This window comes from Mchenga conophoros, linkage group LG16, assembly GCF_057382185.1.
Source record: "Mchenga conophoros isolate Kocher_MC1m ecotype Shallow Benthic linkage group LG16, M_conophoros_male_GT1.1, whole genome shotgun sequence".
Classification (NCBI taxonomy): domain Eukaryota; kingdom Metazoa; phylum Chordata; class Actinopteri; order Cichliformes; family Cichlidae; genus Mchenga; species Mchenga conophoros.
In genome coordinates, this window is record NC_140541.1 from 37,572,584 (window position 1) to 37,633,785 (window position 61,202).

The 61,202-nt window shown below is 43.4% G+C and overlaps 3 protein-coding genes across 3 annotated transcripts; 2 read left to right on the forward strand and 1 right to left on the reverse strand.

Moving 5' to 3' along the window:
• Nucleotides 1–22,237: 22,237 nt before the first annotated feature.
• LOC146557280 (fibronectin-like) lies at nucleotides 22,238–47,793 on the forward strand. The gene is made up of 49 exons (XM_085248624.1): nucleotides 22,238–22,556; nucleotides 23,221–23,346; nucleotides 23,461–23,595; nucleotides 23,843–23,974; nucleotides 24,084–24,221; nucleotides 25,073–25,231; nucleotides 25,670–25,867; nucleotides 26,013–26,195; nucleotides 26,750–26,926; nucleotides 29,012–29,167; nucleotides 29,814–29,942; nucleotides 30,208–30,351; nucleotides 32,901–33,022; nucleotides 33,144–33,312; nucleotides 33,395–33,580; nucleotides 33,708–33,836; nucleotides 33,972–34,061; nucleotides 34,146–34,340; nucleotides 35,396–35,674; nucleotides 36,226–36,489; nucleotides 36,703–36,797; nucleotides 37,122–37,290; nucleotides 37,394–37,480; nucleotides 37,571–37,762; nucleotides 38,309–38,581; nucleotides 39,112–39,226; nucleotides 39,303–39,379; nucleotides 39,472–39,561; nucleotides 39,664–39,930; nucleotides 40,025–40,141; nucleotides 40,272–40,436; nucleotides 40,520–40,675; nucleotides 40,761–40,874; nucleotides 40,972–41,241; nucleotides 41,394–41,605; nucleotides 41,986–42,073; nucleotides 42,171–42,356; nucleotides 42,432–42,521; nucleotides 42,613–42,804; nucleotides 42,892–42,981; nucleotides 43,615–43,723; nucleotides 43,846–44,062; nucleotides 44,272–44,442; nucleotides 44,534–44,672; nucleotides 44,833–44,994; nucleotides 45,693–45,818; nucleotides 45,978–46,084; nucleotides 46,194–46,313; nucleotides 46,443–47,793. Exons 1-49 carry the CDS (start codon nucleotides 22,427–22,429, stop codon nucleotides 46,509–46,511), a joined length of 7,506 nt encoding a protein of 2,501 aa, XP_085104750.1. The 5' UTR covers nucleotides 22,238–22,426; the 3' UTR covers nucleotides 46,512–47,793.
• Nucleotides 47,794–49,494: 1,701 nt separating this feature from the next.
• On the forward strand, nucleotides 49,495–54,032 carry umps (uridine monophosphate synthetase). Its single transcript, XM_085250112.1, has 10 exons — nucleotides 49,495–49,949; nucleotides 50,587–50,740; nucleotides 51,089–51,213; nucleotides 51,323–51,510; nucleotides 51,615–51,706; nucleotides 51,842–52,002; nucleotides 52,082–52,199; nucleotides 52,295–52,470; nucleotides 52,560–52,674; nucleotides 53,135–54,032. The coding sequence occupies exons 1-10, from the start codon at nucleotides 49,800–49,802 to the stop codon at nucleotides 53,311–53,313; spliced, it is 1,458 nt and encodes a 485-aa protein (XP_085106238.1). The 5' UTR covers nucleotides 49,495–49,799; the 3' UTR covers nucleotides 53,314–54,032.
• On the reverse strand, nucleotides 53,846–59,102 carry LOC146557282 (uncharacterized). The gene is made up of 4 exons (XM_085250555.1): nucleotides 59,030–59,102; nucleotides 56,176–56,339; nucleotides 55,982–56,104; nucleotides 53,846–53,965 (listed from the first exon to the last, which is right to left on the reverse strand). The coding sequence occupies exons 1-4, from the start codon at nucleotides 59,100–59,102 to the stop codon at nucleotides 53,846–53,848; spliced, it is 480 nt and encodes a 159-aa protein (XP_085106681.1).
• Between the last annotated feature and the right edge of the window lie 2,100 nt (nucleotides 59,103–61,202).

A 61,202-nucleotide genomic window follows, 5' to 3' on the forward strand; every position in this document is an offset into this window, starting at 1 on the left:
GCAGCTGTGTATATGGAGTGTATATGTGTATTAGAGCATTCACTGAAGTGGCTTTGGTGTTTTAGATAATCTCACACAGCTGGCGAGCAATTCCCTCCCCCAACCTGCCGACCGCTGTCTTCAACATGTGGAGTCATGTTCATCCTTTTGATATGTTTTCCCTCGCTCAGGCTGGTGCGTTTATTAAATGATATCACTACCTTAGATCTATCCTACACAAAACCAGTTGCGTATGGCAAACACTGAACTTTATATATGGGCTCGGTACAATGTCAGAGTCAAGCTGTTAACGACACACACACACAGACACACACACACACACAGAGATAACAGTGTCTAAGAAGCTCTTACACAGATTCTTGTCGTCGTCTTCATCTCCCCCTTTGTCATCTTTCCAGTCAGACAGTGATTCATCCCCTTCATGATCACCTGGCTGGGTTTTCTGTCATCACTCAAACTACCTGACCTGCAGACGCAACCAAAAAGCACCCACTCACGTTCACCATTTCTCTGACATGAATCAGAGGCTGGATCAGAGGTTGTACTGATGGTATATCGACAGCATCCAGACTGGCTGACAGAGAAGAGCCTCTGTATGACATAAAAGACATCTTGACTGTGAGTGATGTCATGTAATGACGGTGTGGATGGAAGAGAAGCTCTGCCTTCAGAAATACTTAAATACAAGAGGCAGAACACAGAGAATACAGTAAAGGTATACTTACTGAAAAGCATAAAAAGGTTTTCATGTTTTAAAATAAACCGTACAGTCAAGCGTTTAAGACGTCACCACTAGCAAGATGTGCAAGTTCGTATGTGTGTGTGTTTCATGCATGCACCACAGCTGGGAGGTTACAGGAACATTTCTGGAATACTAATAGAGTACTAATTCAGCTTCCATGGTCCTGTCTACCACAGTGACTTCATATTCTATGTCTGTACCTTTAGCTGAGTTTCCACCCAAGCACTGTTTCATAATTATGATGCAGTGACTCAGAATAGTTGAGTGAAGCTGAAAGAAGGAGTAAAGTACAGCAGAGTATAAACAAAGTCCTGCGTCCGTCTGTAAAATGTGCTTTTCTTTGGGCCAGCTCTCAGCAGACGTACAGATTTACTCCTCCAGTGTGTATTGACAGCACATGGATTCAAAGCAAACTTCCCCATGATGGCATGCTGCAGAAAGCTTTTTCAGGAATCTCTGGCCTGTTGTTACTGGCATTTAGTCCTTGTACAACTGCAGAGAGACCTTGGTTTGTGTTATTGTTGTTTGGAGGGTGTTGGACTACCCCAAGTTAACATCTTGGTAACGAGTGAGGGAAGAGCAGAGCATAAGTTTAAGAGATGGACCAGTACAGCATCCACAGTGATGCAGATGCTGTACTGATCTCTTGTGGTAAAGAGAAAGCTGAGCACAAAAGTGAAGGTGCCTGTCTTCCCACCCTCACCTACAGTGGGCGATCGTGGCTCAAGAGTTGGGAGTTCGCCTTGTAATCAGAAGGTTGCCGGTTCGAGCCCCGGCTTGGACAGTCTCGGTCGTTGTGTCCTTGGGCAAGACACTTCACCCGTTGCCTACTGGTGGTGGTCAGAGGGCCCGGTGGCGCCAGTGTCCGGCAGCCTCGCCTCTGTCAGTGCGCCCCAGGGTGGCTGTGGTTACAATGTAGCTTGCCATCACCAGTGTGTGAATGTGTGTGTGAATGGGTGGATGACTGGATATGTAAAGCGCTTTGGGGTCCTTAGGGACTAGTAAAAGCGCTATATAAATACAGGCCATTTACCATCTGGTAGTAAGAGAAAAAATGAGGTAGAAATGTGTTTCCTTCTAAGTTTGGTTGGGCTCTTCCAAGGGTGAGGAGCTTGGTCATTCAAGAGGGACTCGGATTAGAGCCGCTGCTCATCCACATCAAAAGGAGGCAGATGAGGAAGTTAAGGCATCTGATTAGGATGTCTCCTAGGCAAGGTGTTTCCCCGATGTCCTACAGGAAGGAGGCTCAGGGTTAAACCCAGGACTTGCAGGAGAGATAATGTCTCGGCTGGTTTGGGAATCAATCAGTGTCCCCTCGGATGCGCTGGAAGACGTGGGCAGGGAGGGGAAGTCTGGGCTTATCTGCTTAAACTGCTGCCTCTGTGACCTGAACCTGGATATGCGTCAGAAAATGGATGGATGGAATTAGTACACACAAACGTGCAAAATCAGCTTCAGCTAATGATTACACTACCATAGACCGTGAAAGATACGGAGGCAGTTTTTGGGCCTGAAGAGTGAAGCTAATGCAGACGTGCTTTATACTTCCATCCTTCCTAATAGTCAGCAGTTTCTTAACAAGCGCCAGTGTTGCCAACTCCTCAGTAAGGAAAATCGTAAATGTCTGTCCTAAAAGTCGCTAGAAGTCGCTAAATGGCGCCATAATTGGTCATGTTTATTTAATTGTAACCTAAGTTGTAGGAGAGAGAAATAACATCGTGGAAGAGACATAAAGTGAGTAAAAAACACCATAAATGCAGAATATATGTAAGAATATAAAGAATATATTTAGAACTACAAATTAAATTTCTTTTAGCAATTTTTTTTTTATGTCACAATTCCAACCCTGATCCTTTATCCCGACTTGGTACCGGCAAAAGTGACCCAAAATAGGCACTCTGGTGGAGTTTTTGTGTGTGTGTTTTTGAGTAGTTTCAAACCTTGTGATTCACAAAAAGTAAGAGTAAAAGAAGAACTGACTGTGTTACAGTCAGGGCGGGAGCAGCGGCTTCGCTCATGATTCATTTCCAGTCTGGATGCGTAGGGGTCAGAATCTCCTGCTCTGACAGCAGCTGGGGACGAATGCTGCGTGAGGACGATCCGCCGCCTGTCAGCGCTTTGGCACGGGCGAGGTGCCCACGGCATCACCCACAGCTTGTTGAGAGTAAGGGCGATACGTGCTTTCACGTCAAAAAGTGGTCATAAATCTCCCTAATAACACCAGCAAAAGTCGCCAGATTTATCACTGGTCACTTTTTTAGAAAGTCGCTAAGGGGGTCTGAAAACTTGCTAAATATAGCAACAAAGTTGCTAAGTTGGCAACACTGACAAGAGCCAAGTTGCTCAACTCCAGGCTTCAACACAGAACTGAAGGGTGGTTTAAGTCTCTAATATTTACATGTCCAAGTGGCCACCATCAGTCGACCAAAGAAACGTTTCCCCCCACCTTTTAAACTGAGTAAAACAAGCAAGCTAAAGAAGCTAAAGGATATACTCACATGAAGGAAGCTTTGCAGCATGTTTACTTAAACAGGTGGGATTGTGGTGGTGTCTGAAAAAAAAAACTAGCAAGAAACAGCTAGCTTACCTAGCAAGTGCTTGAGGAAGGCTTGCTAGCTGCTCAGACGCAGAGTATTAATGTCAAAATTACAATGCCAGGTCGTCTCAAATGAAGAGTCGTTGTTAGCGTCTCTCTACAGTTACTGTTCTGTCACTGTTCTTCTCTTTTTGCTAAGATCTAATTCTCATGACAAACATTGCCATCTTTAACTCAAACTGCAGTGTAGTAAGAATAAAGTCATGTAACGTTTGTCATGTTCATACCTGGCTGTTGGCAGTAGATTCGACTGTTAGACTGTCGACGCTCAATCACGCTATGTCGTCTTTGGTGTACCATGATGCTCATTAATGTCTGCTCAGAGCTGCCAAGCATCAGGATGATTCATCTATTGTGATAGCTGATCAAGGCTTCAACCTTTCTACTGTCTTTCCCTCAGCTCCACTCAGCATGCTACAGCTAGAAAACCCCTTCAAGCTTCTTTGTCGCTATGATTAAGCTCATGATCATTTCTCTAAATGCTGAAACTGCTTTAGTGAATGGGACAGAAGAAATTATATAAAAGGTTTATAGTTTCTCGCGACAACTACAGTGGATTTCAGCATCATAAGAGTGTATATTTTTGCAGGAAGTAACATAAAGGTTTCATCAGTGACTGAAATAAGTGTCAAACTTCCTGTGGCTGAGAGGTGCTTCCAGAGGGCTGAAAGACTCATTTCTGGCTCTAACAGAGTGGGCACATTTCCCCACAGACCAACGCTCTCGTTTACACATCATGTCAGATTTATACCTTCGAGGAGATTTGCGCCCCGCGTGTCCCTCAGTGTGTCTGTAGGTAGGAGGTGTATTCTTGCTCTGGGACATTGGAGATATGCATCTGCCTGACTCTGCATTCTCCGTTTTCTGTGACTCACCGCCCAGAAATCCACTCTGGTAGGTCTTCGCACACACATTCGCACACATATACAGACATGACAAATCCTGGGCTTCCACCGTCATGAGCTCACTGAAAAACAGCTGCCATTTGCTCACTGAGGTCAAATTAGGGAGAAACCATACTGCCTGTCTGTCTCCTTATCGGAATATATTCCTAAATATGCATCAGTATTCTGCTTTGTCCTCCCAGCTGCATTTACTTTTTCTTTCTGTTAGTCAAAGAACGAGTCTGGTTTAGCTGAACCTACATCTTCGTTTAGTAGCTGGGGTGTTAACGACAAAACCAGTGGAGCAGCAAGTTAACTGTAATCAAACCACACAGTTTTGAAATGTTGATAATATTTACTCACTGAATTTGGAAACTTGTGAACACATGGTGGATGAAAACTGAACCAGGACTCTAGTTTGTAAGCTAGTTGGTAAGGCAGAGGCTGCATTGTGTTTACAAACCAGTGCGGTTATTTAACTCTTTCTGTCAGCTCTACAGTAACGTTGGCGTGTACACACTTGATGCTAAAACCTATAATCTATCAAGAGGGGACGTTAAATTGGCCTTAAGAGGTTGGGAATGCATTATGTAAATGAATTTAATCACAAAAAAAACATGTGCATGTTTGCTCCTGTAAATGTGTGTGTTTCTGCATGTTTCTTTGCATGCATTTCATTTGGCTCAGCATCCTATCTAACTCAAAAACTTTTCTCCTCCCTTCCCTCTGGGAGAAACACATCACACACACACACACACAGAGGTGGGCCCATCAAACGGCAGGCTTTTCCCAGTGTGGTATGGTTAAATGATAGAGCATGAGCTCAGCGGCGGTTAGGCAGAGGACTGGAGGGCAAAGAGGAAAAACAGTCAGCTGCTTGGATATGAAGGCAAAGAGGGAGTGATGAATCTACACAGAGAAAGAGGAGAACAAGGGATGGATAGATGCAGAGAGGAAAGAAGGCACTGCTATGCAGTTCAGATTTGAGTTTATTTTATCCACACACGTGTTTCTATCATGCCACAACCTCATGACTGAGGGTTAGACTCCAAATCCACCGCTGAAAGCTCATATTGTGGATTTTGTGTAGACTGACGTTTTGAGGCCATTTGCATGATTACTGCTAAAGTTCTCATCCAGCAGAGGAAGTGCTTGCATGTGTGTGCTATGCTATTGACAGGAAGTAGAAAGATTTTGACACCACTGAAGAAATGTTCATAAGTTGCTGCTTTTCTTTCTTCTTTATATGATCTTTTCTGTGTGAGCACACTCTGTCCCTCCTCCTCCTCCTCCTCCTCCCTATGCTCACCTCCTTCTCTCCTCTGTGTTTGAACTCTGCTTAGTGTTGATACAAGAGCTACATATATGAACCCCCTCCTCTAATGACCCACAGTGGGGATCGCAGTGTTTAAGACAACACAGCGAGGGATCTTTGGTTTGTTATTTCTGGCTATGATTCATAAACCCTTTAGCATAAATGAACCGTGACTGACTCCAGGTCCCTCGAAAGGGTCTCACATTCTCACTGACATCATGTTGGGCTGAGAGTTCGGTGAGATTAGGTTTACATGTGTAACTGGAAGTTATAACTCTGTCACATTCATGACATCACTGAGATATCACAGCGCTGCGCTGAATCGGTTTGATCCTCAACAAGTCATTTAAGCTTTACAGCCAGTTTGACAGGTGATACTACTTTGTGTGTTTTTGTCTGTTGCCTGCACGTTGTTTGACTTTGACAGTAATTATCTTGACGATGTGCTGGGAGAGGCTGATAAGAGGTTCTCCTACAGTTTGAACCCTCCATTTACCAACAGATTTGAAAAGCATGATGCTGATTTATTCTTTCAGTATCTCTTAAGAACATAATAGTGCTCATGGGTGATGTCGGTGTTAGCCTTTGTACACACAGCCTTGAATGTGAAATGGAATATTCCTGGATTTAAGGAACGCTTACAGGCCAAACTTAACTGACTCATCTTTGTCTAAATCGCTGATGCGAAGGAGAAGCACGATGAGATGGGGGCAGGCAAAAGATAGAGATTAGAGAAGGGCTGGAGGAGGGGGAGGAGGTGAGAGTAGAGGAAGTGAGCGTGGATAAGAGAGATGTCTGAAAAAGAGAAACAGAGTGGAGGAGGAGGGAGTCTGATATACTGATTGTGGACTCAAGTTTAGTCTGGAAAACTTCCAACCCTGTGACAAAGGGGGAAAACCATGCTTGGGGTCATTCTCTTCTCTTTTCGTAAAGCCTCTGTTTGCTCAGAGAAGCTGCCAAGCTGAGCAGTGCTACACCTCTGAATCTTTACTTTCTAAAACTGGGCCTCCTTATTATCTTTGGTACAGGCATCATCAGAAAACAAGTCCTGTGGGGAGGAGGGCTTCGTGATGTTTTTAGGTCAGTGCAATTAACATGCTCATTTTGCACACCCCTTTGTGCATGGGCGTACATATGTATGCTCCTGGGTAAAAGTCTAGTTCAGTCTTTCTTTACAATGTGGTTCAGTAGTTCTGGAATTACAGAAAATGAGAAAAAAATGCTTTCGGGAGGTTTTTGTGGATTTCTGTGCTGTAAAATCAGAAAATCAAAATGTATTTCATGCATCCTTTTTGGAAATGTGAAAGGTCTGTATTCTTACACAAAGTGTTGTGGATTACGCTCTCTCGTGTACATAACATGTGAAAGAGCCCTGGTTTGATCCCAGGATGAAGCACAAATCGCTTTGGGCTCTCTCAGGAAAAGCATCTGGCATTAAAAATGTGCCAAATCAAACATGTGGAGCAGCCCCTGGCGAATAAGCTGAAAGTAGCTTTAATACTTCTGTATCAGTAAGTAAAATCAAACTGCCTTAGCGAGAGTTCAGTAATTTATGTTGTTGATTCTTAAATTGCACCCAAACAGCAAAGATTGTGCCAAAGACAACAGTTCCTTAAATGGCCGAGGCCGGCTTCAGAAGTGAGTCAGCTCTTGTTGGCTCCCATGGCAAAAGATTCAACTGTTCCCGAAGAAAGAAACGTGTTTACAGCACGGGACAAAAAATGATTGCGGTTCTTAACAGTGTTGTTGGTGGCAACTGTTGCAGTTATTATGCTTCTACCTGTTTCTCCAGCTAACTGAGAAACCTCACTCGACCTCTTATCTGTGCTTTCATTGGTTGGTAATTGATATTTTTTGATGATGTTATACGGGAAATTATAAGGCTTGGTCTGCAGTTTATTTTAGAGATTGTCCAGAAGTTTTCACTTCAGGTTTGTGATGAAAAACTGATGATTTATGTCAATTTTCACTCATTTTCAGGAAACTGTGCTGGAGTAGTGCCCAGGGTACACTTTGCTAAGTAAGCTCAGTAGCTAGCTGATAATTTGGTGCTCCAGCCTTTTGTCCAAATAAGGTAACTTCTGGCTCCCAAAAACAAAACATGGTCACAGGCCCCCTGGGACTGTGAGGATACATAAATCCAGCCATAAATGGCCATTGGAAAATATAATAAATCTATATACAGTCATGTAAAGAAGAACGTTTTCAGACGACTGTATTAGACGACTCTTTTCTGCTTAGAGGTAACATTTTCAGTTCAGTTGGAGCCCTGAGGAGATGTCACTGTGTCACTCTGTCAAATGTTAAGCAAATCCTTGAAGTTATTGCAGTTGCTCTGGCGTATTTGCAGAACGGATTACAGTGGATATGATTTACAGATTCAGTTTCAAATAGCATAAAGTCCGGGGTGCGGAAACAGCTTCTCTTTGTTTGTTTATAAAGGAGAGGATGAAGCCACTGATTGAAACCGGAGAAAGGGGGGACAGAGAGAAGGAGAGAGAAAGCTGAGGGGAGGATACAAAAAGATTAAAAGGGACAGAAGATAAAACATGACAAATTAGGGCCTCATCTGTTTGTCTTTGATCTTCAAAAATTCTCAAAGGAGAAATTTGTTTTCTGCCTAGCAACCCCAGAAGAAGGCTAATTAAGAGTTTATCTCGACTGGTAATGGCTAGCTTGAGAAGAGATGGTTTTACTGGCTGAAATTTGTGTGTATGTACGTGCGCGCACACGCACACACACGCACACAGACTTCCTTTAATCCAAGGCCAGAGCCCATCTTGCTGTTATGTTATCATGCTGTACTAATTGTAGTGACTTACAGGGCGATGGAAATATGGTAGACGCACACAAAAGCACGCACTGATTCACAAAGATCAATGCGCACACATTTACACAAATCATTTCTTTTTATAGTTACTGCGAGGCAGATTGACTGATTAAAGGTTTTAGCTGAAGGATGAATAAAAACATAAAAGCTCTCAGATCAACTCGGGTCATCCAGACTGGGAGGAGTATGAGAATGATTACAGAGGAGAAGAAGAAGAGACAATGGGCAGGAAAAGAAAGGGACAGCAGTTGTAGAAAATATAAGAGAGACCATAAGGAGCAAAAAGCAAAGAGGGAAAAACTGAAAAGAAGAGTGGGTCAAGTTTTGTGTGAGACCAACTCCCTCCTCTGCAACTCCCAAAAGTCCCTGTAATCCCCCCCGTGGCTGTTTGGATAAATGTGTTTGGCAGATGTGGTGGTCGCTATCAAATCTGATCAGCAGAAATCAAGAAGAAATTAGGGTTGACTCAAACAGACGAGGTTGTTGGTTAAAAAAACATTATACTGAAGAACGAGGAAAGAGTTTAGTGTGAGAAAATGGATGTGAGAAACCAAGTGAGCCAGAGTGGGAACCTGGCCTGGAAAAGACAGAAGAGGGCATGTGTGAAAATACCAGCCAGTCTTATATAATGAATAGCTTTTACATGTGTCTGCGCCTGCTCTTTGTTTGTTTGCACACAGTATAACCTTAGCCTGTGATATAAGATATGCTAAAACAGTGATTTTAGAGTCATTTGTAGTAAATCTGAGCAGTAAGTCAGTAGCTTGAATTTCTAATAGTTGCTTTTTATTGCCTTCAGTGTTTTCCTTCATGCACCATTATGGAAATATGTCTCTAAAGGAAACTATGGAGGGGATCTCTGGAAGTGTTTACACAGCCACTGTTGTGTTTCTGCACTCTATTTCAAGTCTGTACAATTACATATTAAGGGACACAATGCTTTGCTAATCCCATATTATTTAAGACTTTGTGAGTACACCGATGTCTGGTGTTTGTGGCTTTCTTTTTCATTGGTGGGATCATTTGGATAAACACGAGTTGGTGGGCAAAGCAAAGGGTTTGTTTTCAATGGGTGTCATTTTACGGTGGACATATGTTGTTTCAAACAACAGAACGTTAATGTTGCAACGTCTGAGGCATGCACACACACACACACACACACACACACACACACACACACACACACACACACACACACACACACACACACACACACACACCAGACCATGTCCTTCTATGGTGGTGAAAGGGTCTCAGAGTCTTGAGAACATGAAGTGGTGAATCATTGTTTTTTTCCACAGACATACAAGCAGCAAGTTCTTTTTTCTTCTTTTTGTTGTATCCTGTCTTGTGTTGGTTGTCAAACTGCTCAGCTGATGACAACAGTACACACAGTTACAAAGAAGTGAACTGAAATCAGTGCAAAGACTCTCCTTTGAATTCTTTCCTCTGTGATTTTCCCTTTAGCCGAGCCAGACAATCAAACCCAAGTCATCAGTTTTGTTGTTTCCTCTGTTTGTTAGCACTCGGGCCACATACACGTTGCAGATCTGCGTCACATATGGATTTCAAAATGCTAACCTAAACTAAAACCCAGTGAAATCATCAAAATTCAGGAAAGGTGGCGCGACAGTTTGAATGAATCAGTTCTTGTTTCTCAAGACGGGACTTTTGGAAAGTGCAAAATATTCATGACAGCATCAAAGTTTGAAAGCTGTGATTCAAAGACCCTGCAAGCAATTTGAAACAGGAGATGGTTTTATCTGTATTTTCATTAATACATTTAGAACTTGTATGCACTTATACAGTGCACACAGCATATGTGCATGTGCAGTAAGACCCAAAACAACATGTAAGGTTTCTGGTGCTTCTGCTCTTTCTCTCATTGAGCTGAGGTTGGATGAAGAAGACAGGAATTAATAATAACTAATGATTAAATGCAGAGAGGTGTATAAACACATAGTGGGTGAAGAAGAAACACCCTGCCTACACCCATTACAGTGTAACTAAAGGGTGCAGTTCTTCCTGAACAACAAGCAGAAGAAGAAGCTTCTCCTTTATTTTCCTGGTGTTCACAGGTACGAGTCTCCTCACTGGAAAAAGATCAACCTCTTTTTGAAAAGCTCAGAGATGCTGCATGAACTTATGCACACAGCTGTAAACATTATAAAAAACAGCGCTGTTGCTTTTCTGGTTAATTCTGTAAACATTTTAAAAGAGCCAGAGTCTAGAATGGGGGAAGTAGTTAATTAGTGCTGTGCTGTTGTACCCTACTTTAAACCTCATTTATCCAAATTAAAAGTCCCTGACTAAACAAGACTGGTTCTGAGTTTGTAGACTGTACAACTTGGAGCCTTTTCCCCACTTTAAAAACTCTGTTCAATGAAATATGACCAGATCTTAGAGCCAAATGTCAAATGGGGCACAAAGTAAATTGAATTTTAAACAGCTATTGAAAGTCAGAGTGAAAGAACGACTTCTGGGCTCATCATTCTTGCTTTGTGGTTTCCTTTGTGTGTCTAGACGAATATGACAATTAAATGAGGGGCTTGAAACTCACTTGTCTGTAATGAGTTTCAAATGCTGCAGAAAGTTGAAGACTGCAGAAAACGCACTTCAGTTTAATTCAACTTTATTAAGTAGTACCTGTAAAAGACGAATGGCGGACCAGACCACATTCCAACGCTTTCAGCGCACACTTTTATGTCCAGTTGTCGTACTTTTACACTTTCGGCTGCAGCTTTTCAGCCGCCAGCCGCGCACATCAACAACAACAGACAGTCAGGATCCAGCGCAGACTTTAATGCAGGGGAGGCGTGATGAGGCGTAAAGTAGTCTGAGTTTAATATGGCTTTTGTGTTGTTAACATGTTTAATGTTTTGTATTTTCTTCTATTTAATCTCAAAAAGCTCCTAAAACAGTCAGTGATCCCTGTTGACCTCCCTTGGCTTTTATTACCGCTAATCATTTATTTAAGCTCAGTTTTTAAAACCTTAGGATGTAACTACAGCCCAGCCCATGCAGCAGTATATGAATGACTAACCTCGTATTGTGGATGGATTATCTCAGTTGTTCTCCTGGCTGAAGTTTGGTCCTTTTACAGCATCCTGCCATGCGATTACATTTGTTCCTGACCACCGAGAACACTCACGTTAACTTTTATCGAGTGGAAAAAAAGTTAGCTTGTTTATATTATGCTAACATATCTGTGTCGCTAGCGGTCACGTAGCACATCATTATATACCAGCTAGCCAAACTTCAGTAACCCTACAAACGTCACTGCTGTTTAGTTTTCTGTCTTCATTTATGTTGGAAGTGATAGCAGAGCTGTACGTTTTAATTTGTTTCCAAAACCCCGCAGTCAGGACATGCTATATTGTATTTAGATAGAAGCTAGCGAGCTAACTTCCTGCTAACTTCTAAATTCCGTTTTCATGGATGCCTGGATGTTAAACTCAATTGTTACACCTGGTAGAGCAGAACGCTGATCATTTTATTAAAGATGAAAGACTTTAGACAGTTTTTCAACTCTCAGTAATGCCATAGTGATCGTTTGATATATGGACCTGCAGTTTAGGCCCAGACACGGCTATTGACGTCAGACTTTACGACCGGATTGCAAGGTAAAGACCCCACAATAATACAAAGGAATAAGTACCTGGATTAAAGTACACAAAGGTTTACTGTCACAGGCAAACAGAGTTAGCAGTGAGCGGAAATATAAAAGCAGAATGGCTAATCCTTCTATGAGGGAGTTGAAAAAAACTCTATAATGCTACGATCACAAAAGGAAAGGAGTCGTATATACAGTGTAAAACCAACGTCTGTGACTAGCGACCTGTCCACAGCCGCCCACTTGACAACCCTGAGATGGGTAAGCAGTTTGGAAAATGGATGGATGGATGCCAGCTGGACCAGGAGCTGCCAGCTGGACCAGGAGCTGGTGCCTGGTGAGAAAAAGCGTTCTTTGTTTTTTCCTTTTAACTTCTAGCTCAAACAGTACTGCAGCTGCACCTTAGCGAGCTGTAATACCTCTCAGCTGAGTTTTCTGTCATGTGGTATTTTTCCCTTCTAATTTCCACGTCTCTCTACACGCCACATTATTAGGCAGATTAATAAAGACCCAAAGGAGAGTGGGCTGCATAGGCTAACAGTCACTCTTCTGTTCTGATATGAGATTAGATATTTGGGGCAGGTCACTGCACAACATCAAAGACCTGACCTGGTATATCTGCCCCGGTTCAGTGGACAGGTAGTGTGTCCCAATAACGCCGCCCGTCTAGAGACATAAAAGGAACGTAGTCCTCCTCTCAGGCTCGTCTACCTCCTGCACACACACATATCGCTCTCTGTTTTCATGGAGCAGTAGATTTAAATCCCCCTCCTGGGGTAAGACATGATCATCTGGAGTCCGAACACAATTCAGAAGGAGACTTTCATATTTATTTGCACAAATGTTTGCCAAGTTATTACATAATTCATCCGTTCATGAATCAGCTCTCTTATTTTCATGATGTGTTGTCATTCGTTCCTTTTTTCTCACCAAACAAGGATTTTATGTTCTGTTTATGGCATATCCAGATGTCTCCAGATGTTTCCTTAAGAAGTAAAATGAGAACAAACACACCGATCTGATGTCAGCAGAAACACACACTACCTATCTCTCTTTGCATCCCATCCCTCGCTCGCTCCACCCAAAACAACTGATGTCTTTCCAATACTACTGGAGAAGTTGCATAGAGAATATGCATCTCCCAGTGTGTTTCCATTCACTGGTTTCCAGTCAGGCCAAACTGACTCATGCAGGTTATGACATAACACGCCGACTCAGAGAGAGGAGGAAAGGAAACAGAGCTGCAGTATCGTTTTATACTTCTTTCTCTCAAAAACCAAACGTATGACAGAGAGTACTGAAACAGCGCCACAATGCCTGACTGCAGGACCAAAACTCAACTCTAAGATCATTAAAAGACCAGCTCACTCATATTACACGACATACCCTGTGATACTCGCTTCTAGAGGGGTTTTCCACACAGATGATTTAAATCCAGGGTTCTCAGACTGTGGCAAGCCTTGATAACATCTTACAGAGCCTCTCTTCCATTCAAAGCGAATGAAGCTTGTAGTAGAAAGAGCTCTGAGTACGAGTCCAGTCCCTCATAATCCACTACACTTTTCCTCAGTGTGGGCAGCAAACCTCCAGAGCACGCTTAATGTTTTTAAGCAGCTTACTGAGAAGCTAGTGGAACTCATGGGTGTGGGATCAAGAGCTGGTGTCGGGTGTTTCCTTTCCTTTTTTATTAACCCTTTAACTTTAACTATTACAGGTAGCTGCCACTGTGTCTCAAACATGCAGCACTAACACTGGACCGAAACAAATCTAACAGCCACATCACTAAATGCTAAATGAAGCCGAGCGGCTATAAACTAGGGGAAAAAAATGAAAGAATGAATGAAATGAGGAAAGCCCACCATCCTCTGAACAGACACACTACAAAGATGAAGAAGCAGAGTTTGATGTGTGTGCTGGGTCTGTAAACTGGCACCCAGTCATTAAAAACACTTCCTGCTTCCAGTGAAATCCATCAGTCTGTGAGATTTCTGTTTGATGTGAGTGAAACAGAGCGAATGAACTTTTTAAATTGTGCCATTGACAGCTCTGAAAGAGGACATTTGATAGAAATTCAGCATGAATGGAAGGATCACACACACCTGTGAGACAAGCATGTCTGCAGTAATCCATACTAATGTTAATCTCAAGTACAAAGCAAAGTGACTGCGTGGGGTAATCCCTGCGTAGTTGCTGCCTTTCCAGCAGCAATTTGTAATGCAACAAGTTGCAGTGAATGTTTCTGCTCAGCTGTGGATGACAGATGGAAAAATGATGAGGTGTCTTTAGCCTCCGGCCCAAACCTTGAGGGTCCCTTGTAGACTACATTGTTGTCGTGATACTTTGCACACACACACACACACACACACACACACACACACACACACACACACACACACACACACACACACACACACGTAGGGACCTTCCAAAAACATCTCCATCTGTAGTTATGTGCCTCTAATTAGAACATGACTGTGTGTGACTCACATCAGAGAGAAGTCATCATTTCCCAGCTCTCCTGTTTCCATGCCCTCTGTGCTTAGTAACTGTTTCTCTACAGCATTGCAGTGACTCAACAAAACATATCTGGAAGCGAGGCTGTTGGAGACTTTGCCTTCTTTAATTTCATTGCTTTGTCTTTTTTTTGTTTTGTTTTGTTTTTTTACTTTTTCTTGTCCCTCGTTTCTTCATTTCTCTGGTTCCTCTTTCGGGTGCCCTGTTCTGCATTCGAGTTATGACTTAGGAATTCCTCACCAGTGTTATGGTGTAACCATGGCAACCCCAGTCTGAATATCCCATGGTAACTAGACTGATGCTTCATATAAGTCTCACAATATTAGTTATTTTTATTCCCTTTAAACGTTAAATTTGGCAAACAGCCTCCCGTGATCTGTTCTTTTTTTTCAGGTTTTATTTTAGAAAAGAAACTAAAAAGATAAATAAATTTTTATGTGAGGGAAAGGTCATTAAAGCATTGTTCAGAAACTCGTACATACACATGTAAATGTGCAGATTAAATAGGAGCAGGTCGGAGAGGGGACAGCAGGGTGAGACGGGTCACTCTGTGGGGTAATACATCTCGGTTAAGTTATCCAAAGAGCACATTGTCCATTCAGCCTCTGATAAATGCTAATATTTATCAAGTTACCAAGAAGTTAACAACTCAGATTAAACTTTCCCTTTCCACCCCAGTGACCACAAGGAGAGTAGAAATAAAAGAACCGTCATCTAGGAAATATCATGTGTTATGTGGAAAACTTGATCCGGAAAGTCCAGAAAGGTTTTATTTTTACATTCACTGGCTGCTGTCCAACTTTCAGGCTCCTGAAAATAAATGTTCCTTTTTACAGGGAAACAGTCCTTCTGAGAAATCCCTTTAAGTCCTTCTCAGCTGTTGGATAAAGCTGCTGTTTTGCAGGGGTGACCAAAAACGCCAAAACTACATGGTTAGCTTTGTACAGGTAGCTTTTTATGGTTAAATGTATTTATCTGGAAACGTTAAACATTTTCAATGTACGTGCTTAATGCACATTTATGACTGCTGAGGTCAATAACACATTATTCATGAATATTTATAGTGACTAAATATAAAGAGATACTGGAAAACAGCATAATTCCCTCCTCACTGAGAAAGATCTGCAAAAATATTTCAATCTCGAGTTTAAGTTTGAAAACCGACGCTGTAAAGAACAAGCTTTTATGGTGGTGTTAGGACACAAATCACATCTGTCTGTGAGGTTTTCCAGCTGCAACACACACACACACACACACACACACACACACACACACCAGACCCCCTTGTGACTCTTGTAACTTCCTCCCATCCAGCATCAGTTCCCTGTGGGGGTCCACGGCCCACTGGATTATGGGCTGTCACCAAGAGATAAACTGAATGCTGCAGTGGTGACATCATCTGTCTGTTTGTTTGTTGGGTTGTCACTGGGGAATTGAAGAGATGGGATAAAGGAAGGAGGAGGGATTGGAAGCCAAAGAGAAAAGTGGAGTTTTAAAAAAAGAAGGAGAAACATGGAGAAAGAGGAAGTTTAATAAAACAGCAGACATTAAAAAATTCCAGAATAAGCAGCTTTAACCCACGTTGTCTTCTGAGTTTGTTCAGCCCTCAGTAAGTGCGCTGAATAATCAAACACTCGCAGTTTGCACTTCCTCGTCGTTTGTTTTCAGAGGACAGCTGCTTAGTCTGGATGGACTTTTCAATTAACTGCAGCTCATCTGTGTATTATTCTTAGAAGTTAACAGTAACGTCCTTACCAGCAGGATTATTTGGACTCTTAAACCTCTGAAAGCTGCTGTGCTCAGGATTTCACAAAGTAAAAATGTATCCAAATGCATCCTCTAATCTTTTGTGGTTTTATCCAAAGAAAAGAAAAAGAAAAATCAGATGTACAGAAAAAAGTATTTCTAATCAGGTAATCAGATAAATATTATTACGTGTCATGTTATAGTTAATGCATAACTTAACTTCAGAAACAGTAAATAACGCAGAGATTTCACTGAAACAAAACATCAAAGTGAGAACTTGAAAGCATCACATTACTGTGTTATCTGTCAGCTTTAAAGGTAACAGGAGGTCATTCTGTTTGCAATTAACCAACCAGAGTTTTAACACTGTTTTCACTAAAGCCATCATTTATATTTGTAAACATACAGAACTACAGATTATGAATTAAACTGGGAAACATTGTTCATACAGCCCATGATATCAATGCTCAATGTTGGTTATAGAAAATCACGCTGAATAAAAACAAGATTTTGGCTTTAGAGTATCGTCAGTCGCGAGGGGTCGAATATGCTGGAAAAATAAATTCAAAGGCATAAAATCTCCTTATGTACTTGAACTACATGTTTCTTAATATGTAATAAAACTTTATTTACTAAGTTATTGCACAAAAATACACAAAAACAAATCAAACAGTCTTTTCTGGGAGGTCAGATGGGAAGCAGTGAATGATTTTTCATGGAATTACCCTAAAAACATATGAAGAAAGATGCCCAACACATGGAAGAGGAAAAGGAAGAAAATCTAGGAAATATCACGTATCATGTGCGGAAAGCCACCTCATCTGGAAAGTCCAAAAACATCTGGTGGTTATGCTCACCTGCTAGTGCCCTTTTACTTTTACACTTCGAAAGTGTTCCAGGTTTTTCATGTGATGGCACTTCTGAGATTTCCCTTTAATCCCTTCTCAGCGTGTTACAGGTCGAGGACAAACTGCCCTAAGCACTAAAACAACGTGGCTACATGGTTTCCTGTCTAACGTATTTACCTTGAAACATTTAAAATGATCTTTAGCTACATCATGCACAGTAACATCTGTTTTTCGTTCAGCACTTACAGTTTCATTTTGACTTTTTCATTCTGTTTAACCAACTGAACTATGATTGTACAGCACACATCATTAATGACTTTAAAAACCAAGAAATGGATGCACGTTTGAATTTATTTCGAATTTATTTCATTCACACAGAATCAGAGAAAATCTGCATGTATGTACTTTAAACAGTATTTCAAAAGCACATACAGTCTGACATATACACTCAGAATCACTTCAGTCTTTGTGATGAAGTGTTGAAGCTTCTATACTTTAAGCTGCCATAGATGAGCCCTGTTAGCTTCTCCTTAGTGATCACCATGGACTACACCTCGTAGTCCTCCTATATGAGGAGCATCAGTTCAAATTAATATGTTTGTTTTTGTTCATGTTTGACCATCTGTGTCTGCTACTTTCACCAGACCCTGTGTGTCACACTTTCCAAGTGGGTAAGACGACAAAAACACATGTATCCCCATGACTGTAACAGTGGATGTGGTACGTGAGGTGTACATGACACATTAGCATGTTTCCTGCCGCTTGTTCTAATCCGGTGGTTGTGGATCTGAATCATTCATATCTACGGTGCGCTGAAGCTCGTGGTGGTGGAGATGGCCGAGGCCATTCTGCTCTCACGCTCTCTCGGGTTGTCATGCAGTTTTCCTGCACGTCTCCACAGCAAATGGCTGTGGTTGGGTTTACACAGAAAGGGTAGATATCAGCCTCTCCTGGGGGGGTGCCACCCGCATATAATCCACATTTTTACAACCATTTTCATTTGCTTTTTTGAACCAAGCATCTTATATGTGTCTAAAACTCAAGAACAGTCAAATAAATGAGCAAACACACTGTGGGAAAAATAAAATGTTGTTTGATTTACATTTGTGACAGTTTACTACTAAAATACTGAGATTGTGAAAGTAAGATCCAAATGTAAAACCTTTGCTGGTGGCTGTGAAGGATCCCGGTACAATAACAACTCAGCTGCAGATATTCATGGTATATTTCAACCCAGATCTGAACAGGTACAAACTGTGAGATCTGAAGATATCCAAAACTAACAGAAGTGAGAATCGTGTTGGGCCTGAGCGTCTAATCACTCCATCTTTCCTTAGACTGTGAAGTCATCTCCCCGGAGGAGAAAGATGAAGGCAAGAAGCTGGAAACAAAGAAAAAAAGTTAAGAGAGACTTTAAGTGATTTTTTTTTTTTGTATAATTCACATTTTTTATATGAAATTTGGGTCTGTGTACATACAGCATGCTACTAAACAATATGTAAAATGGCACTAAAAACTAGAACGAGTAAATTAAATATGAAAACCAAGTAGTAAAATATAATAACTGATCTTAATACATGTACAATATTACACAATGTGTGGCAGGGAGCAGCAGCAACAATTCACAAAGCTTATATTCAATAAAGCATGTCGTCGAGGTCCAAGGTTATTTATGAATTACATAAAATCATACAGTATTGTACATTTAGTGCACACAACGCTTTAAGACCTACTGAGAGAAAAAGGTGAATACATGTAGACAATTACAGGTTTCTGTGTCATCGTGCCATCGTGCCACGTTCTTTTCTGATGTGTCATTGCTGTTGATGGATGAGCACAAAAATTGTTACAGACATTCATACTTCATTGCTTGAGTTCATTTTATTGTGAAAGGTGATCTCCAAAAAGTCTGGACAAAATCAAATCATTTAAAAATAATCACACACACAAAACTCCAGGCAAGAGGACAGAAAGGAGCTCCGAACTCTCAAGAATCGTTGTTAAGAGCCAAAGGAGACTCCTCTGAGACATTACAGTAGTATGCAAGGAATGACCGTTGCTCAAGACACACTAACACACTTAATGATTATAAGAAAGAAGGAGGCAGAGAAGAATGAACGATTGCCTGCACAAGCAGACGGCACCAAAAGGCTTTCGGACGAGCGTGCCGAGAGGACGAAGGAGAAGGAAACAGGAAAAGCTGGATGGGAATGTGCAGTTGCTTTGCAGAGACTTTGCAGCTGTGACCTCTTTCCTCACACTTGTCCTCCTTCTCAAAATGATCATTGTGCATGTGTTGTGTAATGCATTCATAGAGTTACAGTATGCTTTCCACACCTCAGCATTAACCCTGTATTTGCACATCCCAAATTTCTCAACTCTATATTCACTTTTATTATCAGCTCTCACGACGCCCCCGCTGCCTAGAGCTTACTCATATCGTCTGCAGAAGACTGAAATCTTCTGGAAAAAATTTCCAACCTTCCTTCTTTCGCTTTTACACTTTCCAACTTTCATTCACCTTTTTCTTGACTTTTTATGCGCTCTCACAGACCTTCCACTTTCCTTCTTCAGCTCTGCTCTGGTTTCTTCATCCTTTCAGCTAAATCCGGGATGAAAAGATTAAACAGCATACAGTGTTTCATATGTTTTATAATACAAATTGTATACTTTTACAAATAAAAGGAGGTGTGGTGTCTGTATCCATGCTTTCCTTTATTCCACAGGTCACATAATGGAAACATTTCCTGAAATTCTGGTCATCCTGCTTAATTTTCTTTTAATAGCAAATTACCCTTTGAAACCAGTCACTTTAACCGTAATGATGTTCTTGCATTGAAATGCAAAGCCACATCGGGCATTTGGTTTGCACAATAACAAGATAATGATGTTAGGTTGGATTTCCAGCTTCATCATTGTCACTCATCACAGCAGAGCAGTAGCAGGGAGAGATTAAGTTAACCAGAGATGGGGGGGCCCACAGGTTGAATCACTGCAGTACACAAGTTGATTTTTTGGGGGGGAGTTTTATGAAAACCAAAAAACAAAAGTGGATTATTAAAGTTAAAAGTTTTGTTTGAGATGAAAGCATCAGTGAGGGGAAAAGTAACCACAGAGCGGAAGCATCCCATTTATTGTTGGCAGTTTCCTATGGTTAGCCTCAGTTTGTGTGTAACAGCATTTTAATGTCACATAATTATCTCACTGCTTAAGGTTGGTTTAAAAATGATTAGCTCATGACGCTGGCATGATTAGATGACGCATGTTGTTTTCCTGTCCTTTGCTACACGCCTGAAGTTGTTTGTTCCTCTGCTTTAAACATTTTTATGGTTTTCTGTTGTCACGAGTTGTACGTTAAAGAAGAAAGAACGAACAGCTCGCTGTCCCAAAGCCATACGGAGAGACGAAGAAGCACAGCGCATCATGTTGTCGGTCCGTAACCAAAAACACATGTGAGGCTTTCTGCGCTCAGGAGCGATCTTTCCTCAGTTCTGCGGAAACACTGGATTCAGCTCATGGGATAGGATGACCTGTGTGTCTGTTGATCAGCAGCCGAGTCCGTGTATGTCGACATACAATGACTCGGACTTTTATGCTGACAGCTGTTGAATCTGTTTCATATTTCTAAATTTTTGAAAAGAAAATACGTTTACGGTCATGCAGCACACACCGACAAACTTCCCATGCATGAGCCAAAACGTAACGGGCACACTGTGGTGCATCATAATCAGTTCCCCTGTAACTAATCACTGTCTCCCGGTGTGAAGCAAATGCTCAATAAAATGAAGTGTTACGACAGATGTCACAGAGCCAAATGATGCCAACATAAAATCTCTCTAACGCCTCAAAAATGTGCCCAGATTTCCTGACGCACATAACATCGCAGTCAGAGCGCCTTCGCTCACATTTCACCGTGGCTTGATTGGCTTAAATTACCAGCTGGCTGCCGATTAATCTGCTTTACTGCTGTAACTGTTGAGCTCATGACATCGCAGAGGAAATAATGACACCCTGTGAGCTGTTTTTCATTTCTAGCAGGGCCTGGAGCGTGAAGTACACATCAAGCGGTAACCCATGTAACTCCAGTCTTTGTACCATAAAGGTGTCTGCATTTACATTTCAGGACATGTCCACATAAAAGCTAAGTGCGCAGCAGAACTGCTGTCGAATCAAAGCTGTTAATGCGGTTAATATCCTAAGCTGGAGACTTGGGTGCAGTTAACTATGAGGGCTTTCCTTTTATTAAACCATTAAGTTTTGACGTTGAATAAGTTTCCAGATTCTAATTTCACTGTAAAAAACACAAAAGTCTGATTCACTTGGAGTTTTTTTCTTCTAAAGATAGGTATCCGTTTGCAGTGCCGCCGCTCCCCGTTAGCAATCCCCAAAAGAAACTCCTGGTCAGATGTAATCCTTGCTTTTTATGAGTTCGACCGAAATTAAATCCAATCAAAAACCAATGAAATGTGGAAGCTACGAATCAAGAGGATGGACGGTGGGTGAGACAGAATGGCAAACCTCTGGATTTGCACATTACAGGAGTTAGCCTGTATCACAGTGGACTCGTTTCAGTAAAACACCTGGACATAAACACTTTCCAGACACTGAAACTGTAGGCTACTGGAGACTTTCCAGACACTGACGCCATGTGACCTAATTCCTGCAGATCGCTGCTCAGACTGTATAAAACCTATATGCCAAAACACTGCATTGCATCAGTGCCCTGCAGGAAAGCGAAGTCTGGTTGGTGCAAATGAAGCAGAGGAAGAAGCTTCACATGAGATGCTTTTTATCTCTGGAGAAAAGAGGCGAAGTTTGGTCTTGAACCTAGAGGCAGTGCTGCTCCCCTGTAACCACCAGTCCCCACCTCTCCCACTCCCACCCCCACACACAGTTTGTTAAGTTTGGTAATCTGCGTGATGAAAGGTTATTTTAGAGCAATTCTTCTTCAAACATAAAAACAAACAAGCAAACAAACAAATAAACGAAGCAAAAGCAAGACAAAGCAACATTACATATGAATGATCTTTGTTTCGCAAAAGCCTGCCTGCCCCACGTCTGCGTGGGTAGTCCCTCTCATTGTTGCACCTCCCTCCTCCGCCTGAAAGTAAGCCATGCCCAGATAAATCACTCCCAGCACAGAGTGGTAACCTGCACACTGGGGCCGCAGACTGCAGAGGAGGACAGAGGGAGCAGGCTGGGACGCGGCAGAAAGCGCACAGTCTGATTGGAGCCGAGTTCTCTGGGTGTATTTGAAATAACACTTTCATATACGCATATAATAACAGCGGGACACCTGCAGCTTCATTCTGCTTTCATTGAGTCACTCTTCGACAGTATGACTGGCAGCACCATCGCCAGGGTGCTGGTTGCCCTGTGTATCGGGAGCGCAGTGAACTGTATGCCCAGAGGGACGCACAGGGATCGGCGTCAGGCGCATCAGCATCACGTCCCCTCAGTCTCTCAAGGTAAGCCGTTTGTGAGTGAGTGAGTGAGTGTAGCAGCCTGTGAGCTTCCAATCTGAGGCCGGAGTGGGGGGTGGGGGTGAGGACATTTTAATTAAACTGCAAAGTTTGCGCACTTTTTTGGGGGGGAGGGGGGTCCTTGGGGGTCCACAGATGGATTGTGCAGTCATAAAACTCTGGATTAACCTCAGTCACCAGAAAACCTCCTGTCCTCCCCAGACTGGGTCTAAGAATGAGAAGGGAATGAAAATACAAAGCACGCCATCTGTTTAAAAGCTGGAAAAAGTCGAAAGGGAATCAGATGTGAACAAAGAAGATGGAGATAGAGAGTAAAAGTGGAAGGTTATTATTCGCTGTGCAAGTGATTTATCACTCGGCATTAGGCTCCTTTGAAGTCAAGTTAACACATCCAGGCACTTTCACAGGCAGGGGAGAAGCCTTGTCCTCCAGCAGAGTGGTGATTCCAATTTAGGGTTTGCTTATCGTTGTGTGGGAGAGAAGTCCCGTGTCTGTTTTTAGCTGTGGTTGGGGCTGGACAAGTTTCCAGTGGCTGCATTTGTCTTTCAAATTTTAAAAAGATCTCTTGCTTTAATCTTTACCAAGCAGCTTTGATCTGTATCACTCAATTGTTTTTTCTCTCTGTCTTGTTTCCATTTTCACGTGTCAGAGGGTTGTATGGAGAATGGTCAGTTCTATGGAATCAATGAACAGTGGGAGCGGCAGTTTTTGGACAGCACTCTGGTCTGTACCTGCCACGGAGTTGCAGGAATCAAGTGTAAAAGCAAACCCCAAGGTTAGTTTGTGGGCTGTTAGCTGCGTCCACAAAAATCACATCTATTCTTCACTTCTGTCTGAGAAAAGAACAAAACATGTACCAAAAACATCTTTTCTGCTGTTGCTCTTAAAGAGGAAAGGTGCCACGATAAAGTCAACGAGCGGTACTACACTGTGGGAGAAACTTATGAGAGACCCAAGGACGGCATGATCTGGGACTGTACCTGTATTGGATCTGGGAGGGGCAAAATCAGCTGCACCATTGCCAGTAAGTGTGTGATACTGTGTGCCTGTTTTAACTGCTCTAACCTCAGACCACACGTCTAGGACTGCCAAACAGTAAACTGGTTAACCCCCCACGCTCTCCACAGTTGATTAGAACCTGGTGCCATGCAGCTATTTGCAGTTAGTGGTTAAATAATGAAGCATCACATTTTTTCAGTTGCCTTTGTTTGCTTATGCTGATGAGCCTGAAATCATCTCTAAAATCATGTCTTCTCCTTCTCTGCACCTAGATCGCTGTCATGAGGGCGGGGCTTCATATAAGATCGGTGACACCTGGAGGAGACCCCACGACACAGGAGGCTACATGCTGGAGTGTGTCTGTCTGGGTAACGGCAAAGGAGAGTGGGCCTGCAAACCTGTTGGTGAGTCATTCAGACAGGCAGTGACTAACAGATGCATTCTTCTGCATCAGCCATATGTGTGTTTCATAGACAGTGCTGAACAAGTAATTAATGAGTTTGTACCCTGCAGCTGAGCGCTGTTACGACAATTCGGCGGGAGCATCGTATGTTGTTGGGGAGACGTGGGAGAAGCCGTATCAGGGATGGATGGTCATGGACTGCACCTGCGTCGGGGAGGGAAATGGACGCATCACATGCACCTCCAGGAGTGAGACAACTTATTTGCTTTGCTTTGTCTGCCCCATCTACACTTCTGCTTTGCTTTCAGCTTTAGCTAAGAAAAATGAAATTCAGCACCAAATTACAGCAACAGTCGCCTCTAGGTGCTTTATACTGTAAGTGAAGGACCCCACAGTAATACAGGGAAAACCCAGCAATCAGACAAGCAACTATGACTAAGCAGTTGGAGACAGTGGGAAGGAAAAACTCCCTTTCAAAAGGAAGAACCTCTGTAAGGACCATCCTCAGGAAGGGGCAGCCATCTAATTTCCTGCCGTCCTACTTTTATTCATTTGTTTTCGAGATTTTTCTTGTTTTGCATGATCTCCATGGATACGTAAGCTTGTCTGCCGACCCTCAGAAAGTCACACGAGCAGAAAATCTGAATTTATTGCTGCTGTTTTGAATCACACATGTCTGCACATCCTTTAAACCCTCAGTGAATGCCATCCACGTAGCATGGAGTCTTCTAAGAAGGACTAATGGTAAAGTGAGCTTGTTATTTCTTGGAGAATTTTAAGAGGCTGGGGAGGAAATGTTTTCCAGCTGTGTCGACAGTTTAAACCGTCACTCCAGTCCTTTATTATGTTGGCTGGTGCATCAGGTAATAATGAATGCTTTTCTCAATTAGTTTGTTGTTTTATCCAAGTGCTCAGGGTGGCCTTGGACACTTCGTAGAGTTCATCAATAAATTTCCCCATGTGTGCACAAACATGCAACCAGCTGCTAGCCAGTGATTCAGGCCCCACTCAGTCGCTGCAGAGAGTTTCCCCCAAGTCACCAGACTGCTTAGAGTTTCCTTTTATTTTATATTCTACTTCTCATTTCCTTCTCTCCTAGATCGCTGTAATGACCAGGATACTCTGTCCTCCTACCGTATTGGAGATACCTGGACCAAGACCGACGCCCGGGGTCACCTGCTCAAGTGTCTGTGCACGGGGAACGGCCGAGGAGAGTGGAAGTGCGAACGACATGCCTCACTTCACACCACGGGCCTGGGTGAGAACTGACAATATCCCTGTGTCTATTCTCCCCGGCTCTGTGCGAGGAGAGGAATGCGTACCAGAGACACATGTTGTGAGGCGAGAGAGATAAGAGGTGCCAAGTGTCCAAGTGATGAAGTGAGAAAAACGCAGCTTGGAACTCGTGATCGTGACCTCATGAGAAGCAGAGGCAGAAATGGAAAGTAGATGTGCAAATGTAGGGGGAAAGTGATGACAGGGTGTGAGACAGAAACATGCTCATTGTGACTTAGAGACAGTAAGACAGTCTTTTTGTTGTAGTGTAGGCGTTACTCATATACTTAAGTTGACTCATGTATGCACATGAAGTAAGTCTTTAGAACTACTAATAATTTCAGTTGTTCTTTATTCGTGCTTTTTATCTAACTTGAGCTGTTGCTCTGATATCTGACTGGTGTAACGTGTTGTGTTTTAGGCACTGGCTCCCGTGTTGTCACCAACATCCACCCCGTGGTCTACCAGCCCGACGCTGTGCCCGAGCATGCCCAGAATGGAGCCTGTCAGACGGAGACAGGGCTGATGTATTCTGTTGGCCAGCGCTGGATTAAGAAACAGGGAACTACGCAGATGATCTGTACCTGCCTTGGCACCGGGTCCAGCTGCAACCCATGGGGTAATGAATTATTTCTTTACAAATTTGCAAATTACAAAGTTCACCTGCAGAGTTAAGCATAATTAGGCTGACGGCACAGTCAGACACACAAAAACGACTCTCAAGTGGTGTTTATGCCTCTGTTTGTTTTCCCGTCCTCCTTCAGATGGACCTGCTCCAGTATACGGTGGCAACTCCGGTGGTCTGCCCTGTGTGTTCCCTTTTGTTTACAAGGGAAAGACCTACCACTCTTGTACCTCCGATGGACGTGCTGACGGGCAGCTGTGGTGCTCCACCTCGTCTGACTTCGAGACAGAGCAGAAATTTTCTTTCTGCACAGAGAAGAACGGTGAGCTAAACGCTGGAGCGCTGACGTGTTGACATGTTTTTTCTTCTGTGGTGGTGATTGTGTGCTTCAGATAGAAATATCATGTCTTTGATATTTGAAGAAAATGAGTGTGCGCTGTTGAAAAAGACAGGAGTTGCGTTTTATCGACAGTAGGGCATCTCCTGGTCAGTGCAGGTAATCAAACAAAAGGGCGTGAACATGACATGTTTCCTTTGAATGTGAGGCTTTTCCCATCTCTTAACTTTAAGACCTCATACAGGTTTTCTGATGTGCAATAACAGCGAGGCTGCAGTGAGAAGGAGGCAGCTGACCATGTGCCTCCTCCTGTGTAATGACAGGCAGCTGGCCAGCTGTGAGATGGTTTTCATTGCAGCACCCAGACCTGCTGTTCTCCTAATGTGTTAAACAAAGACCCTGAAACGTGTTAACAATGAGCTGCTACGTTTACATTTGCCCAGTTGTCACAAGCTTGCGTCCAAAGCAAGATGCACAGTCTGTCAAGGAGATGTTTATTAAACTTATTACTTATTATTGCTTTTTTTCTTCTTCTTTAGCAATTGTGGCAACACGTGGCGGTAATTCTAACGGCGCTCTCTGCCAGTTCCCTTTCCTCTACAATGGCAGAAACTATACCGACTGTACCGCAGATGGACGAAGGGATGGCATGAAGTGGTGCGGCACCACAACAAACTATGATGACGAGCGGCGTTTCGGGTTCTGTCCCATGGCGGGTAAGTGTGTGCAGAGTGAGAGAGGGCTGTTAGCTCGTGGCTCAGCAGTTTCCTAACAATGATGGCAGCTAATTGCTAATTGCAAAGTCTAACCTCCACCCCAGTCTGAATGCTTACCTGACCTTTAAAGCTGATTGAATTAGCATGGAGGCGATTATCAGCGTGATGCTAGAAAGCAGCCTGCGCTGATATCACAGGCAAAATCTGTTTACACTTCTTACACCTTTTGTTTACAGCTTGGTGCCATTTAGTCTCTGTGGGTAACAAAGGAGACTGAAGCCAGTGAAACTGTGGGAGGGGTCGTTAAAACCACACTAATGTCTGAAGCAGTAATGACAGCGATGGCGTTGGTGCCATCGTGCTGTAAAAAGAGAAAAATCTGATCAATTTAAACTTTGGAGACGTAAAAGTCACTTTATACAAAGCAGCTGAGCTGTCACAACAAATGTGTGTTTTTGGCATCGCAGTGAATACATTCAGAGCGCAGGGCTCCTTTATATTGACAGTAATGACTTCACAGGCATCGTCAAAACAAACACGGTCGTTGAGGTGTTAATGGTGACGTTTAATCAGGTCCGGAGCCCCCTCGCCTCCACCTGTGGCAATCTTCTTCAAAGCTTTCTGCACCGTCTGCCGTGTGCCCGCGGGACAGCCTCCAGCTGTGACCCACAGTCAGAATTTAACCTCCATTATGCAAATGTCATCATTTACTTGGTTAGATCCACAATCTAAAAACCAAACAAAACAAAGTAATCCCTTTCTCAAATTCAGCCCCCGTGCCTGGTTAAACTGCAATCAGCCTCTCAGCTGCTGATAAATCTCTTTGGCAGGAATTTAATTTAGTTCCCACAAATCAGCCAGAAGCTTTTTAAATAGCCACTTTGAAGTCATCAAACCAGGGTTTAAATTACACTAAAGACTATTAGTTTTATTAATTTTAAATAGATGACTGCTGATGGAATGCAGACTGACATTTAGGCAGCTGTTAATGGGTTTGTAACTGGAACAGATCCACATTTTACACGGTCTGAAGGAAAGGCTCATTTTAACTGTGAGGGTAGAAACGCGTCCAGCATGAATTCAAACAAAAATCCAACAATATAATTAATTATTTCAACTGGTCAGGACCACTGAACCCAGAAACAAAAACACATATATATGGACAAAAAAATGAGTGTCTTTTTTTTTTTTGGCTCAATTTTGAACTTTCCACTTAAGAAATGAAAGATCTGTGGTTCAGTCCCAGGAAGAGACACAGATCCCTTTGTGTCAGAAAGGATATCCGGAGTTTAGTCAAATAAATAAATACATGAAAAATCTCCCAAATCAAACATGCAGAGCTGCTCGCTGCGCTGACCCATTTGTTGTGAATCAGGGAGAAACTAAAAATAGCTTCTCGTCATTTACTCACTCAGGCTTTCATGCATATTTATTTTGAACAGAATTCGTATGAAAGTTTTTGCATGTTTTTAACAAAAGCATACACAAAGGTTTAGTGTTAGTGACATACAACATGCAAATATTTTAATTTATTTAAACCCACAGCAAAGCCTTCCTAAGCCACGTTCTAATCATTCCTGTACTTATGTCCTAGCTACAGCCTTCATGTGCAGTGATTGGTCAGAATCGACCAATCAGAATGCAGTAAAGTAAAAAAGGCCACACGCTTTCTTTCCACACATGCACGCTCACACATGGAAGCAGGTCTTTACTTGCATCAGACACTTTTTCAAATGTATATCTCTCTGGAAAAAACCCAAACCACTCACTCTCTTTAATTATGGCAGATTTCATACATACGAGAGCACACGACAGCTGTTTCTAGCTTTTAATCAAATTTTCTTTGCTATGGAGACAAAGACAGGTATTCTGTGGGGTCTGCATCCTCTCCCACCCTGTGCAGTAATAGCAGGGTTGAGTCAGTGATGTCCAAAGGGCATCGGTCATGTTAATGTGTTTGTTTTGATCATGATAAAAGTATGCTGTGTGTGTGTGTGTGGATCCGTGCATCTAATTTTTTTTAGTATTTCCTCCCCATTAAGACCAGCAGGAGGTGTAACATTCAGTTGCTTTTGTGTGTCCCAGCTCATGAAGAGGTGTGCACATCGAATGAAGGGGCGATGTACCGTGTAGGCGACCAGTGGGACAAGCGTCACGAGGTTCTGGGTCACATGATGCGGTGTACCTGTGTTGGCAATGGCAGAGGAGAATGGAGCTGCATTGCTTACTCTCAGCTAAATGGTAGGTGTCCACACGTGTAGCTGCAGGATACACCGTGGCAACAAGCAAGGGGCTACAGACTGGTATTAGATCTCCCTGAGTGTAAAGGTGAAAGGTCGTGCTAGATAAAAATCCCTCACCTGCACAGCTGCACTTTATGGGCCCTTAGCTGCACCTGCACTGCACACAGACACACAAACCCTGCACTGCACACAGACACACACAAACCCTGCACTGCACACAGACACACAAACCCTGCACTGCACACAGACACACACAAACCCTGCACTGCACACAGACACACACAAACCCTGCATTGCACACAGACACACACAAACCCTGCACTGCTCACAGACACACACAAACCCTGCACTGCACACAGACACACACAAACCCTACACTGCTCACAGACACACACAAACCCTGCATTGCACACAGACACACACAAACCCTGCACTGCTCACAGACACACACAAACCCTGCACTGCACACAGACACACACAAACCCTGCACTGCTCACAGACACACACAAACCCTGCACTGCACACAGATACACAAACCCTGCACTGCACACAGACACACACAAACCCTGCACTGCTCACAGACACACACAAACCCTGCACTGCACACAAACGGTGCTCAGCATTTTGTTGAATGTCTGTTTCAGACCAGTGTAGCGTGGATGGCTTGACATACGAGGTTAACCAGACCTTCACCAAGCGGCACGATGAGGGATACATGATGAACTGCACCTGCTTTGGCCAAGGCCGTGGCCGCTGGAAGTGTGACGCCATTGGTGGGTTTGTCATTGCACACTTTGCATTTTTCCAATCATCCTAATCCTTGCTTCAGTGTAGGGTCGAAGAACAGACACGACTTATCGACTAAGCTTATGCTGCGTATTTGTTAAATGGACGGAGAATCCTCTGAATTTTTATTAGTAGTTAAAATATAATAACTCACAGCGAGTGCAGGCTCTGAACTGTAAATATATATGACTTTCATGAGTTTCAGTGCCCTTGTTTTTTGCATACTGTTACACTTCTGCTTTGTGCCCTCAGACCAGTGCCAGGAGCCAGAGACGAGAGCCTTTTATCAGATTGGAGACTCCTGGGATAAAGTCATCCATGGAATCATGTACAAGTGCTACTGCTATGGCAATGGTGTTGGAGAGCTGAGCTGCGAGCCCCAGCAGACGTACCCTGGTGAGGTTTTAAATGTGCTTTTGTTCGTATATTTTGGGCTGACGTGCGGCTGTAACAGCAGGAGCAAAGGAAAATTCCCAGGACTGTGATACAAATATTTTTGAGTGCGATTTAATTTACTTCAGCTTAAAAAACATTTTCAGTTTATTAAAAGTCCAAAGAATAACAGGAAGCCGTAAAGGACTATCACACGCTCGCCTGTCCCGAGCATGCTCGCTTTTTCCTCACCTGGGCACCTTTTCCAGCATCACTTTGTGCTCCAACTCTTGAAAAATGTTTGTTCAAGTCCCTTTGGGAAAGAGGCTGTTGACTTTGATGTGAAGTAGACAGAACCGGGAGTGGGTGTGATTTCCTCTTTTACGAGTGCACCCCCACTCTGAGCCTTTGTTCTTGCCAGCATGTGGTACAGCCCCTGTGTTGTTGCTACAGCTGTACCAAACGCCACAGTGCAGAGCGCGTATCCAGCCCAGACACACCTACTGCACACCGAGCTCCCTGAACAGCAGGTTTCAGTTTGTGGATTTTGGTGTCACGTTAATTCAAATCTCATCTCGTAAAGTTTAAACCAGCGTCACTCAGAGCAAGACACTACTTCACATTCAGTTACCTGGACCGTAATCTCAGCACACACCTTTCAAAATCACAGATTTTAGCTGGATTTAAGTTCCCTCTTAGTACACTTTGTGTTCCCTTTTATAATCTATCACTATTACCTTCATAACAGACTCCGGTGTGTCTGTCGTGCACGTTTAATGTTTTTCAGGTGCTTTTCCAAACTTTTCTCCAACTCTATAAAAGAAAAGAGTCATGCACACGTGTGAGCTTGTGTGGTGGCTTTAGTGTTTCGAGGAGCAGAAACATTTCCATCTCCTGCAGCTTGGATAAATTTATCAGGTTAGTTCCAAGTGAGGCTGTAACTTTGTGCAAATGGTGACTGTTCCAGGTTTAAATGGACTGTTACTGGTTTGCTCTGTATCTGAAGCAGGTTGACAGAAGATACGAAATGTAGGGCATCGTTCTACCGTAAGTGGCCATAATCGCAACCAGCTGTGAACTAGCTCCGCGTGTGTGTGCATGTATGCGTGTGCGCGCATGTGCATGCATGCTCTTTGGCATACAAAATACAGCGTGCTAAGATTTAAGGGCAGCATGAACCAGATCCAGACTCGAACTGGGAAAAACCATAAAAGGTAAAAATGGAAAAGCAACAGTCTTGCAGGACTTTCTAAAGCTTCTGATTTGGCACATGCGTTGATAAGATCTAGAAAATATGTTTTCTTGTCTGCCATCTTTGTTTACGTCTTCTTGTCTGGGGTGTAATTGAATCTTTTGATGCATTTCTTATTGTTAGGATGACTCCCAGAATGACTTCCTTTTGCCGCTGTCCTTATCACCACCTCGCGGTGCGTCTGTCGGTATCAAGAATGAATGTTGTGTCTAAGTGTGAAGAGTGAAGGGTCAGGTCTGCATGCACATGCTTGTACGTTAAAGAGACATAAGTAAAGCTGGGGAGAGCGCATTTGTGAGGCTCGTTGTATAGCCGCTCTGCAGTGAGTGTGCATCCGTTCGTGCACCTCCCACATCTGATTCTGTATAACCCTTACCCTCGCCAGTGGCCTGTGGGGTTGTAATAGGCAGTAATAGGTCCCAGATTGTTTTTGAGGTTTGCGTATCTGCTAGAAACTTATGGTTAACCACGCCACTTGCTCAGAAACTGTGATTACAGGTCTGCTATTTGGAAAAAGCAGTTAGAAAACCTCAGTTCTTTATAGAAGCTACCAGTTTCTATGAGCCCAGCTTATGTCAGGAGTCTGCGCACCACATGACTTCTGTTTACATTCAGGATGACTCGATGTATCCCCTTTGGATTTCTGCCTCTGCTTATACCACTTCTCTTCTTTTGTGTCTTCTAACCTGCAAAGTCATCTTGTATAATTTGTGCATCGTTCGGTGAACTCCTGCACGTCTGCAGCTTTTTATAGTGCAGACTCAAACCCTTACAGTTTTCTCTCAGATGGTGTAATGACCACCAGATCTCACCACAGCGTGGTTGGCCCCTCACAGACGAGCACTAATGCGACGGCTCAGGTGGTAACTGTTGTTTGGGTGAATATGGGGAAATTTGTTGGTTAATTAAGCAGCGAAACATGTTTCTTGGATGGAAAAGAGACTACATAGTGGAGGAATAAGTTCTGTATGTCAAATTACACTGTGTGAGAATTACAAGCTTCATACTAGTGTCAGTTTTTAACATGTTTTTGCACTTTTTTAGCTTCTGAGACAACAGGAAAAATCTTAAACTACGGTGGAAGCAGAAACTGTTGAGAGTCTGCGCTGGAATCTCACACAGACCTGCTAGTTTTTCACGCTTTTTCTCTGCCGTGTTCAGGAAAATCCTCCCACACACCCACTCGCTGTTAAACTGGGTTATATAAAGCCGTTGGTTTTACAAAATGATATCCCACACTGGAGCACAGATGTGCCTGCTCTCCTGCACACTGGTCACTCACTGCACAGCGGCTGGTAAAGCAGCTCTGTCTCTGTCTCAGGTGGTCACCGTCCCGTCCAGGTGATCATCGCAGAATCTGGAAACCAACCAGACTCCCACCCTATTCAGTGGAACGCCCAGTCGTCTGCACACATCACCCAGTACATCCTTAAATGGAGAGTGGTAAGGGTTTTTTTGGAGATGTTTCCTCTTCCTCCCTGTTTGGCCTAAACTTAATTAACCATTAAAACAATGTCAGCCTGTAAACTGTCCCTCAGATCTTACATCTCATGTGATTTTACAGAAAAACTCTCACAGCCCGTGGAGGGAGGTGGCAATTCCTGGCCATCTAAACTCGTACACCATCTCTGGTCTGAAACCCGGCATCACCTACGAGGGTCAGCTGATCAGCGTGCTGCATTTTGGGCGCAAAGAGGTCACACGTTTTGACTTCACCACCACTTATGGATCCTGTAAGTTAACGAAGTCACTGATGGTTTTGGAGGAATGTGTATGGGACTGTCCTGAATAACCAATCAATGACGTTCCCTGTAGTGGCTACAACACAAGGCGAGACCACCCCTCTTCCGCCTGTGGTTGACATCTCAGAGTCTGTAACCGAAATTACCTCCAGCAGCTTCGTCATCTCCTGGGTTTCTGCCTCGGACACAGTTTCGGGTTTCAGAGTGGAGTACGAGCTCATCGAGCAGGGACAAGGCACTGGACAACCTATCGTTCTTGGTAGGCGCCGATACAGATATTTACACTTTAAGATCAAAAAAATCTGACGTTTTGCTTGATTTCAGAATCACAGCAATTCCCTCGTTCGTCACAGATTTGTTGATCCAAAATATTTCCTTCCTGTCAGATCTGCCCCGCACAGCTACCTCTGTGAACATTAATGAGCTTCTCCCTGGGAGGAAGTACACTGTTAACGTCTATGAGGTCACTGAGGGAGGAGAGGACAACCTCATTCTTACTACTTCACAAACAACTGGTGCGAACACACATTATTTGTCGTCATCATCACCTTGATTTTACAACTAAATGCAGCACTGAGATACAGTTCGTGTCATGCATCAACACGCACACCACAGTGGTTATAACGTCGTTTTTACACCTTGTTTCATAGTACCTGATGCTCCCAAGGAGCACGAAGTGGGGGAAGTGGGAGATACATCCATCATGATCAGCTGGGAAAAACCGCTGGCTCCCATCACTGGTAAGCTACGCTAACATTTTCAGTCGCTGGCTATTGAACTCATCTGCCTACACACGGGTAACTGTTTCCTCTTCCTCTGTGCAGGTTATCGTGTGGTCTACACTCCATCAGTAGAAGGTGAAAGCACGGAGCTGAATCTCCCTGATACAGCAACGTCCGTGACTCTGAGTGACCTTCTACCAGGGAGCCTGTACAACATCAGCATCTACGCCATTGAGGACACCCTGGAGAGTGAACCCATCTTTGTACAAGTCAGCACCTCTGGGGAACCACTGCCAGGTAAATGAGTGCTACTGGCTGATTGGTCTAAAAGATGTAAGGAATAATCCACGATGGTTCATGTCAGCACCTCTAATCTTTGCATATCATAATTTGATCTTCCGCCTGTGCCTCCATACATTTTGAATTAATACACTTGCCATGAGGGCACCTATCATAACCTGCAAGTTGTCCTGTGGCGTATTTAGAGATTTATGCCTGTTTCCAATCCTCAGTAGAAGCAAGACGAACTTTCCAAGGCAAGTCAAGTCACTGAGTTCACAGCTGTTGGGATGGAGTTATGTAAAACCTGTTAGTCTGCCAGGTCAAACAGATGTTGGAAGAGTGTGTGTACAGTTTGTGTGATGGACTGAAGATGTGTAAATTAGCTGACCGAGTTTAATATAAGGCAGAAAAGTGAAACTCCACCTCACACCGCAGCTCATATTAGTCAGTTTTAGGCTGCTTGTTGGTTGCCATTGGGGTTGGGTGCAGGGTTGGAAGTACTCGTCTCAGTGAGCGTCCTGTAACAGGAATCATTTATAATTATTTACACACATGTTAAACACATCAGCTGGATTAGACTGGATTTATGCAACAAGCAATGAAGGTCAGATGTTTTTGGAAATGCAGTAGTCATTTAGCTTCAGAGCGACATTCGGGGCTCTGCAAAGACCCAACCTAAAAAACTTTGTACAATAACTCAAAGTTTGCTATGAATCAAATCGCCAACTACTTAACTTGATCTGGTTTGTGTTATTTCCCTTCTTTTATTCTGCTCGGGTCAGATTTATTTCTTCTCTTACTAATTTTGTCCAGCGCTTTTGTCTCCTGCCTATAAATGGTAAAGAAGTCAGGCTGTCTGGGTTCTTCCCTCAAATGCATGTTTCCTTTATTAAGGGGAAGATGGTCATACACATTTAGCTGCATGTGCTGAGTGATCACAGACTCCATCCATTGCATTATACGTGCATTTTTTTCTGCTCAGCATTTTTAAATCATTTTAACCCAACGTTTTTAGTCTAACTTCAGTTTTAAAGAACACATACTGACATTTGTTTGTGTCGTACCCACAGATGAAGTGGATTCCCCGACCGACCTGCAGTTCTTTGAGGTGTCTGACAAAAAAATCGTTCTGACTTGGTCCAGACCCTCTGGTGAAATCTCTGGTTACCGGGTCACCGTGATGCCCGTCGATGAGTCTGGTTCTTCTCAGCCAGAGATGAATCTGCCCGTCAGTCAGAACGCCTACACTGAAGTGACGCATCTACAGCCAGGAACACTGTACCGATTCAGTGTCTATGCTGTTCATAATGGACACGAAAGTTTGCCACTTATTGGAGAGCAATCTACCAGTGAGTATGACAGATGGCCTCCAGACTACAGGGAAATCATTTACATGCCAAAACTGGATGTGAATATACACAGCCTCTCTTCTTTGCATGACTAAAATCTGGGTAAAGAGGCATTAACCCTAACACAACCACACTGTGAAACAGACAATACAATGTGCACATGTTTTAGTTATCCTACAAATGCATGAAATCATGATTACTGATCAGAAACCATAATAAACAAGTGCTTATTTTTCCAGTGGCACGTATTTCCTGTGGTAGAGTTTTTTGCATTTTGTCAGGGCGTCTGGGGATTTAGTTCTTCCAAGCAGCCTGGGCTCTGGTCCAGACTGTGGGGGCTCTGCGGGGGCCATTCCATCTGTTATAGGACCCTTTGTTTCTGAAGATGGTTTGATACGACTGGCTGTTTGAATATGGGATAAAGCAGACGGAGATGAAGCGTGAAACAAGAATGGCTTTTTTACCAGAACTGAAACTGTTCATACTGCTCCCGACAGTCTTTTAGATCAAACTGCTCTGAATCTAACAGTGTTCATTATCTGTCTTCTCAGAGCCCGATGCCCCCACAGACATCCATTTTGCCAATGTGACCGAGGACAGTGCAGTGGTGCTGTGGTTTGCACCCCGTGCCAAAATTACTGGCTACCGTCTCTTCCTCACTGTTGAGGGCTCCAACCCCAAGCAGCTGCGCCTGCCTGCCCGCCTCACCCAGTACACCCTCCTCAACCTGCAGCCAGATACCGAATACACAGTGACTCTGCACGCGGAGCAAGCCAACACCATGAGTGCGGGAGAGACAGCTTTGTTTACAACCAGTGAGTATCCAGTGCATTGAGCTTTGTGGCCACCGAGCTTATACTTCAAACTTTTGTGCGTTTTGCTATTAAAAAAGATTTTTCTGGATAAGTCGAGTCAATGAGGCGTGGCCTCCTTCAAACACCAAAGCATGAATATTGAAGTTTTTGCTGTATTTATACTCCAAGACACTAAAATTGATAAGAACACACCTTCACCTTCTGTGTTTGTAGCCCCAGCGATGGGTAATGCTCCTCATTTCAACACTGATGTGACTGATTCCTCCATTATAATCACCTGGACTCCAGTTCCCCGCGTTGGCTACAAGGTACCCTCACTTACAGTATATTTTTGCATCATTTGCCTTTTTGGGTGCAGGTTTTCTTCTTTACGTGTGTAATTCTGACTGTTTAAATGCATTTTCCTGTTTGCTGTGCAAAGCACATTCCAGTTATTCTTACTTGAGTGTGCGCCTCTCAGAGTTAGCTACTAACATGGGAACTTGAACCCTCTGAGATATATCTGATTGGTTAGAAGATGTCGCACCAGAGATGAGAATGTTCTGCTGGCTTCAGTGTTCTTGGGAAAGCACTGACCTCTGACCTTTACCTCCTCTGCTCAGTCTGTCTGACTGTGTGCATTTATCTTTCAGCTGACAGTACGGCCCAGTCAGGGTGGGGAAGCCCCGAGAGATGTGACCTCTGAGTCAGGAAGTATCTACGTTTCCGGTCTGACTCCAGGAGTGGAGTACACCTACAGCGTCCAGCCGGTCATTAATGGATACGAGCAGGGAACTCCGATCACACGCCGCGTTGTCACACGTAAGTGGACTCTTTTCATTCCACTTTCCAAACCTTTTTTTCTCTGTTTTGCATTCTTTTTCCACACGTCCTCCTCTGATCTTCTATCCTCTTTCCTCTCCAGCTCTGTCTCCTCCAACCGATCTCAATCTGAAGCCTAACCCAGGCACCGGTGGTGTCACAGTGGAATGGAACGGAGCCAGTACTCCAGGTACACACATGTGCAATAAAAAGAAGAATCCCAACAAGCAAATCATGAATAGCCAGTCTAACAACTAAATACCTCTCTTATCCCTCTAAGACATCACCGGGTACAGAGTGACATGCACTCCCACTGACGGACAACAAGGAAACAGTGTGGAGGAATTTGTGGAAGGTGGTGAGAACTCCTGCACCCTGGAAAACCTGAGCCCTGGTGTGGAGTACAACATCAGTGTTGTCGCTGTTAAAGATGAGATGGAGAGCACTCCGGTATCGACTGTCATTACACCAGGTGAGATGTTTAATTTCATAAGAAGGCCTCTCAGAGGTTTGAATGGGTTTTCTTCCCGGTCCATCAGTCCATGCAGACAGGATGTGCATGTATGGAAAGTCATTCTCTAATCAGCTGCAGAAGCAACATGTTGAAGGTTGATGTTTTCAAATAAAACATCAACCTTCAACTTTTAACACCTACCAGCTCTTTTCTGAAACTGTTGCTCTCTGCATAGGCACCAGCAGCTAAGTGCCTATGCTAAAGTGACTCATAGGTAACACTAATGCTTTTAATGTTAACTTTATATATCACCAAATGGTAACATAGGTATATTACCATTTGGTGATATATATATCTGTATATCAGGAGACGCAAACTTAACATTAGGGCTTCCATCAGTGTCACCCTGCTGGAAGTCCAGTGTTTGTGGCCCAGATTAACCAGTTTGTATCCTTTCTCTCCTTTTTCTTTTTCCTCACGTTTGGCTCTTTGTTTCTTTGTTTGGCGTTTCTGGGTTTTTCTCTCTTTCTTTCTCTGCCCCCAAATCTCTTCCCATCCATCCAGAAGTACCACAGCTGACTGACCTCAGCTTTGAGGATGTGAGCGACACCACTATCAGTCTACGCTGGACACCGTTCGACACCAAAGCCATCACTGGTTACAGGATCACTGTAGTTGCAGCCGGCGAGAGCGTGCCGATCTTTGAAGACCAGGTGCTGCCCACAACCGGTCAGTACACGGTCTACGGACTGGAACCGGGCATCGACTACGACATCAGCGTTACCACTCTGACGGAGAATGGCGAGAGCGAGCCCACCACGCTCACTCAGCAGACCTGTAAGAGCCGTGTTTCTACCAAGCTGAACTAAAAAAACACACACGTTCAGTGTGAATTCACTGTTTAGGTTATATAATGTAATAAAGCTCTCATTAAACCTTTGACACGGCTCTTTAAACAACAGAAACCTTTAGGTTGCTGATGTAACTGCTGTGCGTGTTTTGTTGTCAGTTTAATAGCCCTGAGTGTGTGTGTGTGTGTGTGTGTGTGGGGACCATCTGGTATTAGTTGAGAGGTTTATCATACTAAGGCTTGCCCTCCCACCCCCCACCAGTGCAAACAGTGCTTGTTCTCCCAGCTTGAAGATGTTGTAAAACTTCAGAAGAGGATTTGCACTGACACATAAACACATCACAGACTCGTCTTTTAAAAGACGGTCGTGTAAATATTTCACTTTCTCTTTTAGTTGTTCCCTTATGTTTGTCTTTTCTCTTGCATCCTTTCGTGGAGTTATTAAATTTCCCGAATCCCGTTTCACAACCAATAAGAAATCTCATAAATCCAACAGTCTGCTCTGTCTTTCCCGCAGCTGTGCCAGCTCCCACTGATTTAGCCTTTGGGCAGGTCGGGCCAGACACCATGGAGGTCACCTGGGTCTCTCCCCCAGTCCCAAACACTGCTGACATTAACAGTTTCCGTATCAGGTAGGTGAAGAAACACAAAAATGTCCTCATGCAGTAGCTTGTGAATATAGCTGATGTCGGTCTCTGTATCATTCAGGTATCATCCCATCGATGATGAAGATGAGATCACAGAGACCAGCGTAGGAGGGACGGCTAACAGTGTGGTGCTAAGAAGTAAGCTGTAGTAATCATGATTAACACAAAGCCAGGTACAGTCACAGAAGAAAGGGCTGCATTCACATCTGTGGTGTTGTTGCTGTCTGCAGATTTGCTGCCCAACACCGAGTACCTGGTGAGCGTGATGTGTGTTTATGAGGAGAGGGAGAGCTCGCCTGTGGTTGGCTCTCAGAAAACAGGTGATTCTAAGTCAGGAGCAACTGTGCATCAGCCTAGAATCAGCCACTGGCATCATAAGAGCCAGTGAAATCATCTTTATCCTTCTTTGTCCCGACCTGCAGCTCTGGACTCACCCGTCGGCCTGCAGTTCTCTGAGATCATGACCAACTCCTTCACCATCCACTGGTTCGCTCCGCAGAGTAAGATCAGCGGCTACCGCATCCGTTACCAGATGGTGACGGGTGGGAGGTCCAAAGACGAGAGGCTGCCCCCGTCCAGGAAGCACTTCACTCTGACAGGACTCACTCCTGACACAGAGTACTTGGTCAACATCTTCGCCGTGAGTGGGACACAGGAGAGCCTGCCGCTCAGCGGGACACAGAAAACAAGTATGAACGCCACTTTCAATGTTTTATCCACTCACGACGTTAACGCCAACACGTCGGATATGTATTTATTTTTCTTTCTGGCGTCTTTGTCCAGTCTCTGATGCTCCCACTGACCTGGAAGTGCTAGACTCGAACCCGACAAGCATCACTGTCCGCTGGGCTGCTCCCCCAGTTACTGTGCGCTACTACAGGATCACCCATGGAGAGTCAGGTAGACTTACAGATTTAATTTGTACCAAGAACTGTATATTTTTCTGACTATATTATTCCTTTTTGCAAATTTTTTTGGCCAGTCATTAGTAAATCGTTACACTTGCAAACGGAAGGTCTTTTTGCCTCAGGTGGTCATGGTAATCCTAAGGAGTTCACGGTTCCTGGCTCTCAGTCCACCGCCACAATCTCTAACCTGAAGCCTGGAACTGACTACACTATCACTGTGTACGCTGTGACGGGCAGAGGAGACAGCCCCGCATCCAGCGTCCCAATCTATGTCACTCATAAGACAAGTATGGACACACAAAGTGCACAATCTCTCTGAGACATAACAGCGTTACACTTTCCTTTTCACATCTGTTTTCTTCTCTTGCAGGTGTCGACTCTCCCTCTGAGATGGAGGTGACAGATGTGAATGACAACAGCATCACAGTAAGGTGGAGCCCCGCCGCAGGCCCCATCAAGGGTTACAGGGTGACTGGGGCTCCTAGAAATGGACTGGGACCATCTTTTACCGAGGTGGTGGCTCCAGGTACGTTTCCCACATTCACAGCGTGTTGTGAAGTTTAGCTGTAAACTTTGAGCCGTGTTGATTTTCCCTTTTTTGTTGTTTCCAGATCAGACAGAGTTTACTTTTTCAGGCCTGATGCCGACGTCGGAGTATACCTTTAGTGTGGTTGCTCAAGTACAAGACGGGGAGAGCTCTCCACAGGTGGTGACGGCTTCAACGAGTAAGGATTTACCTTGTGGAAACTTTTAACTGAAAGTTTACTTAAACGACATCACCTTCTCATACTTGTCTTTCTTATCCTCTCTCATTCCCTTTAGATGTAGACCGCCCCAAAGACCTGACCTTCTCAGACGTTGATTCAACCTCACTGCGGATCACCTGGGACAGTCCCGAGGGAACCGTCACGTCTTACCGAGTGTTTTATTCAAGTTCTGAGGAGGGGGAGAGAGAGCTGCTTCCTGCTCCCACAGGAGACGCCGAGTCAGCCGACATATACGGTCTCCAGCCCGGCACCGAATACACCGTGAAGGTCATTGCTCTGTACGATGACACAGAGAGCACAGCCGTGGTTGGGACACAAGCTACAGGTAGGGAAGGGAACATTTATAACTACATGTTTGAGAACATTTTCCAGCGTCAAAGCTTTCTAATTAATGCGAAACAGCAGTTCAAGTGAAAAACCCAGCTTTCCTCTTCTGTTTCCTAATAACACTTATTTTTCTTTTTTCCCTCCTTCCAGCAATCTCTCCTCCAACTAACCTCCAGTTCTCCCAGGTCAGCCCTACTTCTTTCATTATGCGCTGGGACATGCCGGGTCAGGACAATCAGCTAACAGGGCTCAGGGGCCTCACGGGCTACCGTGTGGTGGTAAATCCAAAGAACAAGAGCGGGCCTACCAAAGAGATCAACCTGGCCCCAGACACCACTCAGGCACACATTTCTGGGCTCATGGTGAGTAAATTAAATAAATTTCCAGTGCCTTAAACTTCAATAGCTTAGCCATCACAGATACTGACACTTTTTCAGTCTCTCCTAAGCATCGATACCAGACGAGAAAGAAAAATGTGCTCACTGATAAGTTGGGAATAATTCTGTACATGATGTAATTGTAAGCATTTAGCCCGCTCGATCAGCTTTAGTGCAGTAACACACGAGCACACACACGTGGAGGTCTGCACACTTGCTGATAACGACTCTGTTTAACGAGGCTTTCCCAGGCACACCCATACCTGTGCACAAACATGCACAGACATATAATCTCGCAGCTTCAGTCGCTATTTTGACTCTCAGCCTTGTGGAGAATGTAACCGTATCTCTTTGGGTCCCGTTAGATTGCAACCACCTATGAAGTCAACGTTTATGCCCTGAAGAACTCTCTAACCAGCAGGCCCGTCCTGGGAGAGGTCACCACCCTGGAGAGTGAGTTTATAAAATGGATAATTTGACGCATAAAAATGAGGAGCTGCTTTTATTCCATCTTATTAATACTTTTTCTCTGGTGCTGCTTTGCTTCAAGATATCAGCCCGCCTCGTCGTGTGCGTATCGCTGATGTTAATGATTCCACCATCACGCTGACATGGCGGGCCAAGCCAGACCCCATCTCTGGTTTCCTGGTTGAGGCCACGCCCACCCACCCCTCTTCCGGCTACACACCCATCCAAAACACCATCAGCCCTGATTTGCGCTTATACACTATTACAGGTACGAGACAGCAGAGTTAAACATGTGTTTCTGCACATACAGACTCTCGCTAACATGTCTGTATTCACACTCTAGGTCTGGAGCCTGGCACCAGTTATAAGATCAACATCTATACGCTGAAAGGACATGGGCGCAGCGTACCTTACACACTCACAGCGAACACAGGTAACTGTGCACATCACACAGTATTATGTATTTACTTAAGAAAGACTTTCTCCATATTTCCTGAGTAATCACTTTTCTGTCTGTCTTGTAGCTCAGCCTCTGGTCATCCCACCCACAAATATTCGCTTCACCTCCCTGAATCCGAACAGCATTTCTTTCATGTGGGAGCCGTCACGCAGCCCAGGCATTACAGGGTACTACGTCACCTATGAGGAGGCGGGTGGTGTGCCTCGAGAGGTCCTTCCTAGACCCCATGCAGGCCAGGACTTTGTTACCATCAATGGTAAGTGTGCATGAGTGTTACTACATGTCATGTAAACATTTATTTTAAAAAAAAGATGAATCTTTTTGACTTTTTGTTTGACAATAGGTCTGAAACCAGGAACGGAGTATGTCATTAAGATCGTAGCCCTGCAGAATGCTTTGAGAAGCACACCGCTGGTGGGGAAAGCCAGAACCCGTAAGTGCAGACGTCGTCCACCTGCAGTCGTTTATCGACTGTAACTTCTTTTGTTACAGTTCAGCTACAGATGTTTCTACGTTTCACTGTGTGTCGAATGTATTAAACGCTTTTATTCTGACTTCTGGTATCACTTAAGAGAAACTGAACATTGCAAAGTTATTTCTCTTGCATTAAAGGGAAAAAAGAAAAACTATTCCCATCAACTTTTTAAAATGTGATATGCTGAAGGTGGGACATGGTGTTGTGGAATAATATACTCAGTTTATGAGTACTTCTACAAAGACTTACAGATTACACCATTAAATAAAATCGTTAAAGGTTGTTTTTTTAAAGTTTCCCACTTGCAGCAGTTAGATGATGTAATGAGAACTTTGACTTTGATTATTTTTCACGATTGTTGTTAAGAGTAACTTCTCTCAGAGAGACAAAACCAGCAGTAATAACTGCTGTGCTGCCCTCTGCTGGCCATGCAGCACTGCTGTAAATATGTTGGGCAATTTATGCTTGCCGGAGGGTCTGAGTTTAGCCGTCCAAAGCTCTTTTAACCGTTATACAATGAAACCAATCCAACCTAAGTACTGGAATCTAAGAATCTAACAGCCAGCACACGTTTGTCTTTGATCCAATCAGAACCAGCTCCAGATTCTCAGCTGTTGTTCCCTGAGCTGCCTCAGCTTCCTGTTCCTCATCGCCCCACCACTGACATTCTGGATGTTCCCGAGTCCTTTGACGACAAAATGTAAGCATTGCCACAGTCATATGGAAAGGAAGGACATTTCTTTAACCACCTTAACAGTGTTTTCTGATTTCGCACCTCTTGGTTTTTGCTGTTTTATCATCCCTTTCTTTTTGTTTCTCCAGTTTTAACTCCAACCACGTCCACCTGGCTGGCACCAGCGGCCAGAACCAGCCAGGCCAGCAGGGTCAGCATATCTATACAGAGTATCAGGGTCTGGGCCCCAATAATGGATTCGGCCCCTACAGTGGACCCAAGGAAGGCCAGAGACCCACTCTCAAAGAGCCCTTAATTTATATTCCTGTGGCAGGCCCTGATGGAAACAGAGTACCTTTGGTCAAGGTGGGTGAGGCCCTGACGTAGCTATAATCTTGTTTCAGTAAAGCAGTGAAAGCATCTCCAACACGTTACATCAGCTTTATTTGATGAAATCAAAGTAAAAACAAATCTTATGTCTTATGCATGCTGGTTTTTGATTTCAGAGCAGGTACAAATACATGACCCTAATTAATATTCATGTGCTCACACTTTGTTCCATGTGGCTCCTGTAGGTGAGCGACGGCCCTCTGCCTGGTCTCGCGTTTGGTTTTTCTGACAGTGAAACAGAGATTCCCCAAGAAGCTCAGACAATCACAACCATCTCCTGGAAACCCATCCCTCACACGACAGAGTACGAGGTGTCCTGTAATCCTATCACAGACCTGGAGGAAGGAGGCTTCCAGGTACAGACGCGTGTGCACACACATCCACACGCGAGCTCGTTTGATATGAGAGGACGTTCCTCATTCAGCTGCTTTATCTTTCTCCACACAGATGCGTCTCCCTGGCAACTCCACCAGCGCCACTCTGATTGGACTGACGTCTGGAGCTTCCTATAATGTCATTGTGGAGGCCATGAAGGGCGGGGCTAAAGAGAAGGTTTTGGAGGAAGTCGTAATCGCTGGCGATGCTGGTACAGCAGTTTACGCTCGCAATTTTATTCTTTGATCACAGAAAATTGAAAAGTAGAAAAGATTCAAAGAGTCTGAAGTGAAAAATGGGAAAATATTAAATCAATAACCCGATGAGTTTCTTAATGAGCAATAAAAAAAATTGGTTTTTTGTCTTCAAAGGTGGCATCCCCATCACCCCCAAACGGGACGTGTGCTACGACACGTTCACACACACCTACCATGAAGTGGGCTCAGAGTGGGAGCGCATGTCAGAGACGGGCTTCAAGCTGTGGTGCCGCTGCCTGGGGCTGGGCAGTGGGCATTTTAGGTGTGATTCATCCAGTGAGTGGCTTATTAACCCCATCCCAGCATGCTTTGCAAAACCCTACCATGGAATTAAAGTCCAGTAATAATTCTATGTGATTTAAACACGAGGAATTTATAATAGGGAGGCATAAAACAAGCAAATGGAAATTCAGTTAAACACATAAAATGATGCCATTTGCCTTTATGCACATTATAAATTCCTGAGTCATAGAATCAGTGGATGTGCAGCAGCATGCAGTAATAAAATGTCAGCATGGGCAGCCACGGCAATGAGAAATAGACCTTTGCATAGAACATTTTTTGCCTCAGGTTTAAATGTATTTACTGTTTCAGTTAATCATAAAGAAAATGACTTTACTGTGTGTGAGTCAGCTGTAGCCTGCCCATGTGGATCCCTCTGATCCTTCTCTGCAAACTGTGAAAACCTCACATCAAACTGATCTGCCCGACTGAGCCTCGCACTCAGTTATTTGTATTGTCCATAACTGCAAAGCTAACACGACGATATGAGAAGCTGAGAGCATTTCATTTTTCTGTATATTTATTATGTGTCTGCACACGCTGCATAAATATGTATCTGTGAATGGGCTCGACTGATGAACTGCTTTCTTCATCTTTTGCACATCTGTGCATTCACTCCCTCTCTGCATCATTTCCTCGTCCCTTTCTTTTTCCGTGTCTGTCCCTCTCTTTGCTGCCTCTCCCTTCTTCAGAGTGGTGCCATGATGGCGGCAATAACTACCCTATTGGAGAAAGGTGGGATCGCCGCGGTGAGGATGGTCACATGATGAGCTGCACCTGTCTGGGCAACGGCAAAGGAGAATTCAAATGTGAACCTCGTGAGTGCTGACTGCCGGACACACACCAGAGCCGGGTGTCGTGTTAGGTTAATGATACGAGAACACGTTTGGTGTGAATAAAGTGATGAGGTCTATGTCAGGATTTTTTTAACGTGTTGAGTTTACTCTCATGCTTCTTTAATTTCTATCCTTCTCCAGATGAGTCGACTTGCTATGACGATGGGAAAATGTACCAGGTCGGGAGGCAGTGGCAGAAGGAGTACCAGGGAGCCATCTGCACCTGTACTTGCTATGGAGGACTACAGGTGAGAACGCCACCTGTAGTGTTGCTTTAAAGCTCTTTAAAGGTGTTTGTGTGCACTCAAGGCCAGGCTGGCTGTGTGTGTGAGCAACATCTCTCTCTCTTCTCTTCAGGGCTGGCGATGTGAGAACTGCAGGAGGCCAGGAGGGCAGCCTGAGCTGGAGGCTGACCTCCTCCAGCCTGTTCGCCCAGACGTCTTTGATCGTTACAGAGAAAATGCTCTTCGCAAACTGGTCAGTGTCTTTTTCTAATAGTAATCGTTCCAATGAAGATTTACATCAGATAAAAATGTAGCTGTAGCCCATACAACATGCATGTTTCCTCTCCCTTCTCCCTGTGACGTGCCCTTCTCTGTTCCCCAGAACATCCAGTGTCCGATTGAATGTTTGAGGCCGGAGCTGCTTGCAGACGCTATCAGCCCACAAGAGTAGAGACGAAAGGAGTACGAGTAAAGGAGGACAAAATGACGAGATCCCTAACAGCGTCAGCATCGCTTCAAGATGGAAGCCCCCGCTCGCTTTTGTGAAAAGGAAATATTCCATCAGATTTGTGCCTTAATTATTTCCCACCAAATTGTAGTGCCTTAACAACACTTTTCTACTCCAATCCTTGTGCCTTTCAAAGACCTGTAGCAGCTTTCTTTGTGGGTTTTGAGCCTCTTTTCTTCAACAGAACCAGGGATTTCTTCCATCAGAGTAATTTTAGACAAATCTGTCAGAGCACAAATCCTGCTGCTTCACCCCCTTGAACGTTCATTCCCTAAATCGCTCTCTTTCTCACACACACACACACACACACACACACACACACACACACACACACACACACACACACACACACACACAGAAGCAGTATTGTTATGTGTGTTTTGACCGTTGTATTGGTGCTTTTGTTTTCAGAACATTCCTCTTTCAAACACAGAATGCATTTATGCAAATCTCTAAATGTCTGCAGCCACCTTTTGTTGCCATATCCGTTTTTTTCAAATGCATTTAGATAATGGTGGAATGCATTTTGTGGGTCCTTCCATATCAATAGAAAGAGGGAGAGCTGTTTTGCAAAGGCAGTTTCAAAGCCATGCAGTATTGCTATTGTACCCCCAAAATAACTTTTAGCTCCTGTGGGTCAGTTTTAGTGACATATACAGAAATGACCGTCACAATCCGATTAAAATAAAACTGCTATGACAGTTTTTATTAGCGTGAATCTACATTCTTTGTAGTGAAGTGTAATTCCCTTTGTTACGAGGAAAGCACTCCTGTAAGTATCCTGTGTATATCTGTGGTCTGCTAGTTTGAAGATCAGCTGATCTTTTTAAATGACAGAAAGATTGGAAACAGCCTTTCTGTTACTTTTGATGTGTCTGCTATTAATCTTTAATTCACCATGCAGACGGTCGTCATCAGCAATATGAGTACAAATTATAGAACCTATAAAAAATTGAAAAGTAAACCCAGAACTGGCTCACCTAGAAATGTAACTGTTGTTTCAAAAATAAGTTGGAGAATTCACCATCATTTCCCCGTGGATTACATTTTAGTGTTTTTTTATTTTTTAATTCAGTTCTTTTATTTATCCCTTGTTATTCAGGCATTTTGTTCAGTGCTATTTTAGGGTGTACACTTTATTTTTGATTCATTTGTTTTTTATGTTGTTGGTGCCAGACTCTGAACTACTGTGGACTGATCTTTTTAATAAACTGATAAAAACACATGCCTGTTAGTGAGACTGAATTCATTCCTAGTTATCTCTTGTTTTATACAGTGCCTGAAGTCACTTTTACTTCAGTGAAATTTTACTTACTTAGTTTGGTCAGCAAACGCTGTAGTTTTAGTCAGTTACCTATTAAAACCTTGGTAAAGACTTTGTTTAAAAAGCCTAAATCAGAGAATCATGCCGGGCGGATCTAGAGAAATTTTCTGGTGTGGCAAAATCAAAGCCTTTTTTTTCAGACACATATGGAGGTGGTTACATATTGTTACAATAATTCAAATGCAGTAAGTAAACGCGTTTTTCATATAAATATAGTTTATTATTATTTTCTGCAGCTCACATAATTAAACGCTTTAGTTACATAAAACATGCAGATTTTGATCTTATGTACTGTACAGCCTGTATAATAAATATATAATATGTAGCCTAAGAAGTATAAAATCCACAAAGCTATGGGGCGGTTCGTTTACAAAGAGTCTCACTTGCGTTTCATACTTTTTTGTTAGAAAAAAATCAAATTGTTACATGCTTAAATTTATACACCATGTCAGAAATCTGCACTGTCATGAACAAAAACTTAAGCCTAATTTTTCATGATTTGCTGAGTTAACCCTCTGAGGTCCAAAATATAACTGGCCATTTTTGATTTTACATTTGTATTTCACCTTTAAATTGCTTTATTTTATTGTTTCCCCTGCCTTGCTTGGTATCATTCTTTATAGCTCAACCTCACGGGTCTGAATTTAGTTGTTTTTTCATTGACATACTGTATTAATGCAACTGATCTGAAATCACACAAAAAACATAAAATCCTAGTAGCGTTTTTTTTTTTATTGTACAGCCATTTAAAAATGTTACAATAACTAAAATGAGAGAACAATCAGGTGTCGCAATAAGAATAACACAAATTATTTGTGCCAGTAAAAAAAAAAGTTTGTCCGCCACAAGACAGAGAAGAACACCACAGACCAAAACCCTGTAGGCCCGATAACAGCAGGTGTATCACTTCTCTTTTCCACCTAGAGACAGTGTTTACATTGCAATCTGCCTTTGTGACATTCGTAAGTGCCCTCACTGACACACAAAACAAAACAACGACTACACAACACGCTAACTACACACTCCACGCTGAACGTCACAAATCTCCCACATCTCAAAACTCTCTCTCTCTCTCACTCGCTTGCTGTCTCACTGCTGACTTTAAAAACTGGTGTATTCTTACTATCATAAGCATCGCTTGCTACTGAAAACAAAAGGGGGTAACACAGAGCAATATATTCAGTTTAAGAATTTATGTTCACTGTTAACTGTAACTACGCTCAAAGTGTTAATTCTATCTTATTTTAATAAATAAAACTGTCATATGCAAAACTAGGGTGGCACGTGGGGTGGCAAGAGATCATTTTAGGGTGGCACCACCCACCCCACGCCACCCCACGCCACCCCATGCCACCTTTCTCGATCCGCCCCTGGAATCATGGGCTTGCAGGAAGCCCTTTTATGACCGAAACTCTTAAAGTTAAAAGATAATAAAACATACAATATGTTTTCACCAACCAAATCGATTTGACGTTATTTTTTGAATACATGGCTTATGAGCATGGCGGAGGTCTGTGCTTTTATTTTGAAGGGCTATTACGCTGACGCGGGTATTTACTTCCGGTGAGGGCGTACTTTTCTCATCCATACGTCTTCTTCTGGATGTGCTGGAGCCTATCACAGCTGAGAGGCTGGACAGCAGCCTGTCGCAACGTTATTTATTCGAGTCTTCATTTTTGAACTTTCACAAACAACGATTCTTTCTACCAGGCTTCTTCACGTTTCTTCACTGAGCTACGCGACATTTGATCTGTAAACATTAAAAGCTCTTAAAACGGACATTGACGCTTTTATTCTGAAAGGTTTAGCGGGAGTTTTTGTGTTACCGTAACTGGGGTAGCGCGAATTGGACGAGCAAGTTTTGAGGACGAGTGAAAGTGCAGCCGAAGCTCGTAAATACGGAGAGAATGGACGGCGCTTCAATTGATAGTTTAATCCTGAAGCTCCACGACGTGAACGGAGTGAAGTTCGGGGAATACAAACTGAAGAGCGGCCTGATGACACCCATTTATATCGACCTGAGGGTGCTCGTGTCCCACCCCGCGCTCATGAACCAGGTAACACGTGCTGTCTTCGTGACTGCAGAACAGAACAGCTTAAAGCGATACCGGACACACGAAACGTCTGCCGGATGCACTTTTTAAAGGCAAAAGTATCTGTGTAGGCACTCGTCAGTTCCTGTGTAATATTCGTACTCACGTGGTTTATTTCACGGTAATGCAGCAGACACAATGACTGAGTTTCAGGGATCCCCTCCTTTCACGGAAAATAACAGTTAAAACAGATAAGACTGGACCTCTCACCAGCTAATCACTCACTCCAGCCTCAATAATCGTTACAGGAATCAGCAGCTTTCTGAAGCAATACCGCTCTTCAAGTCACTCAGGATAAGACTCATTTATTTAGATTGGCTTTTAATTAGATTTGTGCTGTGTGTTTTATTGTTAATGTATTTTATGTATTTCTGTTTTATATTACTGTGAAGCACTTTGTGGTTTTTATCCTGTGAAAAGTGCTATATAAGTAAATTGATTTGATTTGATGAGCGTTTCAAACCATTCAGCCTTAAACAGCCGGTCATTTAACTGTATCAGCTTTTTAACATTTTATTAGAAGTTCATCATCTGCAACACATCACTCTAAACTGGTCTTTTTTTCTGACAACAGACCCAAACTACTGTTTTTTACTTCCAGGTGGCAAATCTCATCTACGAGCGAGTGCAGGAAGAGGGTCTGCAGTTCGACTCTGTGTGTGGGGTTCCTTACACAGCCTTGCCTTTGGCCACAATTATCTGCTCACGACATGAACTGCCCATGCTCATCAGGCGGAAGGAGGCCAAGGACTACGGTGAGCCGCTCTCAGCTGATCAGGTTTTCAAAAAAATAAAAAACAATGCTGCCACTACAGGCTCTGATTAAACTTGCTGTCCAGATGTTTGAAAAACCTGAAGCCTCAGGCAGTACCCCCGCTGAGGTGTGCATGAATACACAGGTGTCCAGTGTAGGCAGACATTAAACTCTCTGAAATCCCAGTTCAATGGTACAGAACCTGCGTAAACCAACCCAAAAAAATAAAATGCAAAGCAAGAAAGTGCATGCTTCATCTTGCATGCTGTATTGTTGGTTAATATTTCATAGTTTGAGAATTACTGTAAGTTTGTCCTTCAGTATTTGCCTGCTGTTATCTCTGCTTCAGGAACCAAACGGCTGGTGGAGGGGTCGTTCCGTCAGGGGGATACGTGCCTGATCATTGAGGACACGGTGACCAGCGGCACCAGCATCCTGGAGACTGCCGAAGTGCTCTACAAAGAGGGACTGAAGGTCCAGAATCTAACCTTACAGTAAAGATAATAATATCATAGTTACGCTGTACTGATGTCATCAAGAGCAGCAATACACAAGAATGACCTCTGACATGTTTTTATTCAAGGTGACGGATGCAATTGTGCTAATGGACAGAGAGCAAGGTGGCGTGGAGATGTTGGCATCAAAGGGAATCAAGCTCCATCCCATCATCCCCATATCTCAGCTGCTCCGTGTGCTGCAGGCAGCCGAACGCATCGACGCCCAAACCGCCCAGATTGTCCTCGAGTTCATCCGGGACAACAACACTTTCAGGTACAACTCTCCAGACGTTTTCCCGGTGTAGCTGGTGTGTCTGCTTGCATTACGCTACAATCTAGAAACTGTCTGGTGAAACTGTCACCTTGACTCACTCTCAGGCCCAAGAATGGCACAGACTCTCCAGCCAGCAAGAAGCTGTGTGTGGAACAGAAGCTGGAGCTCAGTTATTCAGAAAGAGCCAAGTTACCAAGTATGTAGTCTTAAATTATTTAGTTATTTCACGTCAAATCAGAGACTGGTGGTGTTTTCACTGAGCTCCACACACGTGCTGTGTCTGCTCTTGCTCTTTTCTTTTCTCATTTTCTTTTCCTTCTGTTGTCTGCAGACATCCATCCTCTAGCATCAAAGCTGCTGAAGATTATGGAGGAGAAACAGTCCAATCTTTGTGTGTCTGCTGATGTAACCAGCAGCGATGAGCTGCTCCAGCTGGCCGAGTCGCTCGGTCCAAAGATCTGCATGCTGAAGACCCACGTAGACATCCTCCAGGTACAGCGGGATCAACTAAAACCTCAAATCTGTACATGCAACAAACAAACTGATGGTTTTTTTCCATATGTGTTAACAGGACTACACATTAGCCTTTATTCAGAAAATGCAGGCCTTGGCAGAAAAGCACAACTTTCTTATCTTTGAAGATCGCAAGTTCGCTGACATCGGGAACACAGTCAAGCATCAGTATGAGGGTGAGACGATTTCACGTCTTTTGGTCGTGTAAATACAAAGTGACTTAAAAATGTCTCCAAAGTAGTCGAACGCTGTGATCTTGTCTTTTCTCCAGGTGGTTTGTACCAGATTTCATCGTGGTCCCACATAGTGAATGCCCACGCAGTGCCGGGGCCGGGAGTGGTGAAAGGTTTGAGCGCTGTAGGGAAGCCTCTGGCCCGAGGCTGTTTGCTCATAGCTCAGATGAGCTCCCAGGGATCGCTGGCTGCTGGTGAATACACGAAGGCTGTGGTGAGCTCATTTCTGTGTGCTCTTCTTCTAAGTTTGTTTACATGTGCTTTGTGTTCTTTTCAGTTTACAGCTGCTTTGTGTTTTCATAGGTGCAAATGGCAGAGGAGCACTCGGACTTTGTGATTGGGTTTATCTGTGGCACTAAACTCACAGAGAGGCCAGAGTTCATCCACATGACCCCCGGGGTGCAGATGCAGGCGGGAGGTAAGTCTGACAGCTTTTACTGAACTTTGAGCTGACGTTTCTTTGTTTATCATCATTTTTTCCACTTATATTCATCATACTAAAAGAACTACGAAGTGAGTTGTGAATGCACTGTCTATATGAAATCCACCCTACTGAAGATACATGGATACACAGTGCATGCACTCAGTGCTACATCCCTTGTTGTTGTAACCCGAGGAATCACACACGTCCCATCAGGAGATTCAGAGAGTTGTGTTAACTCGTTCGAGGTTTTTATAAAGTTCAGGCCAAACTGCACCTCAGGCAGCCTTGCACTCCGCTTTTTGCCTCTTTATGGTGCCATGACTCATTTCTAACACAGGGTGGTGCTGTAGTACATGAAACTAGTGCCGCCCCTGCTATTGCTGATCTCCCAAAGTCTGTATCAGTCTCCTCTAAACCTACTTTCCCTTCTCTCGGCCTCCCTCCCCCCTTACAGGAGATTTGCTGGGCCAGCAGTACACCACTCCAGAGGAAGTTATCTACAGCAAAGCCTCTGATGTCATCATCGTGGGACGAGGCATTTTGGCAGCATCTGATAGGGTGGAAGCTGCGGAGTTGTACAGGAAGTCGGGCTGGGATGCTTACAGAAAGAGAGTGGGCCAGAGCAGCATCTAAGTAACTCTCTGACTCGAGTTTCAGAGTGCACCTGTGACAAGGACCTGTGCAGCTGATCAGAGTGTTTTGAAGGCAGCGTGTAATTATGCACACGCTACCGTTCACTTCAGGTATCACTGCCACATCAGTGTGCAACACTACAGTGTTTGACACTTGGAGCGTGTTCTTGGCAGGTGTGCGTTTTACTGTTGATCTGCTGCTTTAAATGTTTGTGATTCATTCCTTTTAAATTTGTTGCACAACTTGAACTGATTTCTAATCTCAATGTTTTTTCTGATCAGGTTTCAGTAGTTGGTTTTAAATAATGGATTGAGGTCATTCCTCCGGTCTGAGTACTACAGTGACGATTTCGAAATGGAGATTCACTTAAAATAGTGCAGGATGTCTCTTACAGCACGAAAAAGTAGCTCTGTGTATGTCACAAAACCACCACCCCTTGCATGCTGTTATATCAGTGCTAAAACACTAGATAAAAATGCTACAATATTTTGTGGGGGTGGTGTGACTGTGAGCTCTGTCTCCTGCGTTTGAATCACCAGCCAGCAGGGGGCTCTGTTTGGGGTTTGTTCCTTCTTTCTGGGCTTCCAGGGGTTCTCTCCGACTTCCTCCCGCACTCCACAAACTTGGGATACCCTCCAATCCCTGCGTGACCCTGAATTGGAGGAGAAGAAGAAGAAGAAGAAGAAGAAGAAGAAGAAGAAGAAGAAGAAGAAGAAGGACACTAATAGTTCAAGCTTCAAGTTCAGGGCATTTTTAATTCACAGAGGTTCTTCATTAGTCTTCACGTGTTCACAAACAGCGTAAATCCCATGAAGGAGCCTTTTAACTGCACCTGCGTGTACTGTTGGTGGATTCTGCAGTTAGTCACAGTGCTGAACAAACTGAATGATGATTTAACTCTTGATTTTGGGAAATACTTAATTTTAGGTACTACGGACCCGCTCAACAGTGTTTTAACCCCTGCACTTGTTTGGTTATTAGTTGATTATTAACCTCAGATTACTGTGACTTGGACGAGGGAAAGCTGAATGGAGCTCATACCTGTCTCTATTAGATCTATTGTCTGCCGTCCTTATCGTTTCACATACATAAATAAATGATCTTTATATAAATTTATGACTCTTCTTTCTAAAGACATTAGCTAGCTTGTGCCTTGGAGCCACGGCGGTTGCAGGGCAGGCACTACATGAGATAAAGGAGCTTCATATTAGAGTCAGTAGTTTTATTCTTTTGATGCTTTTCACCTCTGCAGATGGTTTTCACACCACAGGCAAATTCTTTTTCAATGAACTGTAAGAACAGTAACTGTAAATAAGTAGGACGAAGAAATGCATTTCAGGAAGAGGAATCATTCATGAATATGCCATTGTTTAGAGCACAGAGATGATGTTGATGATGATCCCTGTTTGTTGTCCTCAAAGTCGAAGGTGGTGCTTCTGTGACTCTCACGGGTTTTTCCAGTTCCTCTCACAGGTGACGGTTCCTGCATACAAAAGAAATGGTGCCCACTGGTTTTAAACTTCCCCAAGTGTAACTTCACCAATAATAATAATTTAGAAAAGGGTTTCTCTTACTAAGCCATCAAATAAAAGCATGGAAACAGTGTGTGTCATATGGTTATAAAAAACAGGCAAATGCAGAGACTTGCATTTAAATAAAGTGTCTCTTGTCTTAATCATATGTGACCTGGTTGTGGTTACGTTCACCGTCAGTATGCAAAGGCCCATTTTGAGGCAGGAAAAACCCTGCAGATGTCCGTTTAGATTAAAATGTGGGGAATTTGGAGGCCACAATAACACCTTGAAGTCTTTTTGAATTTTTCTTTTTTTGGAAACCACAATGTTTTTTTCCCCATGTGGAAGCGTACGTCGTGCCATGGAACATCACGCTTCTTGTGCTGGCTTTCCTTCTTCCCATAATGCAAACTGCTGTGATGCGCAGTCACCTCGTCACCCATATGATGTCAAAGAATGTCTAGATGGACACAGTCAAACAGTCAGGTCTCTCACATGCCCAGTGTAGGTCGTTTGGTCATGTAATTAAAAACTCTGTGTGTGCTAATATGCACTGTGACACCAGCACTGAGGGTTTCACTGTGTGGTGCTGCTCCTGTGGGATTGTACTGTCCATGCACACTCATGAGCTCTGGGTGTCCATGACCCTTGGCACCGGTTCACCGGTTGTCTTTTCTTGGACCTCTACACTCAGAAAACTAAAGGTGCCAACTGGACCCAAAAGTGGTTCTTTAGACTGATGCCATAGAAGATGCCACAAAGAACCTTTCAAACAATGGTTCTTTGAAGAACCATTTCTTTCAGTGGTTCGTTGAAGAACCTTTAAAGGCACCCCAAAGAACCATCAAGAAAAGGTTCTTTGGGATGCCTTTAATGGTTTTTCAAAGAACCTTTTTTTCAAAAGGTTCTTTAAAAACCATTTTAAAGAACCTTTTTTGAGTGGTTCTTTAAAGAACAATTTTAAATCTTTCAAAATAAAATGTATCATAAATTGGATATGAGTACAGTAAAATAAATACGAGCACAGTGTAGACATATATCAATGGTTTCGTAGTTACCAAAAGCTAAAAACGCATTTTACTATTCTATAAATAAATATATATAAATACTATATCTATAGATAACGCAACAATTATTACATGTATTAATAACACCTGCAGTTGTTTCAGTTTTTCACAGGTGATTCCTGTCAGCTGGTCAACCTCACTCAGGTGGACATCCATATCAGCCAACCAAATGACAAGCTCCTCCCTCTGTGCTCCTTCTGAGACAAAGAGCTGAGAGAGAGAGAAACGGGGTCAGTTATAAAGAAGAGAGAAACCCTCCTCAGAAGGTCTGACTCGCATACCTGCAGTCGACCTGTGATGGACTCCAGTTTGGCGTTCACGTCATCCCAGTGGCGGCCGCACTCCCTCGCCAATGCCAGCAGCCGAGTCTGCAGGGTGCCCCTGTTCGACTCCTCCTGGTCAGGCTCTCCAGCTGGATGAGCCGAGGTCCTGCCTCTCGCCGCCTCTGAACACACAAGCACAAATTGCATCTGAAGCAGGGGGTGCAGATTTTTTTTGTTTTGCTATTCTTTTCTAAATCCAGGCTTGATCACGTGGAGGTATTTGGAAAACTTTTCTGGCGAGATTGTTGTCTTGCAGAAAGTCAAATCAAATGTATGCGATACACAATCACTTCACAAGAACACATTATTAAAACAAGTCCAGTTCTTGCCTGATTTTAAGTGAATTCTGCATCAAAACAGGGTAACAGAATTAAAACGAGTGTTTGCAGCAAATGTGAGCACAAAGCCTCACTTTGTACCAGCCTGCTATTACAGTTCTCCTCTATGCAGACAACTTTCCTGTTTTCAAGGCACAACTTGGAGCTGCTGTACAAATCTTATGGATACACACTAAATGAAACAATAGTGTGCACGACTCCAGATTCTGATCCCTCGTCCTAACATGGTCCCAAAAGGCTCACAAAAAACACCATAGCAACAGCAATAAAGCAAATGTTGAGGCTTCAAAATACAAAGTTCACAAACCAATGGCTGACATGGGTTTTATCATAGGGGTGATAAATATATAACATATTGTCGTAAGACTAAAAGTATAATACGGATTTTAGTCTGAGAGATTTGATGTTCATTCGCCTGCAGGTGCACTTTACCTGACTGCTCCGCTTTCCACAACGTTTTGCACATCACTATCTAATACAGGAAGTAGGTGAACTAAAACAAGTCATCTTTCTCTGTGAGAGGACCATATTAATGAAACCAACCCCAATGACACCATAGAGATCACTAAAGATGCTCCTGCTGCTTTTCTTCCTCCTCATCCTAAGCTTCCTTCTCCTTGTCCTCGACTTCCATCCCACTGTAATTCAATCAAAGGCTACGTTCACACTGCAGGCGAAAGCGCATCAAATCCGACTTTTCTGACCCTATGCGACCCATATCCGATCATGCTATGACAGTGTCAACTGTACAAGTTCGATCGTTTTAAATCCGATCTGGGTCACTTTCGTATGTGGTCCTGAATCCGACACATATCTGATGTTTTAGAAAGCGACTGCTGTTTGATGGTCAGGTCGCATTAAATCCGTCTTTTACGTCACTGACACAAGACAGACGCCAACTATCAGCGCCAGAGAAGACGACGTGAACGCTTCCTGTCCATCCAGTGAAACTGTTGAGAAGACGACGTTGGAGAAACGTGAACATTTTCTTTGTACTGTATAATCTGCAGCTATCCTTTGAAGCAGCGCTCCTCTAAAACAGCAACAAGGGTCATTATTAGGCCAAATGTAAATAACAAAATAACTTTATAACTTAAAGCAAAATTGGGAAACGTAAAGTCCGAAACAAGTCTTTATATTAAGGTGCATCAGTCAAACTGTTGTTCTGGGTCTAAACTGAGCGCGTTGTGTGTGACGTCTTCTTTTGCGCATGCAAATAGTATAGTAAATAGTAATATTTTATTAAAATTTCAAACTAAAGTACAGTATTTGAATGTGTGCATTGTGTCTACTGTTTGTTAACTGACAATATTCATAAACATCTTAATAACAAATTCCATATTCTATTACCACATTATTTGTGATCAATGGGTTGGCGGGGTTAGGGGTGTGTGTGTGTGTGTGTGTGTGTGTGTGTGTGTGTGTGTGGGGGGGGGGGGGGGGTCTTTAGGCTTTGGCCCCCACACCTGCCACCAGTATATTTTTAAGCAAGTATTTCTAACTTTTAATTGAATATTCAGTTTCCTACCATCTGCTCTTAAAGGGTAACCTGAGGGAGGTAACCCACCCTCCCCCTTCGCACACACATGCACACAAACAAAACACAGTAGAATTCACACACAGTAGAATTCACACACAGTAGAATTCACAGCCTCATTATAGTGAATAAATATTTATGCCATTTTACACCATCAAACTTAGACAGCTAAGGATGAAGAACCTTTGGTTCTTTAAAGAACCATTTGTAATAGCTGAAGAACCATCTACAAAATAAAAAGGTTCTTTGACGTAGGATGGTTCTTTAAAGAACCACGAAGACATCTGAAGAACCATTTAAGAACCATAATGTTTCTGAGAGTAGTGGCAAGTATACAAGCAGTCCTCATCAACCACTGAATCTTACAAACCCATAACACAACTTAATGTGTTTTGTTAGTAATACCTTTTAAATACCTTAATTTTTAATACTTTCTAAAGCAAATTGCTTATCAGTGTGAAGCAGCCTTATTAAAGAAAAGCCTTGTGGTGTCAAATTTTCTCTATAACAGCCACAAAAGATAAAAGTCTTTCCAAGGATCTCTCCTTTTAACCTATAGAAACATGAAAATAGGAAAACAAGTTTATCACAAGATCATAACAAGGAGTTAAAACTAGAGTCCACAGCAGAATAAGCTGTTTGACATTGGCAGAGAAGATTTAACGAGGTTTTCATGGGCACAACCTACATACGCAGCTCTGCTGCTCAACCCACAAATGCATTTTCCCACAAATGTAGCTCCATTAAAGGGGAAACAAACAGACCTTCCAACAGTACAAGATTTACTGCCAAGAAGCAGTTACAGCAAAGAAATAATCACCCAAACACACACTTCACTACACACTTCCTCACTTTTTATATCATAAATTTATATCAGTGCACTTTGTATTGTACAGGTGAGAGCCTATAATATTATTCAGAGAACCTGGATGATTACCTATGAGGAAGAACTTGGCTACAGAGGGTAGAAAAAGGTCCCTTTGAACAGGAAGCCTCTGAAGGGTAGCCATCTGCCTTTCCAGTGGAGTGAGAAGAAAGCCGTGTGAATAGAAGAGCACTGAGAGACAACAACATGAGAATAAACAGGTGGGTGGGCTGGTAGGGACAGTTCAGCGATATAGATGAGCGGGAGCTTTAGTACAATAATCCAAAATCATTTGTATCTATTTTTTTCCTGACGTTGTAGTTTTCAGATTTAGATATACTGGACTCACTGAAATATCTGAATGAATGAATACATCTAAACACTAATATCCTTTCCAGTGTTCTCTTTGGGTAAATGTGTATGAAGATATGTTTCCTGGTGGATTTCCCACCAAATTTAAACACCAAACTTTTCCTCCACTAACTCTGAGACGATTTTCCCTCAGAGTTACAGAGCAAGGTGTGTCGCTCTGCAGCAGAAAGTTATTTGCAAGGCAGATAATATGAAAATGATTCCCACACAGACGCTGAATGAGACAAAACGAGCAGGTTGGCAGGTAGCTACGTTACAATGAACCCTTTTACAGTTCAGTGCAGGCACAAAGGTCGTTGCCCGGCACGGAGAAGAGGAGGGAGGGGGGGCTTTGGATGGAGAAAAGGCGTTAGTAAGAATAATTCATTTTGTGTGGGTGTTTGGTGTGACCTCCCATCAACACACACACACACACACACACGTAGAGACAACCCTCCCCCTTTATGTCAATATTGGATCAGAGTAACGCACCATGCGACAGGTGTCTGTGCCTGCCCCGAGGATCCACTTTGAGGGGTGGAGAAAGGAAAAGAGTGAGCCAGTGGAGAGAGAGAGCGTGTAGAGGTATAAAAGGTGAGGTCTGAGGCTGCGCCTGCTATTATTTCTTTGCTTCTTCTAAAGGTAAGCTTTGAAGCTCCTCACTCGTTCCCTTTCAGAGAATCCATTCTGACAACTTTTGCTTGGTGCTGTAACTTTTTCAAATCTTCTCCTAAAGGTTGAACATGAAGAAGCCAGCTGATTTATGCCCATCACATCCCTCTCTGGACCGACTTACGCTGTGACCTTTCCCCGTTTGTCCGTATTTGCTTCACGTTGAGCCTCACGTACAATACCTGAAGATGAAGTTTTGTTCGTTCGGCTCGCGTTACGCAGGTACGGGTTGGCAACCGGAAAAGGCACAAGGATGACTTTTAGTTAGGGAAGATCACTGGGAAGCCTTTAAATGAGACGAATGATAATGTTGTTTCCTGCAACCAGTTCAAGGTGTTTTCATTGAATGTCCCAAAGGGGTAAGGACAGGTAGCTGAGTCAAAGTGTGGCCTTTGTTTTAGTAACTCCAGGGTGTTGTACATATCACTGAACAGGTAGATTGTCTCATTTGCATACAGCTGGCAGCAGGCAACGCTCTAAAGAAAGCAGTGGCAGCAGAAGCAGCTCACTACCTGACTGAACAAGTAACAATCATTCAAAGTCTGACGGGCAAAGACTCTTTTGTTGCCTCTGTGTTTGTTTAGAAAGGAACAAAGGTGCTCTGATGCTATAATAGATGTTGCAGTTTAAATCTGACATGTACTGTATATGTCTTTTCTTTTTTTTTTACTGAAAAAGTAAAGATATCTAAGTAAGACTATGTATCCCAGACTCAACTCAATCCACATGTTCTGTCAAAAGCAGCCGCCTTAAACAGACACACCTGTCTGCTCACAGCAGCAGTAACAGCGTCAGTGACACACGCTATCACTGCTGCAAACGTGGGTAACTGACACTGGGACTGGGTCCAAGTAATAATCACGCACTGTTTTTTTTGTTTTTTTGGCGGGGGGAGGGGGGGTCAGTCAGTGGTTGAACCTGTCTTTGTGTGTTTGCCTAAACTGCCCCAGAGTGACACGAGTACGCACGGAGAAGGCTGACATTTACAGCGGCAGGGATCCGTAATTCCCTTTAGTGCTTTTTTTGATAATCATTTTCCTATTGGCACATTCATGATGACAGAACGTGTTTTCCACTGGGGGTCTGTATGTCACCATCCATCTCTTACGTCATAAAGAGAGACTGCAGGCAAGCACCAGAGAGCAGAGAGATGGGCTTAATGGGACGTTATGTTAGCCATTGACTAAACATTAACCACACACACACACACACATGGCAGACA

Excerpts from the sequence above, each read along its gene's own strand:
- LOC146557280 (XM_085248624.1), top strand. The coding sequence starts at position 22,427 with ATGACTGGCAGCACCATCGCCAGGGTGCTGGTTGCCCTGTGTATCGGG. Across the intron at positions 29,168-29,813 it reads TGCTTACTCTCAGCTAAATG|ACCAGTGTAGCGTGGATGGC; the intron begins GTAGGTGTCCAC and ends TGTCTGTTTCAG. Across the intron at positions 43,724-43,845 it reads GAGTCCTTTGACGACAAAAT|TTTTAACTCCAACCACGTCC; the intron begins GTAAGCATTGCC and ends TTGTTTCTCCAG.
- umps (XM_085250112.1), top strand. The coding sequence starts at position 49,800 with ATGGACGGCGCTTCAATTGATAGTTTAATCCTGAAGCTCCACGACGTG. Across the intron at positions 51,214-51,322 it reads TCTACAAAGAGGGACTGAAG|GTGACGGATGCAATTGTGCT; the intron begins GTCCAGAATCTA and ends TTTTTATTCAAG. Across the intron at positions 51,707-51,841 it reads AGAAAGAGCCAAGTTACCAA|ACATCCATCCTCTAGCATCA; the intron begins GTATGTAGTCTT and ends TGTTGTCTGCAG.
- LOC146557282 (XM_085250555.1), bottom strand. The coding sequence starts at position 59,102 with ATGGCTACCCTTCAGAGGCTTCCTGTTCAAAGGGACCTTTTTCTACCC. Across the intron at positions 56,340-59,029 it reads AGCCAAGTTCTTCCTCATAG|AGGCGGCGAGAGGCAGGACC; the intron begins GTAATCATCCAG and ends TTGTGTGTTCAG. Across the intron at positions 53,966-55,981 it reads AAAAACTGAAACAACTGCAG|GGTCACGCAGGGATTGGAGG; the intron begins GTGTTATTAATA and ends CCTCCAATTCAG.